General features: G+C 33.9%; 5 protein-coding genes across 9 annotated transcripts; 3 read left to right on the forward strand and 2 right to left on the reverse strand.

The window, feature by feature from the left end:
* Positions 1-11,802: 11,802 nt before the first annotated feature.
* On the forward strand, positions 11,803-13,206 carry LOC136201921 (xyloglucan endotransglucosylase/hydrolase protein 22-like). The gene is made up of 3 exons (XM_065992301.1): positions 11,803-12,075; positions 12,361-12,554; positions 12,660-13,206. Exons 1-3 carry the CDS (start codon positions 11,803-11,805, stop codon positions 13,042-13,044), a joined length of 852 nt encoding a protein of 283 aa, XP_065848373.1. The 3' UTR covers positions 13,045-13,206.
* Positions 13,207-16,872: 3,666 nt separating this feature from the next.
* On the reverse strand, positions 16,873-27,962 carry LOC136201920 (uncharacterized). Of its 2 annotated transcripts, XR_010674188.1 has the most exons (5): positions 26,840-27,962; positions 26,477-26,533; positions 23,323-23,480; positions 18,840-18,918; positions 16,873-18,732 (listed from the first exon to the last, which is right to left on the reverse strand). XR_010674188.1 is itself a non-coding variant. In XM_065992300.1 (2 exons), exons 1-2 carry the CDS (start codon positions 27,825-27,827, stop codon positions 26,520-26,522), a joined length of 1,002 nt encoding a protein of 333 aa, XP_065848372.1. In that variant the 5' UTR covers positions 27,828-27,962; the 3' UTR covers positions 26,402-26,519. The 2 variants fall into 2 exon arrangements, 1 of the variants encoding a protein (XP_065848372.1); XM_065992300.1 differs by lacking the exons at positions 16,873-18,732; positions 18,840-18,918; positions 23,323-23,480 and having other exon boundaries at positions 26,402-26,533.
* LOC136203969 (VQ motif-containing protein 31) lies at positions 18,381-18,935 on the forward strand. The gene has a single exon (XM_065995175.1). The coding sequence runs from the start codon at positions 18,381-18,383 to the stop codon at positions 18,933-18,935; it is 555 nt and encodes a 184-aa protein (XP_065851247.1).
* Positions 27,963-28,152: 190 nt separating the features above from the next.
* Positions 28,153-36,478, reverse strand: LOC136201919 (disease resistance protein At4g27190-like). 3 transcript variants are annotated; one of them, XM_065992298.1, is made up of 6 exons: positions 35,936-36,478; positions 35,783-35,855; positions 33,246-35,031; positions 32,353-32,475; positions 29,745-30,455; positions 28,153-28,401 (listed from the first exon to the last, which is right to left on the reverse strand). In XM_065992298.1, exons 3-6 carry the CDS (start codon positions 34,956-34,958, stop codon positions 28,315-28,317), a joined length of 2,634 nt encoding a protein of 877 aa, XP_065848370.1. In that variant the 5' UTR covers positions 34,959-35,031; positions 35,783-35,855; positions 35,936-36,478; the 3' UTR covers positions 28,153-28,314. The 3 variants fall into 3 exon arrangements, with proteins under 3 accessions (XP_065848370.1, XP_065848369.1, XP_065848371.1); XM_065992297.1 differs by having other exon boundaries at positions 33,246-35,052; XM_065992299.1 differs by having other exon boundaries at positions 28,154-28,401; positions 29,745-30,398; positions 33,246-35,052.
* A 14,731-nt stretch (positions 36,479-51,209) lies between these two features.
* On the forward strand, positions 51,210-53,757 carry LOC136203446 (probable disease resistance protein At5g63020). 2 transcript variants are annotated; one of them, XM_065994605.1, is made up of 2 exons: positions 51,914-52,095; positions 52,178-53,757. In XM_065994605.1, the coding sequence occupies exons 1-2, from the start codon at positions 52,052-52,054 to the stop codon at positions 53,586-53,588; spliced, it is 1,455 nt and encodes a 484-aa protein (XP_065850677.1). In that variant the 5' UTR covers positions 51,914-52,051; the 3' UTR covers positions 53,589-53,757. The 2 variants fall into 2 exon arrangements, with proteins under 2 accessions (XP_065850676.1, XP_065850677.1); XM_065994604.1 differs by having other exon boundaries at positions 51,210-53,757.
* The last annotated feature ends 18,332 nt before the right edge of the window (positions 53,758-72,089 follow it).

The following is a 72,089-nucleotide window of genomic DNA, read 5'->3' on the forward strand; positions in this document are numbered from 1 at the left end:
GGGCAACCACCAATCAATCCCTTCAAGAAGCTTTCAGAGCCAACAGCAGCACTGGTGGAAGACGAGAGGGGCAGACACTGCTGGAGGCAGAGCCGCCGCTGGAGGAACAGCGCTGGAGAAGGATCAGCGCAGGCTAGGGTCATTTTCCCCCCTTCCAAACGTGAAGAAGGATAGCCTCCATCTTTATACTATCTAATTAATTAAATAAATAAAACAAAACAATAAAAGAAACTCAATTATCCCTTTTTGAATGGAGTCCTGGAATATTTTGGGTAAATTTCACACATGGTATACAACCTTTGCTCTAAATCACACTTTGGTGTACAACCTTCAAAATGTCACACTAATATGCACGAACTTAGGGGTGACCTCACACTGTGGTGTATAGCCGGTGAGAATGACCGGTCAACCCCAGTCAACCCGCCACGTCACCCATATCCCACTAATTCTAATTAAAAACGTGGGCCCCCTAAATGTGTAATGTCTAAAATACCCTCATTTGGTTTTCCCTCCTAATTAATCACCTACCCATCTCCCAATACACGTCCCTTCATTTTCTGATCAACTTTTAAACAGAAAAAACATTCTGGCTATCCATCATTTCTTCATTTGTTCGAACTCAAAAGCTTTCCGTCTCTCTCTATCTCTTTCGATTTTGAAGGTTCCACTTCCACTACAAACCCTAGGTTTTACAGTTCTTGCTCCGTAAACAATTCGAAACCCATATCGCAATACAAGAAGAAGTGATCGCAAGAACGGTGTTAATCGCAAGACAAGGAGAACTTTATCTATTTCCTCTTCGAATAAGGCAGAGGTAGGTTCACTACTTTTTTCGATTCCATGAAGATAATAACTCTGTTTCGCATAAAGTTCGTATTTTTGCTCGTTGTCGAATAAAGTTCATACTTTTGCTCGTTGTTTAAAAGGATAACTGGGTAGCTCGTGTTTGCTCTTCATAATAACTCTGTTTCGCATAAAGTTTGTATTTTTGCTCGTTTCGAATAAAGTTCGTATTTTTGCTCGTTGTTTAAAAGGATAATTGGGTAGCTCGTATTTTTGCTTTCTCTCACCATTAAAAGTCATATTGATTGAGGTTTTTGATTGTTGTTTAAAAAGGGTTTTTTTCGTCGTTTTAATGATCGTTTTTTCCGTCGTGTTAATGATCGTTTTTTTCGTCATTTTAATGCTCGTTTTTTCAGTTTAAATGTCTGAAGAAATATCGTTTTTTTTCGTCTGAAATCTCTGTTAATGATGTTTAAAAGCTCTCTGAAGAAAGCTCTTTTGTTGTTGTTTAAATAATTTCAACTGATACTTATGATTTTTGTCATTCAGTGCAACCGACTCCGTATGGAAGCATAGTACACTGGACCACCACCGCTTTAAAAAAGAATCTGCAATGGCGAAGCCCTGTAAGTGTATTTATTAAGTGTTATTTATTAAGCTAATCTCATTTTTTGTATGGTTTGGTTGGGTAAAGTGTGATTTAGAGCAAAGGTTGTATACCATGTGTGAAATTTACCCTGGTTTGGTTTGTTGGTTTATTTGTTTATTTGATGATTGGGTTTATTGCTTTATGGCTTATTTGATGATTGTGTTTATTGATTTTGACTGTTTGTAGATCCTGAAGATGGATATTTTGATATTTTACTGTATTACGATGGTAGATGGACAAAGCATGGATATGTAGGCGGTGACGCATTCAACTGGGAATTTTGTCACTGGGATACCCTGTCCTTAGTGGGGATTGCTGCCAAATTGGTCAGTTTGGAATGCACAGGTGTTTATCAATATTATTGGAAGTGTTACGACACGCCATGGGAGGATGGGCTAAAACATTTAAGCTCGGATGATGATTGTTACGAGATGGCTCTGGCTGGTGTTGAGTGTGGGGAGATTCACATTTTTGTGAAGGAGGTAACTGTAGATGACTTGGTTACCTTTGATGAACCTGGATCAGAAGACGAAGACGATGACGAGTTTGAGTATATACCAAGCTCTGTTATAATAGAAGAGATTGATGAAGATGTGCATTTACCTAAACAGGGGTGCCTAGAGCATAATGGAAGGAAGTTGTTTTTGCTTGAGTACAATAAGGATTCTGATGGGGATCAAGCAACTCATATTGGCAGTGGTGATCAATTGACTCTTATTGATGATGGGGATCAAGCAACTCATATTGGTAGTGGTGAACAATCAGCTCCTATTGCTGGTGGGGATCAAACAACTCTTATTGGTAGTGGTGGCGAACAAACAGATCCAATTCCACATGTTGACCAAGCATCCCAAATTGATCATGAAGCTACAGCTGAAACGTTTGATTATGTTGGTGTAGATGATGCCCCCAATGCTGAAGAAGATGACCAGGAAGATGAAGGTACCTATGATGGGGGTGATCAAACGGTTGACCATGATGCTGGGGGAGTTGAAACTGTTGACCATGCCACTGGGGGTGATCAAATGGTTGACCATGATGCTGGGGGAGTTGAAACTGTTGACCATGCCACTGGGGGTGATCAAAGTGGTTCCCATAAAACGGTTGACCATGCCACTGGGGTGATCAAAGTGGACCCCATGATGTTGCCGTGGACCATGTTGCTGGTGGTGAGCAAAATGCAGATGCAGGAGAAGAAGATGAAGACGATTTTATTGACGATGACTATGTGTTGGAGCAGGATGATGATGATTTGGTACAAGGGGTTCAGAATGCCAGAAGAGGTAGACGTGCGACTGCACCATCTGTTCCCACGAGTGGTAAGGATCCAACACAGAGCTTCGATGTTCAGGACAATTCTTCGGAGTATGGGGACTCTGATGAATTATACTCGGAGTCAGACTTTGAGAATGAAGGTAGAAGGAGGTATCCAGAGTTCAATGCTCCTAGGGATATGGTTGATCCTACATTCAAGATGGGCATGTTATTCAATGATAACGAAGAGTTTAAAGCAGCATGTAGGAGCCATGGCATCAAGCACAGATTTCAACCATGGTTCAGGGTTAACACACCTATGAAAGTGGAAGCAGTTTGCAAAGGGATGATCAATGACAATGAGAAGTGTCCATGGAGAATATATGATTCCAAGGTGGATAGAAAGGATCCATTGAATCGGACCATGCAGGTGAAGAGTGGTCACTTCCAACACGAGTGCTGTAAAGTACATAAAAATTTCACATGACGTATAAATATGTTGGGAGGAAATATTTGGAGGATTTTAGGAGTGATGCTGATTGGAAAATACAGGCAATGATGGATGACATCAAAAGGGAGATGTCCTTGAGCATTGGTAGAATGACAGCTTACAGGGCTAAGTGCTTTGCCCTTACTATTATATATGGTGATGAGAAGTCCCAATATGAGAACATTTATAGGTACACTTTGTTGGTTATAGTTTGCTTTTTTTCATATATGTACATGTATGTGTGCTTATCTTGTTAATTATTGCTATTTTATGTTTATATAAGTATAGGGCTGAGATAATGAGATCCAATCCAGGTTCTACTTTTAAGGGTAGGTGGAAGGAAGGAAAGTTCATGGGCATGTACATGTGCTTGGGTGCTTTGAAATCAGCTTGGAAGGCAGGTTGCAGGAAAATTATTTCTTTAGATGGTTGCTGGTTAAAAGGTATGTTTGGAGGTCAGCTGTTAGCAGCTGTTGGGATTGATCCAAACGACTGTATATTTCCCATTGCATATGGCATGGTTGAGATAGAAAGCAAGGAAACTTGGACATGGTTTTTGGATTTATTGGCTGAAGATCTAGAAATTGAAGACGGTAGCCATTTCACCTTCATGTCAGACAGACAAAAGGTATAACTATTTAGTTGGGTATTGTGTTGTTATTTCCATATTCAGTATGCATAATTTGTGTCCTTCAATGCAGGGATTAATTGGGGCAGTGGAGATGTTGTTCCCCAATGCTGAACATAGGCTTTGTGTACGCCATATGTACACAAACTTTAGAATGAAATTTAAAGGAAAAGAGTTGAAGGATTTAATCTGGAATGCAGCAAGGGCTCCATATATGGCTAAGCATGAGGAATGGTTAAACAAGATTGAACAGATTTCACCTGAGGCAAGGGAATGGCTTAGACAACGGCCACGCGAACACTGGGCCAGGGCATGCTTCTCTGAAAGGTAATTTGAATGCTTGTTTTCTGTTACAGCCCATGATGTGTAATTTGAATGCTTGTTTGTGATGGATTTTGTTTCAATAATGTAATTTGAATGCTTGTTTTCTGTTACAGGGCACAATGTGATATGCTCTTAAATAACTTGTGTGAGTGCTTCAACAAGTACATCCTTGACGCAAGGGATAAGGGCATTATCACAATGTATGAGATGATTAAAGTCAAGTTAATGAAGAGGATAAAGAACAAAGCAGATATTATGAGGAAGAATAACAAGAAGTTCTATGGAAATATTTTAAAGAAGCTAGAAACCAACAAGGATTGGGCAAGACATTATGTTCCAACTTACTCAGGGGGGCCTAGAGTTCAAATCAATGGTCTAGGAGAGCAGTTTGTCGTGAATCTAGAGGATAACACTTGCACATGTCGACGATGGTAGTTGAATGGAATCCCTTGCAGTCACGGTTGTGCTGCTATTATAGGCCAAAACGACAACCCAGAGAATTACCTAGCAGATTGCTATTCAGTAGAGACATATCTGAAAGTCTACAGTTTCATTATTGAACCAACTAATGGCATGGATCAATGGCCCAATGAGGTTCCACCTGTGCCAATTGAGCCTCCTTCACCAGTGAAGTCCAAGCGTGGTAGAAGGCAAAGGGCAAGAAGGAAAGAACATGAAGAAATTGAGACATCTAGCAGAGGTAAATTGAGCAGGAAAGGTAACATGTACATGACATGTAGAAAATGTGAAGGTAAAAACCACAACAAAAGGACATGCACATCACAAGCTACACAATCAACTGCTCCACAGGTATTAGTTGTGTAATGTCCCTATATAATCTACATTTCTGATATGGAACTAACTATTCTTCATATCTGTTTATTGTAGTCAAAGAGAGCCAGGACAACTCCAAGGCAAGCAACATCACCACCTAGAACTGCTACTGCTCCAAGGCCAGCAGCTTCACCACCTAGGACTTCTACTTCTGCAAGGCCAGCAACATCACAGCCCCCACCATCTACCACAGTCCGCTGGATGATGGATGTAAGTGGTGGTTTTTGTTTCGATAATTACTCTTTTAATACAGTTTGTTTCAAATGCTAATGTATATTAGTTGATCAAGGAACTAGTCAGACAGTTGCCTCAACTAGTCAACCAACCCAGCCAAGCAGAGAAAGAAGACAACCAAATGCAAGAACCGGTGTTCATCCAGGAAGAGGACGACGTACAAGAAGTTCATCTGCAAATCAACAGAGACCATGGCATTATGATAGCTTTGTTGTTAGGTGTTGAATTTGGTTGAAATTTTGTATTTTGTGCAGTGCCTATGTTGGCTGAAACTTTGGTCTCTTTGTGCAGTGCCCATGTTGGCATAACTTTTGTTCTTTTTTGTGCAGTGCCCATGTGGGCATAAAATTTGGTCTTTTTTTGTGCAGTGCCCATGGTGGCATAAACTTGTTGGGGTAACAATGCCCTGAAGAAACTATTTTTTGCTAATGGAAATAGTTTGTGAATTTGGCAATTTAATTCTTAGCAGTATCTTGAATTTGTGTTTTATTGGCAATGCTCTTGTAGAATATGGTAATTTATTCTCTTGCAAATGTTGCATCAAAAACGTCTTTAGCAGACCAAATAATTTATGAATTTAGCAATTCAATTCTTAGCAACATCATGTTCAATGTTCAATCTTGGTAAAATATGTATTTCTTACCTTATCTTATGTGTATTTTTCTTAACTTATGTATTTCTTACCTTATGTGTTCCAACCAAATCACAAAAAACACAAAAAAAAAATGTATACAGCAGCAAGCCACTTAATTAGCATTAAGGCATTTAATTAACATAAATATGACCATTACAAGCCATAGAATATTTAACATAGCAATCCTCTGTTTTTACATTAGCACAAATCAACCCATAACACACAACATAAACAGAGCAATTATTACAGCAATCACAATCCATATCCAACTGCAAATCCTTCCCCTGTTTCTTTCTATCTCAATCACCAGCTCTCTATTCTTCTGCAAATCTGCATCACAACGTCTTTCCCTTTCTAATTCACGTTTCACCCTGCTGCATTCGTTCTCAATCCTGTCTAGCTTCCTCAGTAATCCAATAATCACCGATTTTGCCCTACCATCCATTACTGGGTCCATCCACTCGAAGAAGTTGCAAGCATTTGATTTCTATTGAGTATGCGATGAATAGCATAAACTAGGTTAAAATTCATAAAGAAATCAGAGTATGAGATGGAGAGAAGAGGATATAATTTCTTACCCCGAAATTGATACAGTTGAAGTATCTTCTTCCTGGATTTGAATCGCTCCATGAAGTTTTCAGCGGAGCTTCGATTCCACAGTGGCAGATCCTTCCGCTTCCAAATCGGTTGATGCTATGCATGGTTGAAGACATCACGAACACTGTTTCGTTTGTATATGTTAGGGTTTTTTAAAATCTTCCTCTGCAACCCAGATAATTTGCCAATGTCGAAGAGAAGGAAGAAGAACGATGAGGAATGGAGAGAGAGAGAGAGAGAAGAAGAAGAAGCACGAAGGGACGTGTATTGGGAGATGGGTAGGTGATTAATTGGGAGGGAAAACCAAATGAGGGTATTTTAGACATTACACATTTAGGGGGCCCACGTTTTTAATTAGAATTAGTGGGATATGGGTGACGTGGCGGGTTGACTGGGGTTGACCGGTCATTCTCACCGGCTATACACCACAGTGTGAGGTCACCCCTAAGTTCGTGCATATTAGTGTGACATTTTGAAGGTTGTACACCAAAGTGTGATTTAGAGCAAAGGTTGTATACCATGTGTGAAATTTACCCGGAATATTTTATAAATGAGAAAGAAATTTTTTTGATTGTTTCGATGGTGGACATCAGTTAGAATGGTCTTTTTTCTGTTTTGCTTTTCTTCTGTAGTTTTATTGAGATTTTTCATGATTTATAAACTATGAAATTACATAAATTTGTACAACAATTAAACAAAAAAGTTTCAAAATCTTGGAATTATAATGTTTTTAATCTAGAAAATAACAGTTTAGTAATGGTAGAGAGAGGAATGAGAGAGATGATATGTAGAGAGAGAAATAGGGGAGAGGGGTGAAGGAAGAAGATGAGGGTATTTTAGTAATTTTATAAGGTTAAATGCTATATTAGTAATTCAAAAAGAGTGGATCCCATTTTTTTAATTCTACAATTGAAAATGCTGACGTGTCATAGTTGACCAGCGTTGACCGGTCACAAAAACCGGTTGTACACTTTAGTGGGAGGTCATCTGAAGTTCGTACGGTTTAGTGTGACAAAATTTTGGTTGTACACCAAAGTGTGATTTGGAGTAAAGATTGTACACCACGTATGTAATTTATCCAAAAAAATACAATCCTTCGATACATAGTTGATCTCGTACTTTTGGAATCCTAATTAGAATAGAATTGAAATATCATAATAATCACGATAAGAGATCTAAAATTTTAGCAGATATATTTAGTCTAATAATGAATATTTGGTCAAGACTAAATATTTCCGGATGTTGAAGAAAAACTTAAACGATATAAATTCTTAAAAAAAGTTAAGAATTTTTTTACATATATTGACAAGTCATTCTTTATAACAGATGGGGACAAACTATCAACGACAAATTTATTTTTGATAGTTATTAGTTCGATTTTTTGGTTCGTCAGACACTCTTTAGATGATTCTTTTAATTAAAACTTTTTACGTATGTTAGAACTTGAACTCGGATTTCTAACTTAAGCACTTGAAAGCCTTAACTACTTAATTCAACTTTAATCCATAAATGTAATCTTAGTAATCCCATATTTTAAAAATGTGGCAAAATAACCTTATTTTCAATACCAACACTTTATTTGTCAAATGTAACATATCAAATAATCCATGACAAACTTATCTCTAATCTGGCTATGTAAATCCATAGTGCACATTCACAATGTCATTGGATATAATCTGTTGACAACTACAAAGTAAAAAAGTAATAAAAAAAGAAGGAATCATTTTGTATTTTGTTTGGTAAAACATGGTTTTTGAGAAGTGGTGGAAAATGCTACTCCAATTGGAAAGTGGAGCATAAAGTTGATAGTTGTCCTCTATACATGGAAAAGGTAATTGTAGGACAAGTGGGAAGTAGAGTCATAAAAGTTTCGGGTAAACTACACCAGTGGTACCTGAACTTTATATAGTTTACACTTTGGTACCTAGATTACATTTTGTCCCAAAAATATACCTGAAGTAACGATGACCGGATAATTTAGTATATTTTTACCGGTTATGACCGGTCAACGCGAGTTTCATGAGTTAATTACATTAATGGTACCCGAACTTTACCATAATTCACACTTCGGTACCTAGATTTTATTTTATCCTAAAAACATAACACAAGTAAAGGTGACTGAAAGGTTTAGTTCATTTGATCGGTTAGTGACCGGGTAACATGAACTAAACATTGGGACTCACCATACACTCAATTAACATAAAAATTATAATATTGTCATTTATGAGCTAAATGACAGTATTATAATTTTATGTTAATTGAGTGTATGATTGGTCTCAATTTTTAATTTAAAATGATCAAACTCGGGTTGATCAATCACTGATCGGTCAAATATACTAAAATATTGAGTCATCTTTACTTGAAGTGTATTTTTTGGACAAAATGAAATCTAGGTACCAAAATGTGAATTCGGGTAAAGTTCAGGTACCATCAGTGTAATTTACTCGTCAAAATCGCATTGACCGGCCATTAACCGGTAAAATATTCTTAATTGTCCGGTCACCGTTACTTCGGGTATATTTTTGAGACAAAATATAATCTAGGTACCAAAGTGTGAATTAGGATAAAGTTCAGATACCATTGGTGTAATTTGCTCTAAAAGTTTCATTCGCTGTCGAGTTTAAAAAATATTTCATACACTTCTCAACTTATTTAATATTTCGATTGTGTCTCAATTTGTTTAAAATATAATTAATTAATCACTCGATTGTAACAAAATAAATTATATGTGGAAAATATGTTGCATGTATCTTAAAATACTATTACATAATTCATCCAACAGATTAAAATATATTAATGACAAAATTCTTACTTATTCAATTCTAATATATATCTTTTTTCACCTTCGAACCACATTTCCAACCTTGGTTTTTGACTTTTCTAAGACACTACTATATACCATTACTTCTTACAATCGAATAATTAATTGATTGTACTTTAAATAATTTAAAAAGTTATCGAAATATTTTAAACTCAGTTAAAAAAAACTACCAAAGTTAAAAGGTTGAAATTAAGTTTTTTTCTTATGGTTTACAAGTATAGTAAAACCTCTATAAATTAATAATTTTGGGATCATAAAATTTTATTAATTTATAGAGATATTAATTAATCGATAAATTAGTAATTATTAATTTATAGAGTGATTTTAAATTTTTTTAAAAATAAATTTTAAATTGCTAATTGCTTGAAACATTGCAAAATTCGCACATGGGATGAATCTGTCACAACAAATTTAGAGGAAACAATCAATGAAGAAGACATTCATGAACTTGAGGGAATGATTGGTCAACTTGGTTACCGCAATCAAATGAATGTCAATTAAATATTGGATTATCCAGATTAAAATAATGAATGCTCACAAGTTCAAAGTTTAGAAGAAATTATGTCGACTTTTATGCAAAATTCAATTGAGGATGAAACTGAAGATGATTCGGTACCTTTGAAACCAGCCACAAGAAATGAAGCAATTATAGCATCATCCAGTTTTACAATTTTTTTGTTACAATTTGACAAGGATACACCGAAACTTTTAAATGCACTGAGAATAGTTAGAGATGAAATTCAACTAGATTTAAATTTCAAGAAAAAACAAAATACTATAGATTCATATTTTGCTAAATTATCCCAAATATGTATATCTATATATATATTTCACATATGTATTTGAGAAATGATTAATTTATAGAGATAATAATATAATGTATTTATAAAGGGTTGTTTCAGAAAATTATTATCTTATTAATTTATTAAAATTGATTATTTATTAAACTGGTCTAAATTGAAATCGGAAAAAATTATTATTTTAAAGAGTTTATTAATTTATCGAGTATTAATTTATAGATATTTTATTAGTTTATAGATATTTTACTGTAAAAAGAGACAAATAAGAATTAAGCATGTATATGTATCAAAGAAACGCAGGGTTTTCCTATTTTGTTGTTATTATGTTTTAAAAGCATTAGAGTTTGACCCGCACCTATATTTATATTGTATTAATCATAATAATATGGGAACTAAGCAGCCTCCACTCCCACCAATTACATTTTATAATACTAATATTTTCCCAGAAGCCAATTCAGCTTCATGATTAGGATAAGCAATGCCAACTAAGGATACATTTTGGAGTCCAGCTGTCTCCTTCTCATTTCTTTTTGTCCCAACTAAACCAGTGTTATTTGGTGTAAGTATCCTCTAGAGTTGAAAATCCTCTAGAGTTGGTGGAGTTGTAATTTCAACTATTAATTCTAATATTAATGGATGAGATTTAATTGATAAATTTTAATATTTAATTAATCATTTATTGATCAATCAAATCTCATCCATTCATTTTATAATTAATGGTTGGGATGATTACAACTCCACCAACTCTAGAGAATCTCTAGCCCTTATTTGACTCCCTCCCCTACATACACCCACCCATCATAAGTAAATCACAAAACAAAGCATACAATTAACTTAGGGTACGTTTGGTAAGACGTAATGGACTTCGTAATGGAATGCCCATTACATCAAAAGCCCATTACTATGTTTGGATGCACTCTATAGTTTTATTGGAATGTAATGAGAATTCCATGACTTTAATTTTCTTCAATAAGTTTTGTAATGAGGATTACTAAAAAAATCAATAGGAATTCCCATTACATTCCAATATGTATTCCTAATTCCTTCAATCTAACATTTTCATTTCCTCCATTTTTTACATCACATTATTATTAATTTTTTATTATTACTATTGTTTATATATATTTATAAGAGTAAATAGAAATTTATGATTATACATAGCAAAACAAACATGATAATTAGGGGTGTGCATCGGTTCGGTTTAAACCGCATACCGAACTGAGTGAATTCAGTTTTTCGGTTCGGTTTTTTTAACAATTCGGTTCGACATCGATTTTAATTTTAAGTTTATTTCGGTATTCGATTCGGTTCGTTTAGGTTTGACAGAAAATGTAAAAAAACGAACCGCACCGAATTACACATATTTTACATTTATATAGTGATTTTTATTTGTTATTTGTTATTTTTAACTTAATTCGGTTTGTTCGGTTTAAACCGAACCGAACCGCATATTTCGATTCGGTTTTAATTCGGTTTTACCTATTACTCGGTTCGGTGTCGGTATGAATTATTTTGATCATTTTGGTATTCAGTTTTTTCGGCTCGGTTCGGTTTTGCACCGATGCACACCCCTAATGATAATGTAATGGTAATTACATTACATCAATTGTAAAATTTTACTAACCAAACATGGTAATGTAATGGTTATTCCATTCCATTACATTACAACATTGATTACATTACAATCTTGATTACATTACATTGCATTACAGCGTACCAAACGCACTCTTAGAGTTTCCTATCAGAGTTATTCAATGGCTGCTGCCTGTCCAAGCTTTTTAATATGTTCACTTATTATGCTGTGTTTTTTTATGGGTTCTTTTGGTGGGAACTTTTACCAAGATGTTGATATAATATGGGGAGATGGCAGAGCTAAAATACTCAATAATGGTAATCTGATTACACTTTCTCTTGATAAATTATCTGGCTCAGGTTTTCAATCCAAGAATGAGTTTCTTTTTGGCAAGTTTGATATGCAACTCAAACTTGTTCCTCGCAACTCTGCTGGCACTGTTACCACCTTCTATGTATGTATTATTTCATTTATTTTTTCAAATTTTGTTAATAACTAATACAGGGTCGTCCGTTTTACCTGCCATTTGATATTATTGTTTGCGGTTGAAAAAAACTGTTTGTCAAAGAAGCATGGATTTTCTGCTTTTTGTAAAATGTTACTTTTCACGTGTAAAAAGTAAATAGCAGTTCACTAACCAAACACTTAAAACTCTTATTTCTTTTAAAAAAAATGAGAAAACAAACACCCTCATGATTACTAGGAAAATTAATTAAAAGTTTGTGTATATTAATTGCAGTTACATTCACAAGGGACATCTTGGGATGAAATAGACTTTGAGTTCTTGGGGAATGTCAGTGGTGAGCCTTATCTTGTTCACACCAATGTATACACTCAAGGAAAAGGAAATAAAGAACAACAATTCTACTTATGGTTTGATCCAACTGCTGATTTTCATACATATTTTATCCTTTGGAATCCAGGCCATATTGTGTAAGTACATATATATATGTTCTTTCTTAGCATGACTGGATTCAAATTGATTCGATTCGAAGTTCATCAGACACTGAATTGTGCTTGTTTGTGATTAAATGGCAGATTTTATGTTGATGGAAGGCCAATAAGAGAATTCAAGAACCTAGAATCAATTGATGTTCCATACCCAAAAAGACAAGCAATGAGAATGTATGGAACCTTGTGGAATGGAGAAGATTGGGCTACAAGAGGAGGGCTTGTAAAGACAGACTGGACTCAAGCACCATTTACTGCTTCCTTCAGAAATTTCAATGCAGATGCTTGTGTTTGGTCTAATGGAGCATCTTCTTGCAATAATAGTACCCAATGGATTAGACAAGAGCTTGATTCAACTGGCCAACAGCAGCTCAAATGGGTGCAGAAGAATTATATGGTCTATAATTATTGTTCTGATACCAAAAGATTTCCTGAGGGGCTTCCTACTGAATGTACTGTAACTAATAATTAGATAGACTATATATATGGTTAAGTAAAGAGAGTTAAATGGTTTTGTTAGCTCTTGCAATTTGTAGTTCTTGCCGTATTTTACATTCTTTTATCTCAGAGTTTTGCTATCTTTTTCTTGTAGGATATTATTATTTTGGCATGTTGATGTAAATTTCTACGAAGGAAATATTCTTCTTATTATTGAGTCAACTAAAGTTCATTTCTTTATTGTATTGTACAATTTAAAACTCACGATGTTAACCATTAATAAATGGATCGAATCCTAGAAATATAAATGTAGTTGTGATTTAAATATTTGATGGAAGAGCTTTTGCTTTCAAGAAAACCTACTCAACTCGAATCTAGATTAGTATTGACTGTCGGTATATGATACTATATAGTTAGATAAGAAAATAAAACTCACTTGTTCTTTTTTAAAAGAGCTTCTGTCGTTTGTAGAGAAGAGACAAACCTGAAACTAAACTATGGGGGTGTTTGTATTAGACAATTTACTTGGAACTAACAACCAAGTAAGCCGTCTACTTAAATCAACATGTCGACACATCATTAAAAATTAATATTTTATTGTATCATGTTAACATGTTATGTCATTAAATACCACATCATTAAGTCAAATATATTTTTTTTCTAAATATAAAAAAACAAATGCTTTTTTTTTTGTAAAAGGAAATACCACATTTATCTACTTATAAATCGATAAAACATGTGAATTTGTAATTACTTTTTCCTAAAATTTATTATCAAAACCTCTGCTTTTTTAGAAAGAATATTAAATGATTGTTTGTTCTGAAATAGCAGTATTTACATGACCTTAGATGCTTTGAATCTCTACCATAAAATTCTAATAAGACTAGATCTAACGATGAATGCTTGAATATTATATGGTCATTAAGATCTATGTGATTAAAATCGTGTTGTGAAAATTACTTATATATTGCAACATAACTATAATATCAAATTTATATGTATGTGATATTGCAACAAATTAAACCAAATAACAATATAATTAGGCTAATACATCATTTGCCCCCTGAACTTGTCCAAAATGGTTGATTGGCCCTTGAACTTTTAAAGTGTCTCGATAGCCCCCTGAACTTGCATAAAATATTCAGTTAGCCCCCTGAACTTGTGTAAAATATAATCAATTAATCATTCGGTTGTAAAAAAGTAAGTCAAATACAGAAGATATGTTACCCGTGTCTTAGAATGTTATTACATACTTCACAAAATAGATTAAAACATGTTAAAAAAGAATTTCTTACTTATTTAACTATAAAACATTTCTTTTCTAATATTATAATCGCATACCCCGACCTTGGTCGTTTTACCTTTTTAAGATGCGTGCAACATATCTTCCGTATTTAACTTACTTTTTTATAACCGAGTGATTAATTGATTACATTTTATGCAAGTTTAGGGGGCTAACTGAACATTTTATGCAAGTTCAGGGGGCTATCGAAACACTTTGAAAGTTCAGGGGACCAATCAACTATTTTGGACAAGTTCAGGGGGCAAATGATATATTAAGCCATATAATTATTTATTAATGATTATTTATGTATAAGATTTTAAGATACAAAAAATTGGAGACAAAATCCAAAGAAATTTATAATGATCCTAATACAAAACCAGGTTCAAGACTTAGCTATTGTAGAGCAGGACCAGTTGAAAAGATAAGCAGCGGAAGAATTAGATAAACCACAATTTCGTATCACCGGTCACAAATCACGTATATATCAAGCACAAGGTGAAAATGGTGAGTCCACGAACTAAAGCTCACGTTTGAAACAGGGAGACAGGGTGGCGCAATAGAGAGAGGAGGCACGGGATAATTGTGTATTAGCTTATGATTAGGGATAAATAACTTTCTATTTATAGCATGCAATTAGGCTATAAAATCCTAAACCTAATCATCCATCTTTTATATGGGCTTGATCTGTATCCATTTCGGACGGATTAATTATTCGATTTATTAGTTGGGTAATTCTAACAATAAAAGATAAATTAATTTTAAATATGCTTATACTTGATATTTTTAATAATTTGAATATAAATTTAGTTTTAAATCATATCTCAAGGATTCGATGCGTAAAAAAATCCCACATTGAAATTGTAAAACAAATATTTTTTTGAATGAAAGGCTGGGAAAGAGTCAAAGGCCTAGACATCCCAACTATGTTGGCACCCTAGGAACACCTTGACAAACCCGATTATATTAAAAAAATAAAAGAATACAAAGGGAGGAGGAAATTAAAAGGAGCGTAAGTGTACTATGTTACATTGATCATAATAAATGAAAATATTGCAAAAGGAAGGTACTGAGGACCACCAAACTAGAGATTGAGCCGAAACAACAAATTTTGCAAGTACATCTGTTGCTTGGTTTCCTTCCTGTAAATGTGAGAGACCGCAATTTCCATGTGTGAACATAGCTCAAGACAGTAAAGCCAATCCTGCTTTAGTTTCCAAGGAACGTCATGCGAGCAAGTCCTTAAGAGGAGAACAGCAACGGCTGAGTCAGACTCGATCCAAAGTTTATTCCAATTCCTTTCCCAGGCACTCTGGATTGCGAAGATTATCGCTTTAAGTTCCGCAGACAGGGCATATGAATCGTGAATGGGGAAGGCGAAGCTGCCTCTGACAAAACCCCTCCTATTCCTGAATAGACCACCCGCTCCTGCGGCCCCTGTCAGGCTCGAGGCAGAGCCGTCTGTATTGACCTTCGTCCATCCAGGCGGGGGTGGTATCCAGCGAACATGAATCAGATTGGGCACAGGCGAGGGTCTGATTTTACTTGGGACAGCAGCGTTGGCTTCACGGAAATGACCAAAAAGAAGGCGCGAAGCCGTTTGTAAAACAAATATATATTAATTAAGTTTTAATTTGGTTGATGGAATAAAATAGAGTATTTTTATAGTTAATTTAGGATTTGATTTTTTTATTTTAAAAAAAATGGTTTTGTTATTTTTTGAAAGTGAATTGGTTTTACTTTAATTAGAAGAAAAGAATTAAACATACACCTCTTTTTATCAAGAGTATTAATATAGATCATCCATTATACAACCGGTAACAATTGACAGCTAATTTGGACATAAAAATGTCAAAGCAAATAAAATATCAAGTTAATGCAATTCATTAAAATGGCTGTTTCTTAGATAGAAAAAGAAACAAAATTAAATAGTCAACCTAATTAAGTTTTTTCAGTCACTGCGTTTCTTTTTTACTCGTTTTGTTAGTAACTGCTGGTTAATTTAGAGGTTTTAGAACCTATTTTTGATGAAAAACATATGTTTTTTTTACATTAAATTGTTCATCCGACCCGTATTCTTCATTTCAACAAACATCAAAGCCTTTTCTTTATATTAATTGTCTTCTTCCTCACTCTGTCTGCCTTTATACAACCTTTGCCTTCTTCTCTTTTGCATTTACCTTTCAAATCTTAATTTCCTCAAGAAATTCACATAATAACTTCATCTTTCTTTGCATTGCTTGATATCTGGTATGTACTTTTTTCCTTGTGTAATTTTTTTTTTTTTTTTGAGCCAATTTCATGCCATTGCATTTGAAGTTCCTGGGAAAATGGTAACTAAAGAAAAGGAATAATAATAATACATACATGCACATTAATGTAATTCTGTATCAATTTCAACTATTCATTCTAATTTTCCCAAGTATATGAATTATTTTCAGATGAAGGGTTAATTTGGAGTTTGGACTGTTTTTTTTTTTTATTAACGACAAAGAACTTGTATTAAAAAGAACGGAAATTACGATCATTCATAATACAAGACAAAACATAAACTGGGAAATCTTCAATAAGAATTTCCAAATGATCAAGAGAACGAGCTCAAGCCGCTAAATTATGTGCAACAGTATTCGCTTGTCGCCTCTCGTACACAAATTCAATTGACCCAAAATAACAGGCCATCTCAAACACATCACCAACAATAACTCTTAGCCAATTTGTCAATTATTGTGGGATTTTAAGCAATTGAATTGCCGAAAGTGAATCAGATGCAATCAATAATGTTTGATATCCACAATCATGAGCTATTCTTAAAGAGAAGAGAATTGCCAATAGTTCCGCGTGTAAAGCCGACAACGAATAACCAATTGGACCACCTCGTGACAATGAAACCATCCCATTGGAATCTCTAATTACCATGCCAAAAAAGGCATCAGCCAATCTAACCATGAATGACGCATCACAATTCATTTTGTATTGAGTTGAATCCGGAGGCACCCACACACATTCAGCTCGGTTATCACGACCCTGTTCCAGTTCAAAACGATCTGCATCTATAATTCGCAGCCTAATGGTACAGCACCTGCAACAAAAAAAAAAAAAACTATTAATTTCATGTTGATTTTGCTGTGGAGCAAAGTTGTAAGCTCCACCAACATCAAGCCTCTCCCTATTTCCATTATTAACACCATTAATAATTCCAATACATCCACTAGCCATAGATAAAACATCATTTACATCATAATTAGTCTGCTCCCCATCATCACCAATTGAATGAATTAAATTCCTTTGTCTTGACCCAACCCTTAGCCGACCCCGAATCATTTCGGGACTAAGGCTTTGTTGTTGTTGTCGTCTTGACCCAACCCTCCACAAGCCAAACTCACAGCAAAAGAAATAGCTGGGTTATTAACTGTTAAATTTATCCCACAATCATTTCTATTTTTATTACTCAACCCGCAAGACACAATAGAAAACCCATCAATTAACTCCCGAACCATTCCCACACTCCGCAACTGACCCAAAGGTTTTTTTTCCATGTATCAATTGATTTCTGTCAAACCAGATAAAGTGGATTAAACCACAAAAATAAGCAAACTCTTTCCTGGGTAATTTTTCCATAACAGCTGCAAACCACTCCAAACAATACAAGCCTGCATTCTTATAAACAGGATACATCAGATTCGCTTGTTTCCAATAAGATTTCGTTGCTCAAAACTCCCTGAACAGATAAATTAAAGATCGGACTGTTAACTTGTAATTAAATGAGGTCTTTTTACAGAAATTATTTATGATCCATAATACACAAGATTTTAATTCAATCCATGCACATTAATTGCTTTTTACCAAATATACAATTATTTTAATTGCCTTTTGTTCTGGGAATAGATTAAAAAAATTATTAATTGATGCAATTAATACAGTAACAAAGTCTTTAATTAAAATTAATTATATTTCTTAATTATTGTGCATTAACCTTAAAAAACATCTATTGTGAAATGGATGGATGTAGTATTATTATTTGATATTTTGCAACTTGTGGCAGATTCTTGGCAGAAACGAAGTTATTGAGTAAAGGAGCAAAAGCATCAATGCAGAGGCCAGGAAACCAAACAACAGCAGCAGGTGGAAAACCATTAGTAACATTTGTGCAAACAGACACAAATGCTTTCAAGGAAATAGTCCAGAGGTTAACAGGTCCATCGGAAAATGACCCGACACAGTTAGCAGCAACATCAGCAGCAGCAGCAATTTCGAAGGTTGGTGCAGGATCGAAGAGATCAACATCGAAACTCCACGAAAGAAGGCATAATTTGACAAGGCCAAAACTAGAGATAGTAAAACCTCCAATCAACTTCAAATCTAATTTGACATCTCCAACATCTCATTCTCGGAGTTCTTCTCTTCACCCAAGTCCTGTCGGAACTCCTTCTACTGGTTTCTCTAAATTATCATTACAGGAACAGGAAAACAGAGGTTCAGAACTACTAACTCTTCCTGATTTGAATTCTGAGGAAGAAGAGAAAGCCATTAAAGAGAGACGATTTTACCTGCATCCGTCGCCTCGCTCTAGACAAGGATCCACTCATGACCTACCTGAGTTACTTACCTTGTTTCCTTTGACATCCACTGAAAATGAAGAATGAATTATTAATTCATACCTATTTCAACTTCCATTACATGCTGTCTGTATTCAATGATATTTGATTGAACAAAGAAAACACTAATAAATTTGTTCTACTTTTCTTCAACTAATCCCATTCATTTGTTCTGCTAAGTAATAGTTTATCTTTTATATTTTATAGTGTATTATAACATCTTCAATCATAATATGCAATTATACTTCAACTCACTTATTTTGACAGGAAAAGTAGCATAACATTATGGCTCACATGTTTCTATAACTACACTTCTAACATGCACACTACCTATGAAGTACTGACTCGGGTGAGGACATGTGTGCGGCAAACGGCATTTTTAAAAAAAATATGAGACACAGGTGCGGCAGGACACCGCAAATTTCTATATAATTAATTAATTATATATATATATATATAGAAAAATATATAGAAAACATAAATAACATATAAAATTGAGAAAAGTGCACAAATCAGTGTCCATTATTTTCCTGTATATAGAGGGTAAATGTGTCATTTTTCAGTCCAATTATTTCACTGCATAATCATATTTGTTTAAGCATGACTATTTTGGAGACTAACTTATTTATAGGTGTAAATGTGTCATTTTTCACAAGTTAACACTCATTTCCTTCAACTGCCTATGGTTTATGATTAGAGATAGGTGGAGGAAGCCCTAATCGCGGGTAAAGGAAGATAATTTTATATCCTATCTGTTTTGGTTTTGTAAGATAATTTCTGCCTGGCTCCTTATTCAAGAGGGATAACCTCTTGGTTTTTTTTCTTTTTAAAAAATCTGGACACGGCGGGACACGTTTTTTCCGTGTCGGGTGCGAGTCCATCCGTGTCCCCATGTCCGGAGAGTCCAACATCGCCACTCCGACCCCCTAGAAGAGATTGTGCTTCATAGCACACAACGCAGACATATTGAATACAAAAATATATTGATTTCATATAAAACGAATCAAAACATGTGGCACTTTAGGGACCCTCGGATCTAACACCACGTGTAATAGCGTAGGCTTCGCATCCATCAAAGAACTTTCATGGAACGTTCCCCAGTAAGGGAAACCCCCATATGCGGCTAGGACAAAGACTTCTCCCAATAGAAGACTTCTACTAAAACAAGATTTCCAATGGAAGAAAGATTCCTAATTAAGATAGAATTCCTAGAAGAAAAAGAGGACTCGGTAGTATAAACCTTATAAATAGACATGTATGATCACACTAAAGAGTACATTAATACTTATATCCCTCAAACAGTTCACATTCTTCAATCCTTCCAAAGAGTGGGTTCGCCGGACTCCGGCCCCTCTCTAACCTCTTATTCTGTCTTACGGGTGTATCTACAGAAGGTTCAGCAGAAAGTTCGGACACATAGTTGCAAGTTTAAATACTCAGATAACATATACGTTTATACCAAATAAAGTATTTTGGAAGAATTCTCAATCTTTCAGCAAGTATCAGTTATATATCAAGCAGAATAGATGTAACCTTGAAACACTGTGATCCTTGTAATTCCACGAGTATGACATAAAGATCCGATAGAGAAGATGCTACTATTGAAGTCACACTTGATCATAGCACCACAACACCAAACGCCCAGGGCTTAATGGGAAAACAACAGGGCAGTTAGTTATTGGCAGGGGCAGTGAGGGAACAAATTAGTTATTGGCAATGATGAGCTAGAAAGGGGTAGCAGGTTGTTATTTAGCAGGTCTCGTTTGTATGAGAGGGTAGGCTGTTATTTGGGTTATTTTCTGCATCTTATTGCAGGGCCCTTATCTTAGAATAGGGAGCGAAGAATTGTATCTTCAGGAGGGGATTCATCTTCTTCAATCCAGTTTCGTTAACTTTCCCTGATCAATAATACTTCAGAAATTGGAGGATCCGGCTAGGGCGGACCTCTAACCTTGCCAACCGAATCCTCCTAGTCATATCTGAGGAATCGAATTGATGCGCGAGCAAGATTCTATCTCGTGAGTCTAGTATTTTGAAGATCTATCAATCAAACTAGCCATCAGATTGTAAAAGGATAATTCTTATTATCAATCAAACTACTATCTTTAAAGGTTCAACCTTTGTTAGAAGAACTTGTTCTTCTAGACTATCTTCGGGGATTCTAACAATTTACTTAAAGTTAAGCTTGAGAAATCCATCTTTGTTGGTTTATGGTCCAAACTTTCACACTTTTTTCTCTCAACTCACTCTCGATCTGTATCAAGTGGGCGTCTGTAGCAATTTGATCCGGATGCTCTACATTCGGGATGAAAAAATACCTACTAGTTTATCAAAGACGATGTGAAATACATCCTTACCCCGATGAGAGAAGATTCTGACAAAAAAGCTAAGGTTATGTTGGTAACATTCCTCAACGGAAAGTCTTTTGCGGGAGAATGTTCCACAGGCCAACCACCGTACATGTTGATGATCAAACCAAAGATTCAAGAGTTAAGACATCAGGAGTTTTCATGGCTAGCCACATTCTATAATAGGTTTATTTGTAACTTTAGTACCATTATAGCCCCTTAGACCGAATGCCTAAAGAAAGGACGAGGTTTCCAATGGGAAGAGAAACAGGAAAATAGCTTCACCCCGATCAAAGAAAAACTCAATAGAGCACCTGTTCTAGCATTTCCAAATTTTGAGAAGCTCTTTTAGGTAGAAGGCGATGCCAGCAGAGGAGTTCTGATGTAGGAGAAGCAGCCTCTTGCTTACTTTAGCGACAAACTTAGTGAAGCAATGATGAAATTTCTCAAGGATGAAATGGGTAACTTTATGACAACAAATTCTATTCTATTCTTTGAGCACTAGAAACATGGGAGCATTGCTTAATCGGAAAAAGGAATTTGTCTTGTACACCGACCATCGGGCCCTTAAATATCTAGGGAGTCAAAAGCAACAATGGAGTTCTCTACAACAATTTGGATTATTTACCCTTTTTTCAATTAATAAGTTTATATGATTTTAATAATAAAAGGACCAAAAATGCAGCTTGTATTCAGTTTTTTCTGTCCAAAAAAACAAATGAATCAATTGTTATATAATACAGAAGTGTCGCAGTGTCTGATATTTTCATATCATAAACCAGTACAATAATTTCAAAGTGCAGACACAAGTAATTACTAGGAGTCAATTTTGATCCAAGCCTCCATTTATGCAGATATCTCCTTTCAGAGAAAAATAAAAAAATAAAAAATAAAAAATAAAAAATTGGACAAGGAAAGGAACCACTATTCCTTCCTCCTGACTTGTACTTGCAATACATGCAGAATAATATTGTTATTCTTTGTATTGGTTGTATTTGTATCTAATTATTTCATTAATAAGTTAAATTAGCATTTTTTCTTTGCTTTGAAATGTAACATGTTGTAGTCGTGTGACCAAGAGGTCACGGGTTCGAGTCTTAGAAGAGGCCTCTTGCCAAATAAATTGGCAGGGGAAGGCTTGCCCCCAGTACACCCTTGTGGTGGGACCCCTCCCCGGACCCTCGCTCAGCGGGGACGCTTAGTGCGACCGGGCCGCCCTTTTTTTGAAATGTAACATACACATGTAGATAACTAGGGCCGTAAATGAGCCCAGTCGCTCATGAATGGCTCGGCGTTCGGCTCGATAAAAGGTCAATGGTGTTCAGCTCACTTTATAAATCAGTCAAGATTGAGCACGATTTTAAGACTCGATTCGTAAATGAGCCGAGCTTGAGCACGGTGAAACTCTGCTCGAAAGCTCGATAGCGGACTCAGTTATAGGTTCGTGAACAAGCTCGATTATAATTTCAATGAACATGCTCGTGAGCAAGCTCGGTTCGATTAGTCTTTTGATTATAGTATTTCTATAACGGGAAATGTAAAATACTGTAGTTTTCTGTGAAACTTTAGTTTTGTAGGCTTCAAAACTATGTAGTTTATAAACATAATTAATAAGTTGTTCACGAACACCGTTCGTGAACAGAATTAACAAACTGCTCACGAGCAAAGTTCGTGAACAAATAAACAAGCTTCTCAGACGAACGCACGGTCAGATAATTTTCTTAATGAACCGAGCTCGAGCTCGTTCGTTTTATGCCGAGACGAGCATAAGCAGACCAAAGCTCGACTCCACTCGATTGCAGCCCTATATAACATGGTTCACTATTTACTAAAATTGCAAGTCTTTTTATTTTCATCATATCTCCTTTTCTGTGTCTTTTTGGATTTTATTATTTTTAATTAGACATTGAAATGAAGTTGATGTAATTAATTTGTAAACATTTCCTTAATAGTTTTACTAAGTTTTAATAATATCTTCCCAAGATAGTGAAGAACTTATTTTAGATCAGTTCTGAGACCAAGAGCATTAGAAATATTAAGAGAAATAAACACAGCAAATAAATTAATAAAAGAACAATAAACGATACCAAAAGAGGGAGGGAGAGCTGGCCACTGGAGCTGGTGCGTAGGATCTGTTTGCAGAAGATGATGAATCTTTCATCTAGAGTTTGGAGTGCCTGAAAATAACTCCCCACTGTAGTTTCTTGAATCAAAGGAATTTTCCAGAGGAATCTCAAACTGTGATCTGTAAAGTAAATGAGAGAAGAAAACAATGCTCTTTTATTTATTTTGTGTAACTAATACAGAATGAGGTATGTGTATTTATACTGCTTTGCATACTCAACAGTGTACAAAAGTAATTTGTCCACATCAGCTAATTATAATTCTAACACCCCTCCCTCAAGCTGAAAATGGTATAGTGACTAATTGAAGCTTGTTCAAACTTGACTGCATCTGATTTACATTCAAAGGCTTTGTAAGCACCTCTGCAAGTTGCAATCTTGAAGCAATGTATGGTGTAGTAATAAAACCATTAAGTAAGCATTCTCTTACTATATGACAATCTATATCTATATGCTTAGTCTGCTCATGAAAAACAGGGTTAGAAGCTATATATATTGCAGAATGATTGTCACAGTGCAATGCAATGGGTAAAGATGGTTTTACTTGAAACTCTTTCAACAGATAAACCAACCATTTTAACTCACATACTGTTGTAGCCATAGCGCTATATTCTGCCTCGGCAGAAGACTTGGTTACTGTATTCTGCTTCTTGGATTTCCATGAAATCAAAGATTCTCCAAGCATCACACAATACCCTGTCACAGATTTTCTAGTGACTTTGCATCGTCCCCAGTCTGAATCACAGTAAGCATACAAATTAAGATCGTTAGTTGAAGAATAAAACAGTCCCATGTCTACTGTGCCCTTCAAATATTGCAGAACATGTAATGCAATCTGCATATGAGCCTGAGAAGGTTCATTTAAATGTTGGCTGAGTTGTTGAGTGACATATCCTATATCTGGTCTAGTGAAACCCAAATAAAGTAGCCTCCCAACAATTCTTCTGTATCTGTCAGCATGTTCAAACTTATCAGCAACAGTGTTGAAATCAATCCCTGTAGGAAAAGGACTATTAACTGCCTTAGCTTCCTTCATTCTTGAATTTTCAAGAAGATCTCTGATATACTTTTGCTGAGTAAGAAAAATGCCAGCAGATGACCTAGCAAGTTCTATACCCAAAAAATATTTGGCTATACCAAGATCTTTTATAGTAAAAGTTCTATCTAACTCATCTTTGACTGAAGTAATCATAGAGTTAGATGTGCCTGTGATTAACAAATCATCTACATACACAATCAATGCTAGAAAATCATCACCCTTTTGCATTGTGAATAAGCAATAATCATGAATAGACTTCTGAAACCCCATTGACACTAGCTTATTTGTGAATTCAATGTTCCATTGTCTCCCTGCTTGCTTTAAGCCATATAGGGATTTTGACAATTTGCATACTTCTCCTGGTTTGGCTTTTGCATAACCCTCAGGAGGAACCATATAAATTTCTTCCTCAATATGACCATGCAAGTATGCATTATTGATATCTGCTTGATGAATTGGCCATCCTCTAGCTGCTGCAATAGCAATGAAGAGTCTGACAGTGGTCACCTTTGTCACGGGTGAAAAACACTCAGTATAATCAACCCCGTAGGTTTGAGTATATCCTCAGGCAACCAAACGAGCCTTATATCTCTCAATAGTGCCATCAGGTTTATACTTTATGCGAAAAATCCATCTGGAAGTGATAGGAATTTTATCAGGAGGTAGAGCAACTAATTTCCAAGTTTCATTCTTCTCCAAAGCTTGAATTTCAAGATTCATAGCTTGCTGCCAATTGGGGTCATATTGGGCTTCAGTATATGTCTTAGGTTCATGTGTTTGAGCCAAAGTGGTAAGAAAAGCTTTATAAGATGGGGTATAAAGGAAAGGACTGGATGAAGTTGAAACTTGATTCACCACAAAATCATTAAGCCAATTAGGAGGTTTAGACACACGATTTGATTGTCTAAGAGGAGGGATAGGTGGTGTGGGTAAAGACAACGAATCAACTGTTAATTCGGGAATATGAATTTGTGATGAAGCTGAATTATCAACTAGTGGTTCAGTTGGACATGATATGGATGGGGATGAGGTAGAAGAAGGAATAGAAATGTCTGGTAACTGATCTGAATCCACAACAGATGGAAACAATACATCTTTAGATTCAAGAGAAGTAGAAGAAATGATAAGATTTGTGTGTTTGAAAGGAAAATCGTTCTCTTGAAAAATTACATCTCTAGATACAATAATCTTTTTGATTTCAAGATTATAAACTTTATAACCTTTCTGACTAGAAGATTGACCAAGATAGACACAAGAAAAAGACCTTGCATCAAACTTCCCTTTGTGTGGATTTGTGTTTGCAACCTGACAGCCACAGCCAAATACTCTCAACCCGTTATAATCAGGTTGTTTATGATGTAATCTATAGAAAGGAGTGTCCCAATCTAAAACCTTTGTAGGCATAGCATTGATAAGAACGGTGGCATGAAGTAAGGCTTCTCCCCAAAATTTTGTAGTTGAACTTGCTTGAAAAAGCAATGCCCTAGCCACTTCAACTAAATGCCTATGTTTTCTCTCAACAACCCCGTTCTGCTGTGGAGTATAGACACAAGTTCGTTGATGTAAGATTCCAAATTTATGAAAAACTTGTTGACAAGAGCTGCCAATAAATTCACTGCCATTATCTGATCTCACAGCCTTGACAGTGATAGAAAATTGGTTCTGTATCATGATTATAAAGTCTTCCAACAAAGAAGAGACTTGATCTTTACTTCGAAATAAGATAGTCCATGTGGCTCTAGTAAAATCATCAACTAGAGTTAACATATATTTGCACCCAGTAAGAGAAACATGTTGATAGGGACCCCAACAATCCACATGTAAAAGAGCAAAATTGAAAGTAGTAGAGATACTACTATTTGGAAAAGAAGCTCTATGTTGTTTGGATTTAAAACAAACATTGCAATTCAAAACAGGTGCAAGACTAGTTAAGCCAGGGAAATGACCAAGTTTAGTAGAAGATACATGACCTAAACGTTGATGCCACAACATTGCATTGGTACAGTCATGATTAACTGAAACAGGTACATTATTTGTAACACATGCTATATCACTAGAATGAAAAGAAGACTGTGTGACCTGGTATAAGTTGTGCTGCTTGTAACCCTTAGCTAACACAGAATTAGTTGTTGTGTCCTGCAGTAAACAACACTCATCAGTGAAAAGAAATCGAAGCTTCTTGTTTTGTAGTAGTTGCCCTACTGAGAGGAGATTGTATTGAAAATTGTCTATTAATAAGACTTCCTCAAGTACAAACTACAGTGCCAACTTGCTTGACAACTGCTGTAGAGCCATTAGGGAGATACACCTTCCTTGGCTTGAGTAAATACCTCACTTTGCTGAGGTTATGCACAGAATAAGTCATGTGTGCAGTGGCTCCAGAATCCACCACCCATGGAACATTATTGCAACTACTAACTTGAAAAGCAGAATGAGAAGTACCTGACAATGAGGCAAAAGCAGAAAAATCGCCAGATTTATGAGTTGAACTACTTCTCTTCTTGTCTTTTAAGTACTTCTGAATTTCAGCTTGAACAATCTTCTGCATATCTTGAGTTAATTGAGTTGTAGTTTCAGCATCATCATCGGACTCAGAATTATCAAGTGGTGTACAATGTGTGCCTTGTATCAGTAAAGCCTTGGAGGAAGATCCTGCTCCAGAACCAGCTGAAACACTGCGTTTTGTCCCTTTCCACCACTCAGGATATCCATGAATACGGAAGCAACTGCTCTTATCGTGTCTGTTTGTCTTGCAAATATCACAATAACGAGTTGTACCATCCTTTGTTGCTTTAGAAGTAGTGATGTTTTTGGAAGAGGAGCCAGAATGATTTGCTTTCGATCCAGAATTAGAGAAATGTGCAAAATCACTTACTTCTGCTGGTGTGACTTCCTTCTGTTTTTCAATACGAAATAGCATTGAACAAGCCTTGTTTACTGTAGGTAAAGGATCCATGAGTAATATCTGGTTTCTGACATGCTCATAGTCCACATTGAGACCACACAAAAACTGCATCAATTTATCCTCTTCACACAAACTCTGCACAATAAGCCTTGCTTCTCCACAGGTACAATTAGTGACAGGCTTCAACACAGCTATCTCATCCCAGAGTCTTTTCAATTTATTGAAAAATGCTGTAATTGTCATTTGAGCCTGTGAAATAGTATTCAATTCCTTTCTGAGATGAAAGTATAAGTGTCCATCATGTTCACCGTACCTGTGCTCCAATTCTTTCCATAAATCCCTAGCAGTTGGTGCAAAAAGGAAAGTATCTCCTAATTCTTTTGACATGGAATTGATAAGCCAAGAGAAAACTAGGTTATCATTTTGCAGCCAATTTTCATACTCATCAATGTCAGATTCATTTGGAATAGTTTGATCCTTTAACACAAAATTAGTGCGCTTCTTAACATGTAATGCTATCAACATTGATCTACGTCAGGAGATATAGTTTTTTCCAATTAAAGGATTATTGACTAAAACTGAACCTGGATTATCAGCAGTTCTGATCGATTGAAAATTGCTTCCTCTGTTTCGTATCACATCAGTGTTACGATCGCCTCTGAAAAAGCGCTCTCCAAATGCTGCGATATTTCTTCATCACTTTGAGTATCTGATGAAACTTCTTCAATAATGACTTCATCGTTTTCATCTCGTAGTACATCTGCATACGATTGCGTTTTCTTCTTCTTTGTCATTTTTGGGAGATGGATCTATTTTTGACGCTCTGCTCTGATACCATGTAAAGTAAATGAGAGAAGAAAACAATGCTCTTTTATTTATTTTGTGTAACTAATACAGAATGAGTATGTGTATTTATACTGCTTTGCATACTCAACAGTGTACAAAAGTAATTTGTCCACATCAGCTAATTATAATTCTAACATGATCTCTGAATGCAACTAACTGAATAGAACTACAATCTCAACAGAGATGGCCATGGGATTCTGAAGTAACTTTTTTCCTGTCCTTCCTTGTCTTCCTTTTCTCTGCCAGTAAAAACCTAAAACAGAGGGATATTCTAATTAAAGAAAGGACAAATAAATGAAAAACTAATCACATGAATTTATCAAAAAAAAAAATTAGAGATATACATAAATAAAATAAAAAATTGAGTGCCAGATTCTGGTTTCTTACCTAAGAGTGTACATTAGCAATATATAGAGACTAGAGTTAACAAATTTGACAGATTAAGAAAAAAAAAAATTACACTGAAAGGCTTATTCATGTACTTAATAAAAGCAAAGAAAGAAAAGACAGCAGATAAGTCCAGCAGAGAAGAATAAAAACAAAGAAGAAACAAACAACTCAAATACAAAAATCACAAGATAATGGTTAGTTAGGTGCTTATTATTAGCCACTAAAATCTTATTTTTAATCATCAAAATAAATAGAGTTCAGTTTCTGTTCTCTGTTCTGTTAGAAATGTTGATAATTTCATTCACCATATCATGTTGAAAAAACTTAATCTATGAAACTCTTGCCTATTAGTTGAACAAAAATAAAAAGTCAAATCCGACCGTAAACAATCTTAATTAGCACAACTAATAACATAAACTTGCAATATTTTATTAACACAACACAAACAACATAATAATAAAAGAATTCGTGTCATGAACAGTGATGAGAAACCTCTCCAAACACAAATCAACCAAGAAATAGAATACACAAAGAGATGAAGAATAGCAAAACTCATATAGTATTAGATACAAATGGATGAACAAAAGCAAATGATAAATCTATGTCGAAGCACAGCCCGGGGAATGATCCCTTTCTCCTAGCAGTAATACTAAGAGAGCCAATTCCAAATACCCAAATGAATAATCTCCAAACTCCCCCTCTCTACTCCCATACGCTAACCCCTAATATCTTTTATTCCTTTACTGCCCTTAGTTGCCATAAAATATTATCTATCACATTCTCTATCAAACAGTAAGAGAACTAATAACCCATTCCACATTGTTATTAATCATTAAGTAGTATGACGTCCAAAAAAGGTTATCTAAAATGCCACAACACGATATTTTACATGATTTGGCACATGTGATTAATCACATGCTCATTCACTAGATTAAAAAAGAGAGGATAAGATTTTGATATAGAAGTACAAATAATACATTAAAACTAGAAATAGGAAAATACAAATATATGTATAGTTACTTCTCTTATGTTCAAATCACCCTAGACAATCTATTACCTAGCAAGCCCCGCCACTTATAGCCTCAAAATAGTACTGACTACTACAAATTAAACAAACTATCTTAGATCTCCACAATAGTTTCCTGCAAATGGATAGCATCGTATCATAGAAAAGTTCAACTAAAGGCTCAAGGTAAGAGATTGTACCATTGCATTTATAGCTGCATTAAGGTCTTCCGTTACTGAATAGCGACTATCATTGATCTGTATTTCGTCAAGCATTGGTGTCCTCGGTGACCAGTAAGAGAAAGTTTCCATCCTATTGCATTGATTAAGCTTCAAAATTTCCAGTGAAGGCAATTCAATTATAGACATCCCACCATAAAAATTCCTAAGATTAGGCATACATTGAAGTTCCAAAACCTTTAGCTGAGGAAATACAATTTTTTTAACCAGGATCCCTTGTACTATTTCATCATCCATGGAAACAATTTCTGTCATCTTCTCACAATGTGTAATATGCATTTTTTGTAACTTAACCAAAAGTTTGGCTACAGAAGCTGAGAAAAGATATAAGTTGTGACATTCTGATAAAACTAGAACTTGCAATTGAAAGGCCATGATCTCCTTTTGCGGAATTTGAAACCATATATGAACTAAATTTTGTAAACCATATAACTCCAACTCTTCCAAAGAACTAAGTACTCCATTAGTAGCATGATATTCCTTAAGTGAGAATATAACTTTTAGTGCTTCACAAAATGCTATTCTGAGCTTTTTTAAACTCCCCAACCTTTTTTCCATCAATTCGGACGAAGATGCATAATACATCTCACTATGCTCATCCTTGAGAAGTGCATCCTTCAAAATAAAATAACTGTTTACGTTTAGCTTCCACTTCCGCTCAACTTGCAGGGGCTAATCAGAGTAAACATTAGATATGCATTCATCTATTTATTCTTGTGATAAGTTTATTTATTTTCTATTTTATATATGGCAGATATTAATATGAATTGGGCCTTTAAAATAGGGAAAAGTACAAAAATAAACCTTGTGGTTACACCTATTTTCGATTGCAGCCTTGTGGTTTAAAAGTTTACAAAATGGTACCTTGAGGTTCATTCCGTTAGCAAACACATACCAAATTGACTAACGGTGTTAAAAGTCAAAAGGAAAAGAGTTAATTTGGTCCTTATATTTATTTATTTTATAAATTAACCCCCCTTATTATCTAATTATCACAAACAAATCCTAAAATAAAAAATAAAAATCAATTATACCATCTTCTCCATCTCTTTAAATTTTTTTTTTCTTCATTCTCTCTTCTCTCTCATCTTTCTTAATTTTTCTAGCTCTAAAATCAATTTGGGGTATAATTAAAGAGAAAAACTATCAACGAAACAATTTTTGAGTATGGGATTAGCCCATTTTCTCTTGATATGCAGATTGCTCAATTTCAGCAATTCAAATCAAGGACTGTTCATCTCTTCAATCAAGGTTTCATTTCTGCGAATTAATCAACTGTAAACTTCATTAGTATCCCATTTTTTCGAATTAATCAACTCTATTCCTTGTGCGTTTAGTGAAGAATACCCCAGAGGCAGAAAAACTACCCAGACCCGACGAATTCACAAAGGCTCCTTATACTTTTGATATTGGCCAAAATGATCTTTCTGTAGGGTTCAGAAAGATGAGATCCCATCAGCTCAGAGCTGCATTGCCAGACATTGTAAACCAGTTAGAGGGAAGATGGTAAAAAACTACATTAGTTGTTTCGTTGATAGTTTCTCTCTTTAATAATACCCCAAATTGATTTTAGAGAGAGAAAAATTAAGAAAGATGAGAGAGAAGAGAAAAAGAAGAAAAAAAAAATTAAAGAGATGGAGAAGATAGCATAATTGATTTTTTTATTTTTTATTTTTAGGTTTATTTGTGATAATTAGATAATAAGGGGGTTAATTTATAAAATAAAATAAATATAAGGACCAAATTAACTCTTTTTCTTTTGACTTTTAACACCATTAGTCAATTTGGTATGTGTTTGCTAACGAAATGAACCTCAAGGTACCATTTTGTAAACTTTTAAACCACAAGACTGCAATCGAAAACAGGTGTAACCACAAGGTTTATTTTTGTACTTTTCCCTTTAAAATATTACAGAAAATAAATTGAAACTTTACTTCATAAAATATATGCTGTGAACCTGTATCTATTAATTTATCACTAATCTCCTTAATTCCAAGGGTAGAAGACAATTATTAGTAATATATATATATATATATGATTAGAAATAAATAAAAGACCAGCCAAAAGATCTTGAAATTTTCTGTAATACACGCTTTACATTTTATTATCTCAAATAATATCTCGTACCAAGATAGTCAAAATCTTTAGACTTGTTAACGATTATGCTATTTATTTATTTATACATAATTGACTGAAATTGAAACTAAACTCTGCATTTCAAAGACAGAAGTGTTATGCAGACAAATATTACAGATTAAAACATGATAAAAATGTAGAACTTCATTGTAAGGAACAAAGTGGACAGATTTTAACAATGTTAAGGAACTTGAATATAGTATCTAATTTTGAAATATTGAGGAAGCATATAATGATGAGTTAATAATCGAAACATATTATCTTTCACTTTGCATTATATAGAAATAGAATTTTTGGTACTTGTTTGATTTATGAATATCAATTTAGACTATGTTAGGACTGGCTTATGTTAAATCAGGTGACTTTTATGAACAGACTTTTCCATTTTTACAGACCAAATTGCACTTTAACAATGATTTACTTCATTACATACCTCTGTGTTGGAAAATTGCTCTACGACAACTCTTGTTATTAGCTGAACCCCTCTCATTATTGATCTTGGTGTTGGAGTGTGTTCCTTGGCAGTAATTTTTCTTCTTGGGCTATTTGATCCAACCTGTCAGTGAGATACTATTAGAGTAATATCTTTACCCTTTCCAGTAAAATATTGCAGTATATATTTTTCTCTTCTCAGTTATTAAAAGTAAAAAAAAAAAACACCAAGAAAGAATGTCAAACGGAGAACATGATTAGCAAGACCTACAATTAAAAAAAACTTTTCTTGAGGTCAAATTTATAAAAATATAAACTCTGAGATACATTCAATTTTCTTTTTCTGAATTGTTGGATGCTTAAATTTATGTATAACCCTTTTATGTATGCACATCATATAAGCTGATAAAGAATATGGTAATAGGCATCAAGGGTAATATGGGAATTGAAGGAAACGTGGTTTAGGGTCTGATTAGTGAAGAGAGAGTGTTGTAGTTAGTGTGTGTGTGTGTGTGTATATATATATATATATATATAGCAACGGGAAGAGAAGGAAAGGGTATGCAAAATCATGTTGTTTGGCTCATTTGAGTTACGCTCTGCTCTTTGAGTAGGGAGGGAAGAATATCTTCCTGAGGGGGTTGAGTTTAGGCTCAACCCATTCTATCTTTGTCTTTCTTTTCATTAGCAGTGTAATAGTTCTTTCAGTTCTTCAATCTGATAGACTACTGCTTGGTAGTTTCAATCTTCTTCTGTGTTTGTATTTTGTTTCTATCATAAGCGCATATAATTTTATCTTTATAGAATTCAAAATTGGACAAACTAATTAGCCATGCTATGTATGAAAAAGAAGTTGGAAAAAACTAAGTGAAGTAATCTTCCGTTTACTCGTACCTTCCATGTTACAGTGGCTGTATCCTTGTTGCTAGACTGGTCATCATGAATCCCGTCAAGCATGTTATCCTTCTCCACCAGAAAACCAGCCAGTTTTGGAAGGGAATACAAATATAGTTCTGCAGGAAAGTAGACTGCTTGGGTTTTATCGTCCATTTGATCTCTGTAGAAAATTCCCTCCAAATCATTGCATTGATGTATCTCGACGCTTTGTAGTTGTCTCAATCCACTGTTAGGCCAAATTGACAGTGGAAACACATATTTCAATTTATGACAAAACCTTACGTTTATCTGTTTCAAGTTCTCAAACCATGGAAAAGTTGGCCATATTCCATGCCATATCTCTTTTAGATTGGATAACATAGACAGATGTAGACTCTCCAAGTTAGAGAACCGAGCACATGAATTTGGCTTCATATCAACTATGTATTCTAAGTCATCACATTCAGTAATAATTATCTTTTTCAAATCTGGATAGTCTCCGTCTTCTAGCTGGTTCATGACATTCTTCAAATTTCTCACTTTAGTCAAATTCAATTCTTCAGTTTTATGCAACAAGCCACAGATCCCACTTGCTTTAATATCACTTACATCACCTCTGAGTTGCAACTCATTCATTGAACTTTTGCAAAATGGTCGATATCTAAGGTTACTCTTTATAAGAATTTTGAATCGTGTAAGCTTCTTGAAGACAGATGACTCTACAGGCAAAATTGATGCGTTAGGTACAGTAATTTGTAATGTTGTTATCGGGAGGGATACTATCTCGCTGAGGCCTGCATTGATTTTCTCTCCACCAATATCATAATCGTACTCATCCCCTGATTCCCAATCATCATAATCATGTTCAACTTTCGGTCTGCATCCCCACCTACTGAAGCTCAATGGTAGATACAACTCTTCTAGTTTCAACATTCTACTCAGTACACCTTGTGAAAGGTGTGCAATGTTCATTTTTCTCAAGTCAAGCAGCCTCAAATTACACAGGAGTCCCATCTCCTCTGGAATATCTGTTAAACTTATGGTAGAAATTGAAAGAATTTCAAGATTTTTCAGTCTTCCAATCTCAGACAAGTCTTCCCACTTGAGCACTTTAACATGCAAAGCTCGAAGTTGTTTTAGCACGTGAAGTGACTGTGGCAGTACAGATGGGATGTCCAAACATAAAACCCTAAGCTCTTTCATTCCTTCAAAAAAGTCAATTGGAACTTGTTTCCGGTATTTAAGTTGTAGCAGTCTAAGCTGTGGGCATTCCAAATTAAGAGGTTGCTCACTGATTTCTTTCATCTCAAGTGAAATTGCAATGCAACCTTTATACCTATCTGTCTCTGGCCAAGTTTTCATTACAGTCTCACAGTTAACTTCCAAATTATATTTTGAGACAATCGAAATTAAAAAATTAGGTACATCATACACCATTTTCACACACTTGTTTCCATAGTCATCTTCTTCACCATCAAGCAATAAATTATCATATTTTAGTTCATCAAGGAAGGTACAGACTCTATCTCTTGACTGAAACAAGCTATCCACATCTTTAAACAGCTCAAGACCCATCCCATATATAACCAAATCTTCTACTGGAATATCAAAACTTCTAGGAAATAGGCAGCAAAGCCAATAACATAGCCTAACTTCCTCGTCTTTACCTAAAATAAAATCAAGGTTCCAATTCCATGTGGAACGCAACTCTTGCTTCTTTTCTTCCTGCATTCCTAGTTGTAGAAATTTCCCTTCTCTGTTTTCAGCTTCTGCTTCTAATTCAGCAATTGCGGAATCAAGCTTCCTTCAAACCACAATCCAATGGCTTGATGAGTTGATGGAGAAAAAAAAACGCAGAGAATGAATAAGGAAAATAATATGCAAGTAATAATATGAAATGAGCAAAGTTTGAAAATCATATGCATAAGCTAAACTCAAGTAACCACAAAGAACTTCACTCAATTACAGGAAATGATATTTTAAATGCCAACTCTCAAGCCATCACAATTAAGGTTAATCTACGCTCTTATTTACATTTTCCACAAACACTTTGCACTCACCATTCCAAGCAGCTCAATCCTAACTACTTAATCTCGTGAGCTATTCAATTTTATCATTAAGCCACTCAATACAATGTTCAGACCCTCTAGAAACTTGAACCAAAACAAGTATAAATGACCGTATAACAATTACAACATTCAATAAACGCTTTTTAAGTTTATCATTCCAGGACGCAGGAGCATCTGATAACTCCAAGAAACACCAGACTCAAAATACAAAATTAAGCATACTTTAATTTGACCTAATAAGTATACCAAATTTAAGTATCTCGGGGCTAATTTTTGCCTCATGTGTGAGTCCGACTGAATAAGAAATGGAATCTGAAATTGAATTGAACAAAATCAACCATACAGAGCATGAAACAGTTTCTTCTAATATATTTCCGATTGGTTCCAGATTAGTTGTAGGTAATATGAGCTATGACTTGAATAGCCAGAATGAGAGGTATTGAATTTGCGTTTTCAGAAAGAGAAAAGGAAAAGAGTTGAAGTTACCAGAAGGAAGAAGTGACTAAGTCGACTTCTATTGAACAGCTCAAGCAACCCTCCGCCTCATTGAGAATATCTGCTGCAATAACATAGGAATATAAAATCTCTATCAAGTAAAATTAATTTAAAGCATTGAACTAGATAGACTTCAAAACTTACTTGAACAGCCAGAATCAGAGGTATGCAAAGTGCTATACTTGTAGATGAGACGCTGAATGAGGTAGAGAAAGAGTCAGACTCATGGATGATTTTGATTTCTGAATGCAGTGTTTCTTGACCAGTTCTCTACTAAAATATGTTTATGGAAGGCAACGGGTTCGACTGTAAACTGTTTCGCGGTTTCCAATACCATAAGAATCCGTTGTTTCTAAATAAATTATTAAGAAAAGTACACAAATAAACCTTGGGTTTGGACCATTTTCAAACTTATACTACGTGGTTTAAAAGTTTGCAAACAAGTACATTAAAGTTCATTCCGTTAACAAAAAAGACTAACGGTGTTAAAAAAAGTGACGTGACAGTCAAAGTCAAAAAAAAATTAAAAAGACATTTTTATCATTTCATTTACTTTTAATTTTATTATTAATTTTATTTTAAAAATAATACACCCTAACCAGTACCTAAGTGACACCTCACTGAATTTCTAAATACTATATTCTCTTTCTCTCACCTATCTCTCTTCCTCTTCCGTCAAATGCAAATGAGAAAAATAAAGATAAAGTTTCCATTTCTCTATCTCTACGACTGAAGAACCATTAATAAAGGTAAAGTTTCCATGGCGACAGCAAAGCTTTACCTTTATTACTCTGTCTATTCCCTTCAAAGTTCTAATCTTTATTCTAAACTTCACTTCGTAGCTACCCTTTATCACCCACTAGACCCTCTCACTGCCGATGAAATCAACAAAATAGGCCTAATTATCAACAACTCCTCCACCCTTTCAAAACTCCCCAATTTAACCTTCCATTTTATCGATGTCGAAGAACCTGATAAATCACAGGTTCTTGCTTGGTTATCTTCATCGTCGTCGTCGAATCACAATGTTACTTCCATTCTCCGGCAAGCCAAGGTGGTTGTTCGAGCCGCCGGCGAGACACGTGAGCTCATTGTCGACATTGCTAAAGGTGTCATTTCATCAAACACTATACATACTGGCCATGGATTTCCCCCTTTTACATTCAACGAGCTTTTCTTAGCCAGCAAATTGCCTTTGAAATTCCCCAAATTCATCGAATCGATTGAGAAAAGAGGGCTCAATTTATCAGAAGTTTCTTGTGTCCCTTTCACGGTGGGTTGGTACGGCGAAAATGTTGATAAACGACAAGTCAAAGATACCTGTTTTTACAGAGATGGATCGGTGAATGTATTTACGAGGCCAATTGAAGGGATTACGATTGTGATTGATGTTGAATTGATGAAGATTAGTGAATATGTTGACAGATTTAGAGCTCCTATGCCGAAAGCTGAAGGGAACGATTTTCGATCGAGAACGAAGGCCAAATCGGTGGTTTATAATGTGTCTGATGGTGGATTTAGAATTGATGGAAATAGGGTTAAATGGGCGAATTGGGATTTTCATATTGCGTTTAATGCTCTGTAATGGTGCTTCAGTTGCAGAGATGGAGAAACGGAAATTTTACCTTTATTTTTCTCATTTATATTTGACGGAAGGAGATAGGGGAGAGAAAGAGAGCATAGTATTTAGAAATTTAGTGAGGTGTCACTCAGGTACTGGTTAGAGTGTATTATTTTTAAAATAAAATCAATAATAAAATTAAAAGTAAATGAAATGATAAAAATGTCCTTTTAATTTTTTGACTTTGACTGCCACGTCACCTTTTTTAACACTGTTAGTCTTTTTTGACTCTGTTTGCTAACGGAATGAACCTCAATGTACTTGTTTGCAAACTTTTAAACCACGTAGTATACGTTTGAAAATGGTCCAAACCACAAGGTTTATTTTTATACTTTTCCCTAAATTATTTCCACTATCCACTGTTTCTTCAAAAATTATTTAATATGATTGGTACCTCCTACCAGTGTTTGAACTTATCTTCTCCCAACGAAATATTAAAAAATATAGACTAATTAATTTATTAGTCCCTATATTTTGACAAAACGCACTGTTTAATCCCTGTATTTTCAAAAACACATGGTAAAGTCTCTAACTTTTTTCCTCACTTGCATCTGTTTGTTAGATTTTTTACCGTTTATGACTTCGAAAATGACTAAATTACCCTTTACTATTTACCTTCAAATTTTAGAAGTGGAAATCCAATTTAGAAGAAGAAACTATTTGTATGGAGAACAAGAAAAAGAACAGACCCAATGCTTACGAATTTGAACGATTAAGAAGAAAATCAAGCAGAAGAACACTCAAAGTTGATTTCAGATGCATTAGAGTTTAAAGAAAAGGAAAATAAAGAAAAAGAAAAATGCAAATCCAAATTGACTAACAGAATCTTCATGAGAGTCTAATGGTAGGGATTAAACAGTTCACCGAGAAAAACTTTAGGGACTAAACAATTCACCGAGAAAAACGTTAGGGACTTTACCGTGTGTTTTTAAAAATATAGGGACTAAACAATGTGTTTTATCAAAATATAGGGACTAATAAATTAATTACCCAAAAATATATATACTAATATCATTTAAATTTTTTTTGAAAAAATAATTAAAATACGAACAATTACAAAATTGGATCAAATGGAAGACTCATTTATATATTTAACCTATTTATCCAACTTACTACATATCTAGACTATTTTTGTGCGACTTTCCCAAAATACCCTTAATATATATATAACACTTCACAGATTTCACAATATGCGAAGATAATGTTTCGTTCAGTAGATTGTTTTAATTCGCAGATTTCGCAATATCTGAAGCCTGCGAAGACAATACTAATTCGTAGATTAATTTTCATTTTCACAGATTTTGCAATATACGAATTAAAAGACGTGTTTTTAAGCAGTATTATCTTCGCATACTATGCATACTGCAAAATCTGCGAAGTGGTATATAACAAAAAAGGCATAACAACAAGAGTGCAACAATAATTCTAATATTAAAATGATAACATTATCAAAATTTACAACAAGATTGCAACAATAACAACACTAAAATCATAACATTATCAAATTTTATAACAAGATTGCAACAATAACAACAATAAAATCATTTCAAAGTCAATGTGACGAATCTTGACGGAAATTTCTCCATGTAGAAGAGAAATCGGTAGGTTCCCACCTCCTCTACATCCCAGTACACCGTCTTCCTGAAAGGCATGTTATGTATTCAACCACCTTCATAAAAATTAAATCGTGTTAGGAAAAAAAAAGGACGATTTGGCTTCGCGAAAAGAGGATTCCGCGAAGTCTGTGAAGAGAAATGTGCAAGAAAGATGACACTTTTACTTCACGAAAACGGATTACGAGAAGTCTGCAAAGAGAAATGTGACAATTTTACTTCACCAAACCAGATTACGCGAAGTCTGCGAAGGTAAAAATCATGAACATTTCTCTTCGCACACTTCGCGTAATATGTGTTCGCGAAGTAAAATCGCCCGTTTCAGCCTCTTTTTCCTCGCAGACCTTCGCAAAAGCCCAATTCGCGAAGTGATTTTCTGGAAAAAAACAAAGAGAAAACAGTAGATACTTATATTTTTTCCGCCTTTTACCATTAAAATTGTCAATAACCATATGATAAAATTGGGTCAAATTGGAGACCTATTTACATATTTAAGCCATTTACTCAACCTACTATACATCTAGATTGTTTTTGTGTGACTTTCCTAAAATACCCCAACCTTTCATCTTCCCCCCCTTCTCCTTTCCGGTTACGCGAACCCGCTGCTCTTCCCCAAATGATTTCCAGATCTTTGATCTTCATCTCTTCCTTTAAATTGCGCGAAAGCTGCACCATTTCTCCACATCACAATGTATTTCTCTTCGTCCTCGCTTCATCTCTTGATTCTTCATCTTCCTAATCCTAGAAAACAAAGCAATGGTTCTTCATCTTCTTGTTCCTGCTCCTTCCTTGGTTTCTTTCTTCTTGTTACCATCAAAGAAATGGTTATTCTACGTTATTTCCATCGTTTTTCCGAGTTTATCATATTGTTATTGTCGCTTTTAAAGGTGAAAGGCGCGAAAAATGTAAGTATCTACTGTTTTCTCTGCGTTTTTCCATAAAATCACTTCGTGTAGTCGATGATTTCACGAAGATCTACGATGAGAAAGAGCCTGAAATGTGACGATCTACTTAGCGAATCGATTATTTCGGGAAGTCTGCGAGTAGAAAAGTTCATGATTTCACTCGTAGACTTCACGAAAGCATCGATATGCGACATAGATCGTGACGTTTTAGACCTCGCAGACTTCACAAAAGCATCGATTCGCTAAGTACAATCATCCTCTTCCCTGCACATTTACATTCGCATGCTTCGCTAATCCTCATTTCGCGAAGCCAAATTGTCATTTTTTTTCTGCCTAACACGATTACTTTTTTCTAAAGGTGGTTGAATATGTAACATCCCTTTTTGGAAGGCGGTGTACTGGGCTGCAGGGGAGATGACTTTCCTTCTTGTATAGGGATTAATTTCCCTCAAGATTGACACATTTACTTTAAAATGATTCATTAGGAGAGATTGTGCCAATCTTGGTGTGCACCATGGGAAACGTCCATCCCAAAAAGTCTGGACTTCCTGTAAAGAGAGAAATTTTCATCCAGATTCATCATGTTCACTTTGAAGTGATTTGTTAGGAGTTTATTGTGGCAATCTTGTTGTAAATTTTGATAATGTTATGATTTTAATGTTGTTATTGTGGCAATCTTGTTGTAAATTTTGATAATGTTATGATTTTAATGTTAGAATCCGTTGTTGTTTGGCATTTTTTGTTATATACCACTTAGCGAATTTTGTTAAAAACACAACCAGACTTCGCATATGGTAATTAAAATCATCAACTCAACCAAACATTAGCTTCGCATATGCTAGAATCTGCGAAGTCAGACGGGAGGGAGACAGCCGCACCGTAAAATTACAAACATATTGAGGGTATTTTGAAAAAGTCACACAAAAACAGTATAGATATGTAGTAGGTTGAGTAAATTGGTTAAATATGTAAATGAATCTTCCATTTGACCCAATTTTATAATTTTCCCTATCTAATATCATCTTGCTTTGGAACAACTTTACTGTATGGCAAATAATAATATTTTGCTTTTTTAAGTTTAATATAGAAATAGTTAATTTCATTTCTGTTTTTTTAGGTTAATGTTATTTATATTTTTAAGTTTAGTATTATTTAATTCGTAGGAATTATCTGTTTGTATGAATTTGGATTCGGATGGACTATGAACTCAGATTTTATTTACTTAAGTTATTAGATAATTAGAAATACTAGTCTAACAATTAGATAATTAGAAATACTAGTCTAACAATGAAGTTAGAATACTATTTAACCTATGATTGAGGAGGTGTTTATTTAATTTTTTTTTTCTCATCCTATTCTTTGTTTTATATTAAAAAGGAGGGTTCGAGGTTTTTGGTTAAGAAACTATTGTTTTTGTTTTATATGAACAATTACTTTTTTCAACATGTATTTTCTACTTTTTTGGGTTCCTATAACGCGTTTTTTCTCTCTTAATACCTGATGCGTTAACGCCTGGGTAGAGCTCTACGAAATATATATTATGATAAGTGCGTTACGACTATGGATGTGATCTTCCTAACTGCTCTATCTCTACTAGACGCCACTACTTAGGGGCAAGTGTACCCCGTCGTATCAAGTAATAATCCGGTTAAGACCGGGTATCGAATCCACGGGATTTATAACTACAAGTATTAAACGACTCGGTTTTATATGTTATCTAAGCGGTGAATACTTTGAGTTGATTCGGGGAACAACTACAAACTACTCCTAACTACGGGCGAGACAAAATTATATAACAAAAACTCTACGAAATGATACGGATGGCGATAAGTTATAAATATGACAAACAATGACTCCAAATATATATACGGTTAATGATTTACTCTTGCAATGACGACTACGTGTAGTGTGACCGACCCGTGAAGTACTTAGACTACGTGGTTCCTAGTCAAGGCGTGTCTAATGCTCGGGATCAGAAATTAGGGCCCGTAAGTTTCGTGGTTTGTCAATTCCTACGGTTTCCGGAGCGTCACTTCCGGTAAGGCAACTCCTATATGAATCCCTAAGGATAGCCCGAATGGCGTCGGAAATCGCGTTCTCCTACACAATAATCAATTACGAGTATCAAAACAAGTAACAAACATCAACACATATATAGAAAAGAGATTATGAATCATAAATTATAAATATGGAGAATGTAAATATGGAATACAACCAAGCCTAGTACATAGGAAGAGTACAAGCTAATTAGCAAGTGAAAAGGGAAGAATCCACCCTCGGAACTAGCTAACCGGACTCAAGGCCGTCTCTTAGGACTTGGAGGTGGAGCTTTCGAGCTTGGTGAACGGAAATGGAACGGAACTTTGACGGGATGCCGGAATCAACGAACAAGCTCTCAAGATGATAGAGTTTTGCTATGTAAAATAAAATCTAAAATTAAGAAACAAGAACTTAATCTATATCAAGAATTGTATATCAAAAGCTTACTAAGTGAGTGCTAGTCACTCCTATTTATTGACATCAAGCTAGGGGTAGGATTGTAATTTCACAAGATACAAGCATGGAGGAACATGATTTTCTGCAGATTTCCCATGATACGCCTCGCGTATGGTGGGAGATGCCCCGCGTATTTGCGCATTCTGTCAGAAATCTCCTACATGTGGACCAAATCCAGATCTTGTTGTCTCAACCACGCCCCGCGTGGATTGGGGTGCGCCTCGCGTAGTTGAGCTTCTGAGATTTTATTGCTTGAATTAGGTCTTTTACGTCTCGCGTGGCCTGGGGGACGCCTCGCGTATATGAGTTTCTGGAATTTTATCTTGAAGAACTTCCCATACACGCCCCGCGTATATGGTTGTACGCCTCGCGTATTTGTCATTTGACTTTAGAAGATCCTGCAGTCTGACATTCATGATTGAGACATTATTACTGATCATTGCTCATACGCCCCGCGTGGAAGGTGGGACGCCCCGCGTGGCAGCGGGTAGATCCCACGTGGTGCCTGCGGATTGAGCAATCATTTTTGACAATGTGTTCCACGCCCCGCGTGGAGGGTGATACGCCCTGCGTATTGTCGGTGAATTCTTGCTCCTTGCTCGTACCTGAAATACAATTCTCGGGAGCCGAGTTAGCTTGACGTTTTTTATTTTCTAAATTAATCAAAAATAAGGAAAATTAACCGAAAGTACGGAATTTATTTTTAGTTCATTATTTTATTAAAATCTACTTATTTTTGTAATTAAACTTACTTATTTAGTCCCAAATTAAACCGTAAATCACGCTAAAAGATAGGGACAAAATGCCCCTATCAATACCCCTGCAAACTAACAATACGACTAGTTCTTTTCCCTTTGGCTCCTGGGAATGGTTTCGAAGTCCCTTAAACTGATACAGATTAATAACGAACAAGTTAGTTTTAATCGTAAACTAACAAAGAAGTTTCTTTTCTAGCTTAACTAGAATAAGTTAATCTTATTGATATGTATGAAAACCTTTCTCTCAAAGGAGTTTTGTATTTTTTATTGGAAAAGATGATTATCCTTACAAACATTGGGGTTTAAATATCTCCCCCTAAATTGAACTGGTTAAAATGACATAATGGTAAATAGGCCTAAATGGCAAAACAGTAAATAAAAGGAAGCAGGAATTCTGACAGATTTGGTCTCCTTGCAAGCGAAATCACCTCACATGGCGTGTGGCATACTTGACACATCGTGTGGCTAATATCTCTGAAAACTTCCTGGCCCGACGAGGCCTCGCCCACGCCCTCTTCACCAGGTCATACGGTGTGTGAATGAAGGCCACACACCGTGTGAATTTCGCATAAAATTCTGGGGGCTCATCTAGCTGCCCACACGCATGTTGCTCCCTTAACACATCGTGTGGGGTTTTCCTTCTAGCTTCTTCATTCACCACTCGTCTCACACAGCGTGTGGCTGATGTTGCACGCCGTGTGGGCCCTCATCCATCTTAGCTAGGGTTCTTGAGGGAGATGTCTGCATCATTCTCATCTTCTTGAAAATATTTGGACCCCAAGTCTATCATAGGACAAGAAATGACACGCCTCCCTACATATGTTATCCGCTCATGCCCAATAACTCCATTGCCAACCCTAAGCTCGATGGAGCCACTCTCGACCATCAACAACTTGTTGAGCCAAGGTGATCGTCGAATACGGTATCTCACAGACTCATGTCATGCGAACTTCATGCTCATTTCTCCACTTAGGCTCTCCTTCATTGCTTAAATGGTGTACCACATGCCTATAAAGAGTGCACTTTGCTTTGAGGTCCCCCATAATTCCACCATGGTTTAGGGTCAACCGATTCCGAGCTTTTCGATGATCCCCCTCTTGGCTCCGTATGCTGGTGTCATTCTTAGTACACTTCCCAAACATCAATCTCATCCTCATGAGGTGATACTTCTTGATAAGTACATAGAATGGATGTCTTCCCAATAAGGTTGTCATAACTCTCAATTTGAGTGAGTTAACAAAATATACAACAACGAGTTTGGAAATTACCCGATAGGAGGCTTAAGTCAACAATTGCTTGCTCGTGTTAGTGCTAATGTTTGGTCTATGGGGTAACATTAGTATAGAACTAGCGGATCCATTCCCCGGAGTCAACAAAACGTGGCATGTCTTGCTCACTCCACCAAAACTAGCTTTATTTTCAAACGAACTACCCTTTACCACCAGGTAAAGGACTTGACAAGTTATTACATTCCCTTTCGATATCGGTTCCCATGTTGGACAAACAATCAAGGTGGCTTTCTTTTCCCCACTAGAAGAAATCCTCAAAGGTGTAAGAACGTACTTGACTCCATCCTTGAATATGGTGTAAGTATTAATTCTTCCGGCATGCGTGTCATTTCAATCAAATTGCTAAGGCCTCCTTAGGAGCAAATGATACACATCCATCTCAACCATATAACACATAACCTCATAGCCCTAAGGGAGATAAGAACCTTACATCGATGAGTGAAATTAAGTTTCTCCCCATCTTTGATCCAACCAATCTGATACGGGTGCGGGTGTGGTTCGAGTACCAAGCCAAACTTGCTTAAGGCTGCTCTACTAAGGATATTCTCTTGACTTTCCCCATCAACGATCACTTCACACTTCATATGAAATTATATCTCGAATATAATTTATAATAAATATTATATATGAATTTTTGTCACACCCGACCCTAAACGACCTCAATCGGCATCGGGCGTGAAATAGAAGGATCACAATCAACACTTAATAGTCTCCAAATATCATAAATATCACTTTTCTAGGTATTCCTCTTAAATGTATATTCTAAACAAATCCATATTCCTATTACATTAAAACCTCAACATATTTACCAACTTCATCATAATACAATTAAATATTAAAGTTCTAATAATAATTCTAACAATAAGCCTCAACTTCCGATCATCGCCTAATCGGTCGGTACCCTTCTTTCTATCCTGTACTTTCTCACCTAAAAACATTAAAACATTTAAAAAGGTGAGACAAAAATCTCAGTAAGCAATTATCAACTACATAAAGTACTTATACTCAAAATAGCTATATATATAGTTTAATTTTCAAAATGCATCATATAAAATTCATATTCTTAAAAATGAACACTTTATGGATTAAACCATAGTAAAATACTTAAAATAGTACGTTTAACCAAATATGTACTTTAAAATATCATAAGCTTGTTATAAGCATTATTTTTCAAATATCACAATATAAATAAGTTTGCAATTAACCGTATTTCGATAAATACTTTATAAACTGTATATCAATAAATGATTCACCAACTGTACCCCAATAAATATTTCGCAAACCATATATCAATAAATACTTCGCAAATCGTATATCAATAAATACTTTGCACATTGTATCCATCCGAGAGATAATCCCCGTATGTATCAATCCCCACAATATAATATAATCGAGATATCTCATAAGTTTGCCTAACCCTGCATGGTCTTACTCAACACTTCTTTGTCATGCCCTATTAGGTCTTAACTGTGTACACATGCCGTATTTCTCACTAAATACGGACTTTAATTAAATCACCTATCCGGATTACTCTTGATGGATACTAAAAATCTTATATCATAAAATTATAATATACTCAAATCTCTTTTCACAATCAAATTTCATAATTTTTTTTTCACAACCATAAACCATAAACCATTTGGCTTCCGCAAAAGAGCCACAATTATTCAAATATTCTCTAAAAATTGCTCAAAATACAAAATCATTTAAAATCAAATACTCATTTAATATAATTAAAATCAGAAATATATATATATATGTAAATATATATATATATATAACTCATAAATCAACATCATAAAATTTTCAAGTACTTTCCTTCAATTTCATTCTCCAAAATATTAAGTCATAAATCATTGTTAGCTAAAATCACCAATAAATAATTTAAAATATACTTATCAACACTAACTTCAATCTCTTAAAATAAGCACATAAATCATCATATATAAATACTTTATTTCAATAATTCATAAATTCATCAAAATTTATATTTTAATAATCTTTAATTAAAACTAAAATTTACTTTGAGAAATAAATCTATAGAAAATCACTTTATATATATATATATTTAATAAAGTTTCTCAATACATTTTTCTTAAATTCTACTCCTCAAAATATCAAATCTTACACAACTATTAATCAAATATACTAAGTTTATCAAAACAAAATCCAAATCATGTATATATAATTATATATTATATGTTAAAATTAACATGCAAATACATATATAATTACTTGAACTTAACTTTAAGCTCATGTTAAAAACTAGTCCATAGAAACTCCAATTAATCAAATGCATGTCAAAAATCACCACAAAAATTCAATTCTCTGGAAAATATAGAGTTATATATACATATATATACATAAAAACTCAAAAGGGTAGTTGATAATTACTTACTTTAGCACTAATTGCGAAAATTAGCACATTAAACCTCAAATTCACCATCATAATCTGCCTAGGTCGAACCCCATGTAGGAATCTCCAAATCAAAATCCCTCCAGTCAGAACTTAGAAATATGTCTCTAGAAGCTACAGTTTAAATTTCACGACGATCCGACGGTTGAATCTCCGGAAAACATTAATTTCGTATGGTTGGATAGTTTTGGGGTGAATTGAGAAGAATGAAGGAGAAGATGGAGACTAATTCAATTTTTTTTTCTCTTATCAATATGGAACACGAAATGCAGTCTTGGATGATGGGATTTTGCTTCCCAATGATGGCAAATATCATATTTGGTCCCTATAAGTTTTAGCTTATTTTAAAACTTACCCTAAACTTTTAATTTTACACTTAAAACATGAAATTGGCTTCCAAACTATATCCATAATCTCCAATTAATTCTCCAATCAATAAATAAATATAGTGTAACATAATATTAGGGTATAATAATTAAAATTAAGGACACGGATGTGACAATTTTAATTGATCATATTCTGAATACATTCAGATAAATATATTAGAATATATTTAGAACAAGATAAATTGATTTAACGCATATGATTCTTTCAATAAATTATGTCCGAGATAGCCTCGTATATCCTAACATAATATGTGAATTAGTTAGAAATTAAAAAAAAACTTAAAAATTGCTTTGAAAAAAAGACTATCTACAACTTGCTCATTGTAGATCTAAATCTAGTCTAGTCAGTTGTATTGGTACGCTAATAGCAAGTACTACTCATCTCGTAGATCCTCGAGGTCAAATAGGCCTCTAATGAAAAGGTTAACCGACTTCCAAACCTCTTAAGACTTTTCTTCTCTTAACATTATCGTAGATTTTCATAGTAACCAATATAAGATTTGCATCAGTAGAACCTTGGTCTAGTGTTTACATTAGTCTTCTTCTTTTATAGGCTCCAAAAGGAAGAAGTTGAGGCAGCACAATAAAGAAGGCGGTTAATAGTCATTACACCATTTCAAAGACACTCAAGGGTAAACAAACATAAGAAGTACACTAATGAATGATATCGATCAAAGGAAAAGGCACACCAATTTAACATATGTCAGGAATTCAGAACAATAACCGTCATCACAAGTAGGGTGACACCATGCTTTAGCTTCACGTGATGTGTGAGTATCAACACAACTCCCCCACACCTCTATCATTTGTCTTACCTGGTTTGCTTAAAAGGTAGAACGCACGTTCCAACACATCAACACAAATAACTTAACCAAGTGGTGTTTTCAGCTTGCACAAACACCGAAGGCTCAATTCGATCGACTATAAGCCGAAGCTCCAATTAGAAATCTCTTATTCAGCCATCCATAACAACGAAGCCCTAAAGCACTTTAGCCTATCGACTTTAGAAGGGGGGGGGGAGGAAGGGGGATATCTGATATCATCACACAACTATCATATTACACGTGACCTAATAGGATAACTTCTCTCGAAGCCGTAACTGCAAACGCCATGTGGCCTAGTCAAAACCTCAAGGTTAGGTGCTTTCAACCCTGGTCTTGCGCCTTAATTCACAGACAACAGTTACAACTAGTGCAATCATTTCAAGTTGGCAGCAAACCTCCCCCATTAAACCGCTACCATATGAAATCCAACTCATTCCTATAAATAGGAAGGTACATAATATACTAAAATATAATATTTTGCATGCACATTTCATCTATGTACTTTTGAGTATCTTCCTCGTCTTTGAGTTTTACTGACTTAAATATCAGAGTGGGATCGTCGGTCCCTATTGAAAGGACTAGAAAAATTCACCTCAAATTATCACACATCTATATTTATTAACAATTAATAAAACGAACCCACACATGTTATTTACTTTTAAATGATTTTTGCTCTACTATTCCTAGTTAAGTTTGTAAATCACATCACCAATAAAATATGAGTTTTGATATATGATGTCCTTAGAACTGCATATAAGCATTTAATAGGTTAGTATATTTACATTTATTATTGTATTGAACTTTTAAATACAACAAAACCTATTAATGTAAATATTAAAAATGCGTAATAATATTTAATTTATTAAAAAATTCAACGTAATAATAAATATTAGAAATACACAAAAAAATATACTAACCTATTAAATGCTTATATACAGTCCGAAAGACTGTATTTATCAAAACCCGTAAAATATACGCAAGAAAAAACTTACATATATATTAATATTGTCTTGCAATTTAATGAAGATACTATTATGTTAGAAAAGTCTAATACATATCCTTCACTTTAAAACTAGTGGTCCATTTTAACAACACAAATTAAGTGTAAAAAATGACCTCCAAAAATTGCTAAGCTCAAAGTAAAATTTAGGGTAATTTATAAAAGGGCGTAATACACAAATAACCTCCTAAACTTGTTCAAATGTTGCAACTACCCCCTCCAACTTTCAATTGTAACAATTTACCCCTCAAACTTGTCCAATTGTAAAACATAACCCCTCAAACTTATTCAATTGTAAAACAGAACCCCAAATTGCTAACACGAACTGCAATTGAAGAAACACGTGAAATATAAAAGCTGCAAACGCTCGTGGAATGTGATAATCATATCTTTAGACCCAAAAAAATCAGTATTTAAGTAACCAAATCCTCAATTCTTCAACTTCTTCTTCTTCTTTTTGTTATTGCTATTCGTTTTTTAGTGATTTCTTGATTCAAAGTTTTGAGATATTATGTGGGTGAAAATGTGTTTATGTGGAGAAATAGCTCCATTGAAGATTTCATAGCGTGATACGAATTCGGGGAAACATTTTTACGGTTGCTTCAAGTACGGGGTAAAAAAAAATCTCAATTTGGGGTTATGTTTTACAATTGGACAAGTTTGAGGGGTTATATTTTACAATTGGACAAGTTTGAGGGGTAAGTTGTTACAATTGAAAGTTGAGGGGGGCAGTTGCAACATTTGGATAAGTTCAGGGGGTTATTTATGTATTAGGCCTTTATAAAACTAGATTTTAGAAGAAGTTGATTTATATTTATAGACATACTTAGACTTATGCTACTAAACTATATTCTTCCATAAACCTCTCATCCTTTTCAACTCATTTTCTTCAACCCATCTTTTTCAACCGTATCTTCTTCTTCAACCTATCTAGAATGTCTAAAGTAAATTTCTACAAGAACAGTGAAAAAAATAGAAACAGAAACTAAACACAACGAAGAACAAATATTATTTCAAACTAAAAACAACGAAAAAACATAAACTAAGTACAATGGAGAACAAATAAAAGTAAATTTTGAATGTTTAGAGTAAATTTCTATAACCTCATATTCTTCTTCAACTCATATTCTGTGTAATTTTAAATGCTTAAAGTAAATTTAATGGTTCACATTTTATGATATGGGTTGGTATTTTATGAAATGCAACCCAAACGAGTTCTCATATCATAAAATGCAAACCCGAAAATTACATATAAATTATATTTAGATTTGGTGATTTGCAAAATTAAAGAGCAATCAAGACCAACAATTAACATCAGGAAAGATTGAAAAGGATGATTCAGATTATCAATCAAACCCTTTTATGAAAAATGAGGACGAGATAGGAAGTTATAATAATGTTCACATGCTTTCACACTTATAATATTCAACGATTTGCTTATCAAAATTCAAGGAAGGTGAAGAGTCGAAACAGCTGGAGAATCCAAGGATTTGAAAAGTGGAGAAGATGTGCAGTTGAAGAGTTTAAGGGTATTTTAGGTATATGAATTGAAAAAATATCTAGTTTGGTAGCATAGTTTGAAATAAGTCTAGAAATATAAATGAGTGTTACCAAATGTCTAGTTTTGTAAATTCTCTAAAATTTACGTATCAACTCCGATATTAGGTTAAATCCAGAACTTTTGTGATTATTTCAAAATAGTAACTAAATTTTAATTTGTTTTATTAAAATTATTTAACTTTAAATATTGTTTCAAAAAACTCATTTCGATGACTTAAAAAGTAAAAGACAACGAAAATATAATATGATATCTACGTCAATACTAATCAATTTTCACCACTGACGAAACGACAAACAAACGTGATAATTTTAATGTTGATTACTACTGATATAATATACTAGTAGCTATCACTTTTTTTAATGTCGTTTTACTTTTAAAAGGTATAACTTAATCGAGATATAAATTTAAAATTAAATAATTTTATTAAAACAAATTTAATTTAAGTTACCATTTTGACGTAAAAAAGTCTAGCGATTGGTTATGTTAGAAAAGTGTAATAATGGTAACATTTTGAATCAATTATGTTAGAAAAGCCTCGTTTCCTTTTGTCCATATTCCTCATATTTTACTACTTTGGACTTGTCTCCCTCATTCCCCTGACTTTTCTTATCATCTTCTTCTCTTCTTGCTGTTCCTCTTCGCCATTCCCACTGCTCCCTCTTCTCTCATATTCTCTTACTACTTTACTTCCCTTTTCAAATTGCAATTTAGTAAAGTAGCTATTGTCAATTTCTTCCTCAGTTCAAAATGTCTGTAGGCTTGGATTCCCGGATGGATCAAGCTTGGGGTTTGCTAATGGACAGATCTACTGGATCAATCGCCGTATGCGGGAAAGGAGGAGTCGGCAAAACTACTCTTATGAGACAACTCTACACCAAATTAGTCGGCACCAGTGATTTCCAGAATGTCATTTGGGTCACTGTATCTTCACAATTAACCCTAGAAAAAATTCAGGACGACATCTCCAAGAGCATAGGTCTTTTTGATGTCAAATGGGTGGGTAAAAGCTTTGAGGAAAAATCCGAACTCATGCTTAATGCATTAAGCAGCAAGAAATTCGGATTGTTTCTAGACGATATTTGGGGCCGTATCGATCTCACAAGACTCGGCGTTCCCAATCCACAACAACAAACTCACACTGGTTGTAAATTAATCTTCACTACGCGTTCTAAGGACGTGTGCCGTGAAATGTCTGCTCAAGCTATCTTGGAATTGGAGGAGCTTTCAATCGAAGATGCTTGGCAATTGTTTCGGAACAAAGTTGGAGTTGAAATACTTCGCGATCCGAGAAATTCAGAGCTTGCTACATATTTGGTACATAGATGTGGAGGTTTGCCCATCTTACTCTGTACTGTTGGTCGTGCTATGTCTTGCAGGAAGACACATGAAGAATGGATGTATGCTGTAGAAGAGATACTGAGAATGGAATTCGAAGGTATGGGAGCAGATCGATTCTTGCACTTTTGTTTTAATAGTTTGCCTCATTACAGAATTAAATCTTGTCTCATACACTTCAGTTTGTTCCCGGAAGACACCACCATTCCTAAGAATGATTTGATAGATTTTTGGATTTGTGAACAACTTTTGGGTGTTAAGGGTCCTAGAGGTCAGACTTTATGTTTGGGATATAATGCTATAGATACATTGATAGAAGCAGGTTTATTGGAAGATGAAGGTGAATGTGTAAAACTGCTTGATATGGTTCGTGATTGTGCTTTAAAGGTAGCAATCAAGTCTCAAATGTTCAAGAATCCTCAGTTACTTGATCCAACAGATCGTGAAACATTGGAAACTGTAGGATGGATTTCCCCGATGGGAAATTCCATCCGGAATCTTGCAAATGTTCCTCAAAATATTTTCTCCTTCTTACTCAATCATAACCCCTTCATAATGATCAAAGGTGAATTTTCTCAATTCATGGAAGCATTAACTGTTTTAGATTTATCAAATAGCGGAGTAGAAGAAGTACCTCGGGAAATTTCAGAATTGGTTTCGTTGCAGTATTTGAATCTATCACGGACATGGATAGAACAACTGCCAATTGAGTTAATGATGTTGGGGAAGTTGAAATGCTTGAACTTGGAGTATGATGATCAGCTGCGTGTGATTCCCAAACAACTGATATCCAACTTGACTTCATTACAAGTTCTAAAAATGTTTCGTTGTGGATTTTCTGTGGAAGAACAGGAGGATAATATTTTGTCAGTTAGAAATATGGATATCGATCCATTGTTGTCTTTGGAACATTTGAAAGTATTAAGCATCACAATAACCTGTGACTCTGCCCTTCAGAAATTTTTCAAAAATCCAAAATTGTCTAATTGTACTCAATCTCTATCACTTGAGGTTTTCTGGGATTCAAGCTCACTTGATATTTCACCTTTAGCAGCTATGAAGAATCTACTTACACTAGAGATCCATCAAGCTGAAAAGTTGAAAGAAATCAATGGAAATCTACATTATTCGGAGTTGCCGAGGGAGGGATGCTTCGAAAGACTTCAAAAAGTATGCTTAGGAAATTGCTTGAGTTTGCAGGATTTGTCATGGGTTATTCTAGTCCCAAATCTCACAGTTTTGATGGTCAAATGCTGTGAAGACATGGAGGAGATAATCAGTGATGCACGAATGGGTGAATTATCCGAGGGAAGAGAAGATTTGAAGCCATTTGCAAAACTAGAAAGTCTAACTCTAGAGAGTTTACCAAATCTAGAGAGCATATACTCAAAGGTATTGCCTTTTCCATGTCTCAAGAAAATTGAAGTAATTGAATGCTCACTTCTTAGAAAGCTTCCAGTAAACTCAGATTGTGCTAAGGCAAGTGAAATGATCATTGAAGGAGAGGAAGAGTGGTGGAATGATATTCAATGGGAGGATGATGCTACCAAAACTACTTTTGTTCCATGTTTTAAACCATTGTTGTTCTTGTAAATGTTTGTATAGTGTTATGTCCAAAACTTGAAGGATTGTTGTTTTATTGGCTTCAATCACTGTAACTCTATGTTGCACAGAAACTCTTCGTCGGTTTCCGTTTCCGCATCAGTTTCGGTTTCTGTGCAACATTGCTGTAACTGTAATTAATGGTCTTTCTTTCTGTCAAGATTTGCTTGCTGTGTAGTTATGTTTTCTTTGTTTGGAGTTATAAAAGAAGGTGCATTTTATTTCAGTTGATCAGTGTCTGTGTCCAAACCATTATGATAGTTGCATTTTAAAGCTTTGAAAATAATTAGGCATCTCATCCATGGAGCATATTGAAATACCTTTCTTAGCAACTTGGCTATGAATATTTTATATGTTCCAGCTCATTCTTGTTAAAGAATTTCAATATATTCTATCTATTAGCTACCTTTGGTATCCCATTGTCTTTGGCTTGATTACTTGGCATTAGATTCTTTTCTTCTTTGCTGTGCTGCACTTTTAAACATACATATAATCAATTTATGTACTTACCAGTTTCAAATAATTTAATTATCATTGTGGTTATAAGCCAGACTTTATGCTGATGAAAGTCCAATTAGAGAATTCAACAACTTAGGATCAAAGTATTGCTTACTATTGGATGCAACTGTACTTGGTCAAATTTTAACTTTTGGTCCTAAATATTGACTTGGTGAAATTTAGTGGGTAAATTATATGCGTGGACAAAGTTTGTCTTTTTTTCACACTGGTGTACACTGTACAGCCTTCAATTTTGCATGTAAAATTGTACAATTTTTTGGTGGTCTTCCGTTAAAATATATATCTGGTAATTATGACCGGTTAACACGAAGTCAACGTGCCACGTCAGCAATTTGACCTACATAAAAGTCAAAATTACTGACGTGATGTGTTGACTTTACGTTGCCCGGTCAACTTTTGACTTTTAAGGATGTCAATTTGCTGACGTAGCGAGTTGACTTCACATCAATCTGTCATAAATACCGGCTGTACACTTTAATGTGAAGTCAACAAAAAATTGTATACTTTTGTGTACAAAATTGAAGGTTGTACAATAAAGTATGATATATGACAAAAGTTATACATCACGTATCTAATTTAGTCTACGAACTCTGATTTTTTGTTAAATTGTAGGGATGGAATGGGTACACTTTGTCTGTAAAAAACTATATCCTTTAATAGAATAAAACTCAGATTTTGACAGTTGCAATAAATAAGCTATACATTTTGGGGGAAAAAAGCATTAAGCGATAGAGGTGTAATCAAGTGGAGCTATGGTTTGTTCATGCTAAGCTCAGTAGAAATGGGCCAGCTTGAGCTGACTTAACATCATGTTTGAGTTCGGTTCATTAAATTATTTTATCATGAGCTGTTTGTGAACTATTTATTTATTTATTTATTTATTTATTCATTCAGGAGTTTTGCTCATAAGTATCTAACAAATCTGTTCATAAACTTTACTTGCGAATTAATTATATTCATAAGTAAGCTCATAAATAAAGGTCGTGAACAAGTAAACTACATAGTTTTACATTTCATCTTTATAAAAATAATATTATTAGAAAGAATAATCGAATCGAACTTGCTCACAACATGAATATTGTAATTGAATATGTTCATGAATCTATAATCGAGCTCGCTCGTGAGTATTTGGGTCGAGTTTCTTTGGACCAAGCTCGACTCATTTACAAATCGAGCTTCAAAATTGTGCTCAAACTTAGATTATTTATAAATCGATGAGCAATGCTCATGAGTATGGTCAACTCATTTACAACCCTATCTAGAGAACCCTGATCATATGATTTTTTTTTTAAACAAATCATTATGATTTTATTAATTTCAACACATTAAACTCATAACTTTTTTATTATTATTTTGTCATATTAAGCCTTTTGATTATTACAAAAAAGTAAGTTTTCATCGTAAAACTCCGCTAACAAAGCGTTATTCATTTCATATTTCATATGCATTTTAATATTCCATTTTTAACAACTTGAAAACATTTTTTTTTATCTATGTTATTATATTTCTTTTCTAACTTTAAAATAAATACAAATTTCAGATAAAGATGAAATGAGCATTATCATTTATTAAATAAGATGTTTATAACTAATTAATTTAGCAAGTAAAAAGTTTAATGTGATAATAATAAAATAAAATACACGATCATGAGTTCGATGTGTTGAATAAAAGGTCAGTAATTCAATCCATCAAAATTGGAATAATAATGAGTGTTAGGATGATTTATGCATACATTTTAACAAAAATTAAACTTTAAAGACTAATAGATAAAATTGAAAATGAAGTAGAAGTAATGAATATTCTAAATGCTAACATTGTTTGAATGATAGAATTGTAATAAAGTACTAAATTTAATCACATAAATATTGTTTTATATAAAGTTTTTTAAGCATTTTATATAAAGTTGATACACCAACACATTCATATAAATCATTTCATATAAATAATAATAATAATAATTTTAACTTAACTTTTAATTGGATATTTGAACTCTTATTATTAAATAGTTATTTTAAATAGTTATTTGATATCATTTGTTTTTTAAATTATACTAGGCAAAAAGCATCATTAGATCCCCAATCTTTCATTTTTTTGGTTCATTAAAGTCTTGTTCTTTTATTTGGACACATTAAATCCCTTATTATTTATTTTTTATCTCATTAAGCCCTTCATGACCAAATTAGTAAGTTGTGAATATCTAATTTGACTAACAAATTGTTATTCATTGCACCTGCATTTGAAATTTGTATTTTTTCACTGTTTGAAAGTAGTTTTGGATGTATAATGTGGTTATAGGAGAACTGTAAAAACTTTAATTCAAACTGTAAAAAATATTTTTTTTAATAATTTCAAATACGGATGAAGTTAATAATGTGTTTTTAACAGAATTAGATGTTCACAACTTACTAATTTGGTCATGAAGGTTTTAATGAGACCAAAAATAAATGATCAGGGTCTTAATGTATCTAAATAAAAGATTACGAACTTAATGAACCAAAAAATGAAAGATCAGGAGTTTAATGATGCTTTTTGCCATTATATTAGTGGATTACTAAACCTAGCCACAAATTCCTACCCTTAGCCCCGTGAAAAGATGAAACTGACATTTCAACAAATTCACTAATCCTCTCAAATTTCCAAATCCTCTAAAAAACCCAAAACTCTCTAAAATCTAATCCGAACTAATTTGTCAAAGAAAAAACATGGAAAATGACTAATAATACGTAATTTTGTTTGAAAATATGTTTTATTTACCGTTATTTATAGTAAAATCGAATGATTTTTAAAAAATCAATTTTTCGATGTCGGAGCATATGAACATCACGTCCCACCATATGCCTCCACCTGTGGTGGGACGTGATGTTCATACGCCCCCCTTGTGGTGGAGACATGATGTTCATACGTCTCCACCTGTGGTGGAGGCATATTGTTCATATACTCCGACATCGAAAAATTGATTTTTTTAAAAATCATTTGATTTTACTATAAACAACCGTAAATAAAATATATTTTCGAATAAAATTACTTATCATTAGCATGTTTGATACATATTTAATACATATTTGATACTTTATGTATATTATTTAATTATAATGTTAATAATTATAATTCAAATTATAATGTTAATAATTATAAATATTTAGAATTTTTTAGAATAATTATAATATTTATAATTGTTTAAAATAATGATAATTAAAATATATATAAAAAATTCACACGTGGGCATGTGAACAGTCTTTCTTAAATCTATCACACACCGATCCATGGAGGAATAGAACCGGGCGAATTGACTTGTTGTAATTTTTTAATAAGAAAATCTTTACAGGATCAGATCCAGACTGCTTTGATAGGCGCATTGGGGCCTAGCTTCCTTATGATCCTGCACAATGAGCAAGAATTCTTTAGAACTTATTATTTTTAACACATTTTAATAAATATTTGATACTTCATGTATATTATTTAATTATAATATTTAGAATTTTTTAGAATAATTATAATAATTATAATTGTTTAGAATAATAATAATTAAAATTTAAAATTAGAAAAAAAAATTCAGACGTGGACATGTGAACAATCTTTCTTAAATCTATCACACGTCGATCCATGGAGGAATGAAACTGGGCGAATTGACTTGTTATAATTTTTTAATATTTAGAATTCTTTAGAACTTATTGTTTTTAACACATTTTAATACATATTTGATACTTCATGTATATTATTTAATTATAATGTTAATTATTATAATTCAAATTATAATGTTAATAATTATAATATTTAGAAATTCTTAGAATAATTATAATATTTATAATTATTTAGAATACTAATAATTAAAATTTAAAATTGAAAAAAAAAATTCACACGTGGGCATGTGAACAGTCTTTCTTAAATCTATCACACACCGATCCATGGAGGGATACAACCAGACGAATTGACTTGTTGTAATTTTTTAATATTTAGAATTCTTTAGAACTTATTGTTTTTAACATATTTTAATACATATTTGATACTTGATGTCTATTATTTAATTATAATGTTAATAATTATAATTCAAATTATAATGTTAATAATTATAATATTTAGAATTTTTTAGAATAATTATAATATTTATAATTGTTTAGAATAATAATAATTAAAATGTAAAATTGAAAAAAAAATCACACGTGGGCATGAGAACATCACGCCTCACCACGTGGTGAGGCATGATAGCCACACGTCCGCATTTTGTAGAGAGAATTTTTTTTTTTTACAAAGACTAAAACAATAAGGGCAGTTTCGTCATTTCACGGGGCTAGGGGTGGGAATTAGTGGCTAGGTATAACAACACTCTTATATTATCACACAAGTTAGAAACCATAGTCCCATTTAGAGAGCGTTTGTTTTCTACATTTTTATCTCCTATCTGCTATTTCTCTTCTAACAGTAGATATACATGTCCAATCCTTATCAAATGAGGGTCGGATATACTATTTTAGTGGTGGTTGGTTTCTCCAACTATCACCAAATCTCTACACTCAAATGGCATAGAGATCACAAATCAATCAAATTTGGTTGATTTTGGTTTCTACCAAATTGGTTGTAAGACTTTTATGCAAATAATCATTTATGAATATTTGGCAGGTTGAGAGGAAGATATATCATATTGTTCTATGTCGAAGATGGAAATTAGAAAATCAAGTGAATAAAATAATGCAACAATTAATTTTGAAATTATATTTATATATTTATTTAATTTTTAATTTAAAACATGCATATATTAATAATTTTATATATTAACAGCAACAACTAATTATAATTTTAACAAACACTAAATATACATCAGCTAATAAAAAACAACAAACGACAACAATAAACAACTGAATCAAATAGACACCTTAATCTTAATTTTATGTTATCAAGTACAGAAGGTTAAAATTTAGTCTAAGGGTCTATTTTGTAATGTTGTAATACAATGTAATGTAATCAAAATCGTAATATATAAAAGTTGTAATGTAATGTAATGGAATAGTGATTCTATTACCATATTTGGTTAACAAATAAAAAGAAAATTATGGAATATAATTACTATTACAATACTTATATTTTTCTAATTAAATGTAATCATAAAATTTTATTTACATAATTAAAACCAACGAAAAACTGTGAAAACGTGAAAAATACAAAAAATACAAAAAAAATCGAATCAAAATCAAATATAAAATTAGATTAACTAAAATCCATAAATTACTGTATAATTTTTCGTTTTTTCATAAAAAAAAGTTTACATTTTTTTTTTATTTCTATTTTCTCGTTTTTCCGGTTTTCCGTTTTTTTATTTTCCGTTTTTTTTTCTTTTTTCTCGTTCTCAACTTTTCATGTTTTTTTTTCGTTTTTAACAACAATGAGAGATTAGATTGAGATTTGACAAATGAGATGTTAGATGAAGCTTTGAAAGTAAGAATTAGAATTATATTTAAATTAATGAGAATCCAAATCATTTTTCTATGCGACGAAGATTACAAGATTTGTTTAATAAAATTTAAAATATAATTTTCTTATTCCATTACAAAGATCTACATCTTACCAAATGACAACAAGGACATAAAAAAAAACCAAGCAACGAGAATATGTGTAAGCTTATGGGATGCAGATGATTGATTGGGCTAGAAGAGGAAGTCTTGTATTTGGTGTAAGCCCATTTAGGTACTTGCTGGACTGTTCTCTGTTTTTGGAAATGTCGTGAGACTGGACCAGACATTAATTCAGATTTTATAATTGCGTTATAGATTATTTAATTTAATTAAGTGATTCAGATTTTTCGAACCAAATGATATAATTAATAAATAATACATATTTATTAGTCCTTATTGATAGATAATCTGTAAATTCTACTGTAAACCATCATCAAAGTCTGTGGTTTGTTCTGACTTTAGGGATGGATAGACCTATTCTTACATGAACTTTTTGTAACAAAAAAAATAAAAAATAAAAAATAATACATATTAAATAAATAATATATATTAATTATATATAACTAATTTAAAAGTATTTTTATAAATCAGAAATTATAATAACTAAAAAGCTTGTTATTCTTTAAAAAAAAAACTTAATACATTATTTACCTACTAAACTTTCTAACAAGTTTGATTAGCCTTCTCAATTTTCAAAATGTTCCGATAATCCTATTACAGTTAAACCTCGATAAATGAATGTTCGATAAAGTAATAACCTCGTTTATATAATAAATTTTTTCGGTCCCGACTTGGGCCAATGGACTAAAGTAATAACCTCGCTAAATGCATTAAGTAATAAAAATATTTAAATCCTTAAGGGCCCAATGAAAATATAAATTAATAATTATTGAATTACATACAATATATATATATATATATATATATATCAAAACTTTTCAATCAATCAACTAGAAGTCATTTCTTCTGGAAAAAATGCATCTATAGTTGATTGTTTTTTCTTTCCACCTAAACCAAAATGAACACTATCAACTTTTTTATAGTGCAAACACAACTTCTAGTATATTTTGCTCATGTTGTAGCAAGTAGTTGTTGAAGGTGACCATTACTTGAAATGCCTCTTTTGACGATACATTTGCGACAACGCAACTATCATCTGGCTCTGGATCATTTTCATCATCATTGTTCATTATTGACTAGATAATTTCTTCGTCTGTAGGCGATTCCATAACTGCATTATTCTCGCAAGGATAGTTCAAAAGACGTTCGACATCCATCACATTTCTATAAAATAATAAATATTGATTTATCGATAAATGAATAATTTATTCATTTATCGATAAATAAATAATCTCGCTTAATGAATATTTTTTCCAGTCCCAAGGATATGCATTTATCGAGGTTTTACTGTAACTTGTATAAAATGTTCAGTTAACCGCCTGAATTTACATAAAATATAATCAATTAATCACTCAGTTGTAAAAAAATAAGTTAAATGCTGAAAATGTATTGCACGTATCTTACAAAAACTAAAACGATCAATATCGGGGTGTTTTCATAGTAAAGAAGACAAATTTTACAATTAAGCAAGTAAAAATTTCATTTTTAATCTATTATGTGAATTATGTAATAACATTTTAAGGTGCATGCAATACATTTTCGACATTTAACTTAATTTTTTTTATAATCGAGTGATTAATTAATTATATTTTACGTAAGTTGAAGAGCTATCAGGATACTCTAAAAGTTCAGAAGCAAATCAGACTTTTTGGATAAGTTTAGAAAAAAATGATGTATTAACATTAAGCCTTAAAAAAAACCTATAAGGAATTATAAAAAATAAAAAGGCAAAGTAATGCTTATATTTTTTTAAGGTTTTTTAAATATATTTTCTGTAAAGCATTGACTGATAAAAGTCTAAAAAGTTAGGAGTCTTATACGATGATTAAAATAAAAGAAATATAAATCATATCAACATTCCCATGAAATGTTTTTTTTTTTTACTTTTAAAATTTACTTTTTTAATTAAATAAAAATATAAAAATTTGTCTCATTTCGGATTCGATCGAGTTCCAAATTGACCTCGATTCTTATCGTATTGTTGAAAATTAACGGGAAAATTATATAGAAATTCATCTTTTAAAAACTATTTACAATTATGTCAAGTTCTAATTTTAGATTATATCAAACTAGTAAAATTAGTACTTTTAATATATTTTAAGGATTAAAATTTATAAATTAAAAGTTTAGAATAAAATTTCTAGGGTTTATGATTTATGAATTGGAATCTAGAATTTTTAAATTATGGTGTAAAATCATAATATATAGAAAATAATGACATATTAAGAATTAAGTTTGGTGATATAACTTAGTTGAAATTTTGTACTTAATTATGATATTTATGTATTTGATCCAAAATTAACGAACCTAACAAAAAATCCAAAGGCCAGTCAATTGGTCAAACCGGCTAGTCCAATCCGTAGGGACGACTCTAAGGAGAGGCTGCATATGCGTCCGCCTAGGGTCTTCAGTTTAGGAGGGCTTTTGATAAAAAAAATTTAATTTTTTTTATAAAATTTAAAATTAGTTTCAATTATAATATAATAATTATTGAAATTTTAATTCTTGAAAAATTATTTTTGTAAATAATTATTATATTAGGTCTGAAAATTTAATAGTAATTATATATATATATATGTAAATAAGAATATACTCCACTAAATGAAATAAAAAATTGATAACAATAACACAAATTGTCTCATTTTTGTTAATTATCATCTCTTAACAATAATAGCACAACAAGAGGCTTGAAAATTTATTTCACAACTTTTATCTACAATAATATAGATAACTTACAAATTTAGCTACATGGGAGGAAAGTAAATTTAGCCTCTACATGCAAAATACTCCCTCCATTCCCTTATAGGTTATTCTAGAAAATTAGTTTTTCCTCATATATAAATCATTTTAGGATTCCAATAACTCTTAATTTAGTTTTTTTGTCCAAATATTAATTTTTTTTTTGTATTGGTACATTTATTTTTTTTATATTCTAATGCTTATTCCCCAATAGTTACATGAGAGAGATTTTTTTTAGTTAACTGATATATATTCAAAAAAAACAAAATATATATTCAAAAAATTAATTTTTTTTGGGCCCCTTTTAGCCTTGGGCCCTGGGCGGCCGCACCCCGGGCCTATGCCCAGGGCCGGCCCTACATAAAACAAAACTCATCTTTTATTAATTAAGCTTAAAATTGGGTTGCTTTGTACAAAATGGTTAAATCAATTTGCACCCAATAATCATATAGATAAATTTATACATAATCTAATAATAATATAGCAATTAATTATTTCGTTCTCGGCAAATTGTCAAAAAGTTTAATTTTCAATTGGTTCTTTTTATCCGAATTAATTAAATTTCATATATATTAAATTTAAATTTATAAAGAAATAGAGTATAAAAACTGTCTAGGACTTCTAAAATACGGGAGCCGTGACGGTGAATCCGGGTATGAGAAAATTGGTTTTTGGTATAACAAATCAGAGTCTGCAAAGGAAGGTCTTATCCTTTCATTATGAAATTGAACATAAAGAGCATGTGAATCACATATAAACTTTTATCCACCTTTGAGTATTGAATCTGGAAAAAAACAGTAATCAGAAATTAAAAAACTCCTTTTTTCCTACTTTATCTTTATTTAAGGGAGGATCACATGTTTCAGTTTCAGTTTCGTCTTCGATTTGACAGACATTAAAACCCTTATGCCAAAACTCAGACCTTTGGATTATTATCATCACTTTCTGTTGACTTCAGATAAGGATAACAATATTATTTACTTTCAATATCAAATCTAACTCTATATATATATATAATATTTAATATTTCTTCACTCGACTAAAAATAATTAAATTTTGGAGCAATTTGTTTGATGACGAACATATTTAGTCTCTACGTATAAAATAATATAATTTCGAAACTCGTTAATTAAATATAAGTTTTTTCATGTGAAATTTTATGCTCTTACTACCTCCAACCTATATGGTTCTAACCACCCAATACGGCTTGTAATTGCATATCTTCTGTTAGTTGAAAAAACTCATTTTCCATTTATGAGACTATCTTTTTTTTTAATAAGGTTTGAAATTGTAATGTTGTATAAATATTAGGTTTAAAATTGTATTGTTTTATATGTAGAGGCTAAATCTGTTTTCTCTCCTAGTAACTAATAGTATATGGCTAAATTTGTAACTTATCACTATTAATTGTTCAGAGAGAAATTGTGATACGGTAAAACCTCTATATAGGAATACATTTGGGGCCAGGTTATCTGTATAACAATTAGAAGGTTATTACTAAATAGAGTTTGGTAATATTACCAAATTAGAACCGAATTTTTTTATAACAAAATAGAGATTATTCCTATATAAAATATTTCTATACAGAGATTTTATTATACTATTATTATTAAAAGGCTATGATTGAAAAAAAATGAGACAACTATTATTGCTGCCGCCCTTTGATTTCATAGTTTTTTATGTTTCAAAATACGCATTGATAATTTTTGGTCCATCAAGCTGTGTTAATTTTTGTTTCAGCTCTTTTAATATGAGCATAGGGTACTAAATTGTAATATATCATTATTTTAAGTATGTAATTATATACATTAAAAAAATTGTAATTATCTTAAATATTTTAATCGATGATAAAATGAGCTGGTTATTATTATTATTATTATTATTTTTTGGGTTTTTCTAGTGAGAGTTTTAAGGAAATTGGAGGAAAAAGCCGAAAGTATCAATTAGGAAAGAAAATCCTAAGCTGGCAAGAGTTACTTGAGGTGGCGGCAGAAGCTTGTTTTGGAGATATTCAATTTAAAAGAATGCAACAAAAGTTTTTATTTATTTTTTATTTTTTTATTTTTTTTATGAAAGAATGCAACAAAAGCAAACAAACATCACATCACATGTTTTCTGCTAATATAATATTTCCATCTTCAAAAAAAACCAAGTTCCTAGACGCCAACAAACATATTTCTTATCGCATGTTGTAAGTTCTAATAAAATTGAGGTTAATCCTCTAAATGGGGTGGTTTTGCAAAAATATTTATAAAACCGTATCGGATTGAGAAATAATTTTTCAGAAGGAACTGTTTTTCAACCTTGGTTAGTTTTTGTCACCATAACGGCGCACCTGGCGCCGTAATGATAGCAAACTCTGCGAAATGCGCAGAGAAACTATTATGGTGTCTGGTGCGTCATAATGGTAGCAAATTCTGCGTAAAGACAAGCTTTGCCCCGTAATGGCTTTATATTGAAAAGGGAAGGAATTAGATTCCTTCCATTTTCAGAGAGAAGCTCCTCCCCTCTTTACGGGTATTTTGACCCGTGAAGAGGAGATGGATCGTCCTTCTCCATTTAAGAGAAAAAATTTCTAATTACTAAGGTATGTTCTTAAATTTTGATTTTTTAATGTATGTTTATTTTGTTTAGATTAATATGTACTTATGATTTTCGAATCCTATTTTTTTTAACTGCGTTCATTGCAAAACGTGCAAAACACGTTTTTTTAACGTGTTTTGCACGTACAACCCATTATTTAATTAAATTGTCCGATACAATCAAACATATTTCAAAATAAGATGGGTGATAAAAAATTCACAAAAACATTAAAGGTTCATTTAAGGTCAAGTTGGATGGGGAATTTAAGATTGAGTGGAGGAATATACACATTGACATCTCTTTTGTATTTCTTTATTCCAAAAGTTTCTAAGGTTTGATCTGCAGTATGTAAACATTAGGGTTTCTCCCTATGGTTTCTCGCCTTGTTCCTAGTTCTCCTACAGTTTAGTACAGGGTTTCTCCCTATGGTTTCTCACCCTGTTCCTAGTTCTCCTACAGTTTAGTTTAGGGTTTCGACAGGTTTTCGTTGTTGTAATGTGTAAAAAAAGAGCTTTAGCTCTCCATTAATGCAAACTTCTTTCTATTTAAAAAAAAGATTAATATGTAATTATAGAATATTTCCATCTTCAAAAAAACCAAGTTCCTAGACGCCAACAAACATATTTCTTATCACATGTTGTAAGTTGTAATAAAATTGAGGTTAATCCTCTAAATGGGGTGGTTTTGCAAAATATTTATAAAACCGGATCAGATTGAGAAATAATTTCTTAGAAGGAACTGTTTTTCAACCTAGTTTTTGTCACCATATATAACGGCGCACTTGGCGCCATAATGATAGCAAACTCTGCAAAATGCGCAGAGAAACTATTATGGTGTCTGGTGCGTCGTAATGGTAGCAAATTCTGCGCAAAGACAAGCTTTGCACCGTAATGGCTTTATTAGGGGTGGGCACGGTTCGATTAACCGGTCCATTAGGTAAAAAAATTAACCGAACCGTTATTAACGGTTTTTTAACCATCCAAACCGAAACCGGTCCATATCAATCGGTTAACCATCAATCGGTTAACCATTAATTTCGGTTAGGTTTTTCGGTTAACGGTTTTTAACCAATTCTCACTAGTTAACCAAAAATCAACGGTTAAATTTTTACCCAAACCTAAATTTTTAAACAATATTAAAATACACATAATTTCAAAAATTCAAACGAAACGAATTCATATAAAAGTTTAGAATTCAAACATAAATACCGAACTAAAAAACAATCCATCAAGTTTACATTTAAAATATAAAGAAATGTAAATAATATTTCGGCAAAGTACTTATTACAACATAAAGCAGTATAATCTATGTTATATATTTATATTAATCTATATTATAATCTATGTATTTATATTAAGCAGTATAATCTATGTATTTATATTTATATTTGTCTTGTCTTTGTCGTCAAATGGCCTATATATTTTTTTTAAAATGTATATTTATTAAATTGTTCGGTTAACCATTAACCACGGTTTTTAAACACTCTAACCCTAAACCGAAACCGAAACCGGTACCTATATATTTTGTTAACCATTAAGAAAACCACCGGTTCGGTTAACCGCTTTTTCCGGTTTGGATTATCGGTTTTCGGTTCGGTTATCGATTTGACCGGTTTTTTTGCCCACCCCTAGGCTTTATATTGAAAAGGGAAGGAATTAGATTCCTTCCATTTTCAGAGAGAAGCTCCTCCCCTCTTTACGGGTATTTTGACCCGTGAAGAGGAGATGGATCATCCTTCTCCATTTAGGAGAAAAATTTCCTAATTACTAAGGTATGTTCTTAAATTTTAATTTTTTAATGTATGTTTATTTTTTTGGATTAATATGTAATTATGATTTTTGAATCCTATTTTTTTAACTGCGCTCATTGCAAAACGTGCAAAACACGTAACGTGTTTTGCACGTACAATCCATTATTTAATTAAATTGTTCGATACAATCAAACATATTTCAAAATAAGATGGGTGATAAAAAAAATTCACAAAAACATTAAAGGTTCATTTAAGGTCAAGTTGGATGGGGAATTTAAATTTGAGTGGAGGATTATACACATTGACATCTCTTTTGTATTTCTTTATTCCAAAAGTTTCTAAGGTTTGATCTACAGTATGTAAACATTAGGGTTTCTCCCTATGGGTTCTCGCCCTGTTCCTAGTTCTCCTACAGTTTAGTTTAGGGTATCGACAGGGTTTCGTTGTTGTAATGTGTAGAATAAGAGCTTTAGCTCTCCATTAATGCAAACTTCTTTCTATTAAAAAAAAAGATTAATATGTAATTATAGAATATATTATTATATTAAGATATATGCTAATTAGTAAACTAATATAGTTTGTTTGTTTTTATGAAATCAATATAGTTATTTATTTATGAAATGAATATAGTTTTTTTTGTAAAATTAATATATATAATAAATTTTGGTTTTGTATATTATTTTTATATATTAGTAGTAACTTAATGTAACTAGGATTATTTTGTAATCTAAGTACTATATAAAATTAACTTTTTTTTTTCGGTAAGATTGATATATAATAAATCAAAACTAATTATATTATATATAAACTATATTAATTTCATTAATAAATAACTATATTTTTTTTTGGTAGAAAAGGAAAAGAAAAACGAATAACAACAAACTACCCAGGAATTAGCCTAGGGAAGCTAACCCCAATCCTATCTTCTAAGAGAAGATGAGAGATGAAACTAGGGGAAACAGGAAGGGTAGTAACGCCTAACGTCCCTTCATGGCCCGCCGCCGCCAAGCGATCAGCAACACGATTCTGCTCTCTAAAAATGTGTCTGAACTCTACGAACTCAAAGGAGGAGCAAAGCCTTATAATAGCTTTGATGAGGTTGCGACTGTTAAGACCCATAGAATGATTCTCAGAAATCATTTTGATTGCTTCCAAATTATCAGACTCCACAGAGAGCCTCTTAACACCCAGCCTTTTAGCAAGATTGATTCCAGTAAGAATAGCCCAGAGCTCCGCAGAAAAGGAAGAACCCAACCCTAAATTCTGGGAGAACCCAGAAAGCCAGACGCCCCCTACATCTCTAAGCACAACTCCAGCCGCAATCTTACCGTTACTGAGGCAGGAACCATCAGTATTCAGCTTCACAACCCCCTCTCTTGGCCTGCTCCATCCCACGAGATGGACATCACAACACTGAGAGGCTCTGGCAAGGGACTCTCCTTTGAAACTATCGATAATAGAGAAAAGTTTTTTCGAGAAGAAATCAGCTAAGTTTGTCATAAAAACAGTTTTATCTCCAAAAATCTCCTCGTTTCTCCATTTCCAAACTTGGTGACAGATAATAGCAAAGAAAATGTCACCATGCTCCATGTATGGAAGCAACTTTCCTCTAACACCATCAGAGAACCAGTCGACCTCAGAATGTGCCATGAAGGAAGAGAAAATATGGTGTAGGAGAATTTTCCTCCAAACCTCTTTACTATTAGAGCAATCTCTAAGAGCATGGCACAAAGTCTCAACATGACCTCTGCATCTACTGCAAGCTCCAGAATCAGTCAAGTGCCTTCTGTGCCTATCCGAATTAGTAAGAAGCCTGTCCTTAACACCCAGCCATAGGAAACTCCTAATACGGAAAGGAACTTTAAGGGTCCAAATCGACTTCCACACATCCGAGGGAGGATCAGATCTAAAGAGAGAGAAAGCTTCAAAGGCCGATTTGCAAGAATAAACTCCATTGTTAGTCAGCGCCCAACAGTGCCTATCCAAGTCTTCCTCTTGATTACTCACCTTCACTCCCCGCATTCTAAGGAGAGTCTCAAGGCTAAAGAAAGTATCAAACTTTGACCAGATCCAGTCCCCTTCCGAGTCAACCACATCGGCAATCCTCCAGTTGCGTATATCACTAGGCGGGGGGGAAGAACACACCTCAATTAACGGTTTATCCCCAATCCAGTTATCAAACCAGAAACTAATGGACTTACCATTCCCCACCTCCAGGCCAACTCCCGAGCAGAACTCATCAAACACAGCACTAAGTCCTTTCCAGAGGAAGGAACAATTAGCAACTCTCTCTTTCGGGCCCCCGAAGATTTTGTCTTTCCGATACTTACCACAAAGGAGGCGAACCCAAAGAGAGGAGGGGTTTTGCCACATACGCCAAAGGAGTTTCATTAATAAAACTTTATTATTGTCCTTTGCTTTCCTAATACCCAGACCCCCAGAATCTTTAGGCTGGCAAACCTCACTCCAAGGCACAAGATGGATCTTCCTGCCCTCTGCAGCTTCCCCCCACAGGAACCTACAGTTAATCTTGTCAAGATCATTAAGCACAGGATCCGGAAGCTTACAAGCCTGCATGATGTGATTGGGAGCAGCACAATTAACAGATTGAATTAACGTGAGGCGGCCAGCGAGAGACAGAGTCTTGGCTTTCCAAGTGGCACACTTCGAATTAGCTTTATCCAACGTCTCTTTGAAGGAGCCTTTAGACACACGCTCACTATGGAGGGGAACGCCCAGATACTTCCCAAGAGAATCAGTAAGAGGAATACTTGAGAGATCACTTAATCTCTTACAGACTCTCTGATTCATATTCTTAGAGCACATCATCCTAGATTTCTGGATATTAAGCTTCTGCCCAGAGGCCGAACAAAAACAATCCAGAATATCCATAATGACTCTCAACTGCTCCTCATTACCCTCAAGAAAGATAAGGACATCATCTGCAAAGAATAAGTGAGTCACCTGGGGACAGAAGCTGTTGATCGCCACAGGGTGGAAACTCCCATTATCAATCGCATCCTGAATCAGGTGAGAGAGCCTCTCCATAGCAATAACAAAAAGGAAAGGGCTCATAGGATCCCCCTGACGGATTCCTCTGCCCGGGGAAAATTCCTCCGACATATCCCCATTGACCATAACTTGAAACACAGGAGAAGAAATACATACCTTAATTAAACTTCTCCAGCTGTCCGGGATTCTAGCTCTCTCAAGGCTCTCCATCAAGAAATCCCAATTAATTCGATCATAGGCCTTCTCTAAATCCAGCTTCAGAGCCACAATGCCTTTCCTCCCCTTCCTAATCTTCATCGTGTGGACCATCTCTTGGGCGATCACCACATTATCCATCATTTGTCTACCAGGCACAAAGCTACCCTGATTCTGACAAATGATCGCAGGAAGAATGCCACGGATTCTATTAGCCACAATCTTTGTAACAGTTTTGTAAAGAACATTACAAAGACTGATAGGTCTCATATGCAAAAAGGAAGAAGGCTTATCAATCTTAGGAATCAGAACCAGGAGGGTTCTATTAACCAGCTCAATATCCTTCGAACCACTGAACACCCCCAAGACAAAATTATAGATGCCTTCCTTCACTACATCCCAATGCTTATGGTAAAAGCCCGCCGGAAGACCATCAATCCCAGGAGCTTTAGAAGCCCCAATGCTGAAGATAGCTTGGTCAATCTCTTTTCGGGAAATAGGTTGAAAGGCCTCCTGACTACAATCCTCACTGATTAAAGGAAATGTAGCAATAGAGTGAGCCCTCTCCAAAAGAACAGGTTCCTCTTTGAACAGCTCTCTGTAGAAATCCAGGGCTAAGTTCCGAATAACCTCATCTTCATAAACCCAATCACCATTAGAATCCTTAATGGCCTCAATTCTATTTCTCTGCCTTCTGATCAGGGTAGAGAGATGGAAGTATTTGGTATTACGATCCCCATCTCTAATCCAGGACTTCCGAGACTTCTGGAGCCAAAGGAACTCCTCCTGCCTAAGCACAGCCTCCAGCTCCTTCTGAAGGGTTCTGAGGAGGCCCTCAAGGCTATGATCAAACCTCCCCTCCAACCTGCGTTGAATGCCCTCCATCCTCTTTAATAACTTGTTCTTCCTTCTGATAATATGCCCAAACACATTCCTATTCCACCCCTGCACCTTATTCCTGAACCCTTCAGCAGCTTGCAGTACATACGAATGAGGTCTCCAACTCTCATGAACGAACTCTTTAAACTTAGGATGGGACTCCCAAGCTAACTGATACCGGAACGGTCTCTTACCCCTAGGATGCTTACCTCTCAAAAGTCTAAACAAAATAGGACAATGATCCGAATGACGGAACAGGAGGTTCAACACAGAGCACTCGGGGAAGGAAGTTAGAGCTAAAACATTAGCGTAGACTTTGTCCAATCGAACAAAAGTATTATTACGCTTCCAAGTGAATTTATGACCAGAAGCCCCCAGATCGGAAAGCCCACATAAATCCATACTATTCTTGTGATGCAGACAGCGATTAACATAATGATTGGATCCCCCTCTCTGATCACTCATAAAGGCGATATCATTGAAGTCACCCGCCACAAACCAGGGCTCCGAAATGCTGACACTCATAGAATAGAGAACCTCCCAGAGCCGTTTTCGATTAGACAAGATAGGGTCAGCATACACAAGGGTAATAAAAAAGGAAGTATTGCCGGAAATACTCACTTTACAATGAATGAACTGCTTATCCATGCTAAGAATATCAAAATGAATCCGATCTGGCCTCCAAAAAAGCCAAATCCCCCCAGCCCGGCCAGTTGCCTCCGATCTAACACAGTGCCAGTTCTTAAACTTCTTAACCACCTCATCTGCTTTCTCACCACTAATCTTAGTTTCCAAAAGAGCAAAACAAGATGGATTAAACTGCTTAATAAGATCATTAATATGGATACGGGTAGCCTTGCTAGCCGCACCCCTAACATTCCAAAATAACAAATCCATAGAAAGGAGGACAACTGACCACACCCCTACCCTAAGCTAGGTATTTACTAGGGGCTCCTGAGAGCCTTACCGAGGTACCCCCGGGCCCCCTCTTATCTGGAAACGCCAAAGTGTTAAGGCCACTTTTTTGTTTTCCTTTAAGCTTTTTCATATTAGTTTTGTTAACTCCCATAGATTTCCCAATCCCAGGATCAATACCATGAACAGGAATACTAACCTCATTTGAATTCTTCATCCTTCTAGCTGCAAGGGTCAGGGTCCCCCCCTGGGCTTCATCCTTAGAGACAAAAAGCGGGTTCACAGATTCAACCACCTTCTCGACTGGATCTACAGACTCTAATCCTGGAATAC

This window comes from Euphorbia lathyris, chromosome 8, assembly GCF_963576675.1.
Source record: "Euphorbia lathyris chromosome 8, ddEupLath1.1, whole genome shotgun sequence".
NCBI lineage: Eukaryota > Viridiplantae > Streptophyta > Magnoliopsida > Malpighiales > Euphorbiaceae > Euphorbia > Euphorbia lathyris.

What these genes read in the sequence shown, in the direction of transcription:
- LOC136201920 (XM_065992300.1), bottom strand. Translation starts at nt 27,827, where the DNA reads ATGTTGATAGCATTACATGTTAAGAAGCGCACTAATTTTGTGTTAAAG.
- LOC136201919 (XM_065992298.1), bottom strand. Translation starts at nt 34,958, where the DNA reads ATGCAGGAAGAAAAGAAGCAAGAGTTGCGTTCCACATGGAATTGGAAC. An exon ending in CAGCCACTGTAACATGGAAG is followed by an intron (nt 32,476 to 33,245) that starts GTACGAGTAAAC and finishes TCTCACTGACAG; the next exon opens with GTTGGATCAAATAGCCCAAG. An exon ending in ATGCAGCTATAAATGCAATG is followed by an intron (nt 28,402 to 29,744) that starts GTACAATCTCTT and finishes CCTCTGTTTTAG; the next exon opens with GTTTTTACTGGCAGAGAAAA.
- LOC136201921 (XM_065992301.1), top strand. Translation starts at nt 11,803, where the DNA reads ATGGCTGCTGCCTGTCCAAGCTTTTTAATATGTTCACTTATTATGCTG. An exon ending in GCACTGTTACCACCTTCTAT is followed by an intron (nt 12,076 to 12,360) that starts GTATGTATTATT and finishes TATTAATTGCAG; the next exon opens with TTACATTCACAAGGGACATC. An exon ending in TGGAATCCAGGCCATATTGT is followed by an intron (nt 12,555 to 12,659) that starts GTAAGTACATAT and finishes ATTAAATGGCAG; the next exon opens with ATTTTATGTTGATGGAAGGC.
- LOC136203969 (XM_065995175.1), top strand. Translation starts at nt 18,381, where the DNA reads ATGCAGAGGCCAGGAAACCAAACAACAGCAGCAGGTGGAAAACCATTA.
- LOC136203446 (XM_065994604.1), top strand. Translation starts at nt 51,408, where the DNA reads ATGTCTGTAGGCTTGGATTCCCGGATGGATCAAGCTTGGGGTTTGCTA.